This window comes from Pelecanus crispus, chromosome 6, assembly GCF_030463565.1.
Source record: "Pelecanus crispus isolate bPelCri1 chromosome 6, bPelCri1.pri, whole genome shotgun sequence".
NCBI classification, from domain to species: Eukaryota; Metazoa; Chordata; class Aves; order Pelecaniformes; family Pelecanidae; genus Pelecanus; species Pelecanus crispus.
In genome coordinates, this window is record NC_134648.1 from 64,611,117 (window position 1) to 64,682,670 (window position 71,554).

General features: G+C 43.5%; 3 protein-coding genes across 5 annotated transcripts; all 3 read right to left on the reverse strand.

Moving 5' to 3' along the window:
• Positions 1–1,268: 1,268 nt before the first annotated feature.
• LOC104033728 (SERTA domain-containing protein 2-like) lies at positions 1,269–16,215 on the reverse strand. Of its 2 annotated transcripts, XM_075712909.1 has the most exons (4): positions 16,143–16,215; positions 14,477–14,516; positions 12,993–13,111; positions 1,269–4,915 (listed from the first exon to the last, which is right to left on the reverse strand). In XM_075712909.1, the coding sequence occupies exon 4, from the start codon at positions 4,909–4,911 to the stop codon at positions 4,060–4,062; it is 852 nt and encodes a 283-aa protein (XP_075569024.1). In that variant the 5' UTR covers positions 4,912–4,915; positions 12,993–13,111; positions 14,477–14,516; positions 16,143–16,215; the 3' UTR covers positions 1,269–4,059. The 2 variants fall into 2 exon arrangements, with proteins under 2 accessions (XP_075569024.1, XP_075569023.1); XM_075712908.1 differs by lacking the exon at positions 14,477–14,516.
• Positions 16,216–23,459: 7,244 nt separating this feature from the next.
• CDCA4 (cell division cycle associated 4) lies at positions 23,460–32,889 on the reverse strand. Of its 2 annotated transcripts, none has more exons than XM_075712853.1 (3): positions 32,852–32,889; positions 28,944–29,024; positions 23,460–26,039 (listed from the first exon to the last, which is right to left on the reverse strand). In XM_075712853.1, exons 2-3 carry the CDS (start codon positions 28,980–28,982, stop codon positions 25,284–25,286), a joined length of 795 nt encoding a protein of 264 aa, XP_075568968.1. In that variant the 5' UTR covers positions 28,983–29,024; positions 32,852–32,889; the 3' UTR covers positions 23,460–25,283. The 2 variants fall into 2 exon arrangements, with proteins under 2 accessions (XP_075568968.1, XP_075568967.1); XM_075712852.1 differs by lacking the exon at positions 32,852–32,889 and adding an exon at positions 26,201–26,381 and having other exon boundaries at positions 28,944–28,958.
• A 16,823-nt stretch (positions 32,890–49,712) lies between these two features.
• On the reverse strand, positions 49,713–65,296 carry GPR132 (G protein-coupled receptor 132). The gene is made up of 2 exons (XM_009481684.2): positions 65,265–65,296; positions 49,713–50,858 (listed from the first exon to the last, which is right to left on the reverse strand). Exon 2 carries the CDS (start codon positions 50,832–50,834, stop codon positions 49,731–49,733), a length of 1,104 nt encoding a protein of 367 aa, XP_009479959.1. The 5' UTR covers positions 50,835–50,858; positions 65,265–65,296; the 3' UTR covers positions 49,713–49,730.
• Between the last annotated feature and the right edge of the window lie 6,258 nt (positions 65,297–71,554).

A 71,554-nucleotide genomic window follows, 5' to 3' on the forward strand; every position in this document is an offset into this window, starting at 1 on the left:
GATCTTAATAACTTAACTCTTCACTGCTAATATTGATTTTTAATAGCTCAAAATTAGTTTTGCAACTAATTATAACTCATCTCCCTCACAGAACTAATAGCACAGGTTATTTTCTTTAGTGTATTTTCTCTTGCTTGCACAGGAGAATTAGTCTTTTTAAATCTTGCTTCCAGTATACAGAACAGGGAGCTCGACAGAGCACTCGGGGCAGTACATGCCCCTCCTCAGCTCACCCTGTTTTAAACCAGCATTGCACCGAGCTGTGCTGCTCAGCATACTTCTAAGTTCAGATCTTTCAGTGTTGCTAAAACTGATGAAAGCATATGAAACCCTGCACCACCTTTAAATAGTCTCAACATGACCTGAAAGCAATACTTCAAAAAATATTTTCTTAAAAGACTGAACTGCAGCATACCTTCACAAGGCAGCATTTTCTATCGCTGAACTTCAAGACCCATCCGTACAGGAGCAGGTCTGTACCGCAGTATCGGCAGTGTCCTGCTCAGTAATGCACTCACAGGGCTGACGTCGCAATGGTAACGTCCTGGAGTCAGCAGGCTCCAGGACAAAAGGCAGGAAGAATTCCTGGTCTGTAAGTAGCAGCCAATGCAGTCTCAGCAATAAAATGAATCTCACTGCAGAAGAGTCAGGATCTCATTTTAGAGGTCCACAACAGGAAGAGAATGGAAACCTTTAAACCTGAAGTCACTGGTGTCATTTGTTAGCACAGACTAGCAACCAACCTTCCAGTAGCACCGAGCAGCAGTATTCTTGTCCCTGACTGACAAGTATACAAGTCTGAAGTGTCAACAGTGTTTGCATCGAGGACACTTGCATCTGACACTTGCTTTCAAGCATGGCAACCCCTGAAGCAACACTAAGAACCACAGGGGCTGGGCAGAATACACGGGGCACTCGAGACAAAAACCAGAGGACAGCTGAGTGCTAACAAACATTTGTCACCTTTCCCAACAGGAATGCCCCCAGCCCACCGGCTGGAAAAACCTCTCTGTGGGCCATGCCTGGTTCTGTGGGGACAGGACGCACGAAGGGGATGCAAAGCCATGCATGGTATTTAGTATTTCTGGGGAGAAAGAAAGGAAGGGAGGGGGGAAGAAGTATAAAAGCAATCACCTAGGGAAAATGTTACATCTTCGTGAGTAAAAGACCGAAAGTGCGGCAAGGTACTGTGTTTTTTTGTTTTGTTTTTAAAACAGTCAAAATAGTGAAGGCTTCAAAATATAAATGGTTAAACTGCAAAACTGTGGCTTTTATTTCCAAACATACAATAAATAGGTCCACCACAACTAGCCTCTAACTTCATTTTACATGGAAGGATTTTAAAATTAGTTTGTGCATATTTAAAAATTAAACTTCCCTTTGCACATAATTCCATACATAACCGAACTGCATTACATACCAGCTTATGGTCTTGGCACTGTGATGCAAGCAACCAATTAGGAACAGAGCTTTGTAGCAAGCGCTTGAACAAAAACTGTTGATAAAACATCTACCAACAAGTTAATCTATTTCTGAAGTATACAAAAACTTCAGCATGTAAATGCTGAAAAGCAAGTTGTCTTTTATGTTTCTGTAGGGGCTGCAAGGTGAGTAACTGCATTTATTAAGTGTTCACTATTTGCTACATGATACAGTTTTCATACCAAAATATCTTTACTGCATAGTAACATTCCGTATTTTCAAATGCAAAAAGAAATTAGATGCAGTCCTTTTATTTTATTTCTCATCACTGAATTTAAAGACATTTTTAACCACAACTCTGCTTCATCACAGTGCAGAAGGCCCTTAATATTTCAAGGATTTATTCAGACATATATTTAATACAAAAGTAGAGGCTGAGGAAAAGCCGGAGTAGTCTATACACAATGCACAATCTGTGTACATTCTGAAGCTGTACCTCTTCAAGAACTATTTATACACTCTTCAAACAAATCCCTTTATCCAGCAATTCAAAATACTTTAGATCAGAAGTTTTATATTAGAATCAATACATTATATGCATATAAATACATTTATACCCTTCGGTTGCTAAACAACCCAGATGGCTGCGAGGACGTGACCTGAACTGGTTCTCCATTGGTTTGGGATACCAAATTGTATCGGCAGCTAACTGTTAACCAAAATAGTCACAGTAAAAAAAAAAAAATGGAGATCTTTGCACAAGGTAGGTGTGCCACAGCATCAGTCAAGACTAGAAATACTAGGTGACACCCTGGCCCCTTCAATAGGGCCAGGATTTCAACTTCTGTGAGATGCAACACACAGGCAACATCTTTTCCCTCTGCCAATGCCCCATGTGTGAAAAGTCTCAGCAGAGCAACAAAAAAACCCCAAAAACCAACAAACCAAAGCAAAGCTTTTACAACTGCAAATTTTCTTACAAGACAGGTGCTGCAGCTTTCAAGAACCAAGTAAAAGCTCTGTAATTAAAAAAAAAAAAAAAAAACCAAAACAAACCCAAAAACTAATGTGCAAGTGTGTAGTTCAGAAGATGACAGCAAGGATCAGTATAGATCTCAGTTCAAGCTGAAACGCAGTATCCAAACTGTCTTACGGAAAAAGAGTTCTCACTGCAAATCTCATCTTCAGTTAATGAGTGCGCTTATACATACTTATATACACACCTGCCATGCACACGCACCCCTCCTTCCCCCGTACAATCTGCAGCACCACCAGCAGCAGCCACCACTCTGGACGCCTCCAAAGCCCACCCAGGCCCCAGCCCTGGCGCTGCACGCGAGCCGTCAGACCCCTGAGCTCTCAGGGACACAGCTGCAGGACGGTTCTTAGTCATCAGCACTGACTCACCACATATCAATGAGTATTTCAGGAATATTCAAAGCAGTAAGCACTGGTGCAGTAAGAAGTATTCCCAACCTTGTTTCTTAAAGGATACAGAAACGTTGACTCTCTCAAGTATCCTCCAAAGGTGCTAGAAGTTTTAAGTTTGAAGCGTTTCTTTCCACAATGCCAGGTATACAAATGTGTATCTTTTTAAATAATATTGCACATAAAAATCATCTTAAACTTTGTAGTGAAAGCAGGGTTGAAGGACAGTGTTTTCCAAAACAGATTAAAATGCTACCTGTACATAGTGAGTTTTAATTTAAAGAACGCCAAGATTATTCAAAATCTAAGCACGTAATACTGACAGAAAAATGTTAAATTGCACAATCTACATATAAATTACATTTGTAAATACTTAAAACTTTTTAAACATTGAATACCCTTGATTTCACAAATCAGCTAGGTCACTGTCAAAGGATCAGCTTAATGAGTTAGAAGTACTTTCCCCCAGAAAAAAAAATAGAAACAAAAAAATCTGCAGTCTTAGACGAAGCACTGGAAAGAGTTAAAGCATTTCAGCTCAGAGGTAGTGCTAAACACATCCAACTAGAAGTCCATTATATTTGAACTATGATGAAATAACGTAGTAAAATGTAGAAAGACTATAAAATTTACAAAAATAAATAGTTCTGAATGCTTTAGAAAATGCAAGAGACTTCGTTGATAAGTGTCTTGATCTGCTTTTCTGACCAAAAGAAAGCAAAGTGTGTCTCATTTTTAAAATATACCCATCTCTAGTAACACATCTGCAATCCACACAATCCAACTATGCAACTTGACGTATGCCAACTTGGCATAGACTCTGATATTAAAAATAAAGTGGAGGCTTTGTAAAAGATCATTTCATATGAAATTTGTTTTGCATGTAAATTCTTCTGACAAATTAAAAATTGCACATAAAAAAGTTTATTGAAAGAGGCATGAGGGGTGATAAGGGTATGTGGCTATTGTTCCACATATACCCTGGAAGGAAAATGATGATTGCACAGTTCTGATAAATAAATATTTTTTTTTTTTTTAAATCTGCCACTTTTTTGGTTTGTAAGTTTTGGAATTATTTAGAAAAATCCCACTACAGACAAATTATTTTTAGTTTGTGTTTTAAAGAATTCTTTACAACTTTTCCAGTGGCTTTTATCCTGAAACCAAATGAAAGTGGCAGTTGAAAAGTATCTTTGGGTAAAACAAATATCAGGATCCAACGAGAATTTCCATGATGTGGTCCAACTCACTGAGATCTGTTCTACATATCTGAATGTTGTTTGCTGAAGAAGAATTACAAGATGGAAAGGTTTTCAATGGTTCTTCTGTAGCAAGAGATGGTGGTCTGGGCGGCATTAGTGGAGGGCAACAAAAGTCTGAATCATACATTGAAGTGTCAATATCTTCAAAAATGTCATCTATTGCCAAATCCTTCAAGTAACTAGTTGAATTTGAAATCTCAAAGGAACCAAACACACATTCAGCTCCCTTCAAATCCTGTCTATCATCTTCTAGTTTTAGACCGGTATTTTCCGGAAACTTTGGCTGGTCATCTCCAGTAGGAACCAGACAAGTAGGCGGGCTTATATCTTCTACAAAGTCTAAATCCTTCAGAATAGATGAAATAGCAGATGACATATCATCATCTGAAACTATCAGCAGGCTATTTTCAATTGGGTCTTCTACAGACCGCAAGTCGCAACAGTTAGACTCTTGCTGACTAATACCTGAAGGCAACTGAAGAGAAATCCCAGATGACTCCATCCCTGTGTAGCTGTGAGAACTAGGAGTAATGCCAGGGCAGACATTAATTGGCTGCTGATTACTCTCTTGTCTCATCTCCTCTTGAATTTGCCGTACTGTGTTGGCTATGAGGACAGAGCGGTGCAAGTTCGGTTCCACCAGCATTTTGTATGTCTGTAACTTGGTGAGGCACATATTAAGCACCAACTGCCTCTTAAGCGGATATGGCAGATTTCGACTGGAATCAAAGGCACTTGAGAGACCAGCCATGTTCTCCTCATAGTCACTCAGCTTGCGTTTTAGACCTCTCCCCAACATGAACCTGAAAGAGAAAAATTATGAGTTAACCTTGGGCAAAACTATCGCTGCTTCTGCAAGATCTCAACAGACACTTCTGAAGTCTGTATCATACAATGCGTTGGTTAACTTAGACTCCAATACCGTAGAACACTGAAAGACAGAATAAAACCCTACACAAGATACTACTTTCCTTGAGAAGATACACTTTCCAGCTCTATTGTTTCACAACTTTTTTTTTTAAAAAACAGAAAACATGAAAGATAGTAACTGTTTTTTTAAAAAAGCTATATACTTCTAAGATTTGGTTTTAAGGTTTACTTTTAACTCTACTATGAGAATATGCATTTCATTATTTAAAATCTTTAACAGGTGAGCTTTTTAGCCTATTATCTAAATTATATAGCATGCAAAAATTCATTAATAAGAAATATCTGAATGTCCACATGAAATAAAATAGAATACTAAGGATTATAGTAACTATACAGAATATTTGAACATTTTCATTTTAACATTCGTTCCTAGGTACAGCAGATAAGACTTCAAAGCTAGTTTCAACACCCATTTTTATCTCATTAAGATATCCTTAATGTCTTGCTCAGTGTCTCTGAACTCTCTATAGAACTCATTTCTCTCCCTCTTCTTTCGTGACTTAAAGTTGTTTTACCACAGTTGAACCATCTCCAGCAAGACCAACGACAGGGCCTCCCAGGGATCCTTATATCCGTTCCATAGTTAAGCAGTTTAGCTAAATGGTGGGAGGAAATTTGGCCGGGCCACAGAGCTCACAGAATGATGATCAGTGCTCACGGCTGCTGGTTCACAACCTACTACTGACTTAACACTAAGGACACCCAGCAGGAGGCTATCAAATGGCATTTTGAAAGTGACCAGTTTCGGTAAATAGCTTAAAGAAAAGAAATAGAATTTAGTTGCTTTCAGTCTCCTTTGTGTGCTTTTGCATTGAAATATGGTAAGTCTAGAACACTGTGGTACAAAAGACTTGTACGCATGCACACCTAAAACACACACGTGATCCAAACAAATACATGTTTGGGTACTTCGCAATTATCATTCAACATAGGAAGTGTTTTATTAGGGACAACAAGCACTATGCAATCACTTGTATAAACACAGAAAAGGAGTATACCGTGCACAGGAAACACTGGTACAATCTCAATTACACACATCTTCATGTGTCCATAGAATACAGACACCTCACTCCCAAACAATTAAAAAAAATTAAGCAATCATAAATTAGACACCCAGTGGCAAATTAAGGGCAGATTCTTCATACACAATGATCCAGACCCTACATGCTGCAGAGGGCCTCCCAACTTCCTTTTCATGTGAGCACTGGATACTGCCAGCAATAGCTCAGCTGATTGCCGCAGCTGCCAGCTGCTAGCCTGTTGCTAGACTTTTGGGGACAAGGAGAAGGCAGCAGGATAAAGCCTCTTTTACTTTTGGGATTTCTCCAGATTTGCAGGAAGCACTGCAAGGCTCCATGGCTACATCCATCTGCCTAGACAAGGCTGTTGGAGAACTCAGCTCCTCTGGAGGAACAGAAAGTAAGCAAGCAGCACGTACTTCTCAGTAAGACAAAGGAAAAAACAGACAGTTGGTAAAGGAGTTTAAGATTTCTCGATCGCACTCACTTTTTCTTTTAGGGATATACTGGGATGAAATCAAATTTGTCATAAGAATGCATTTTTACAAAACAGCTAGTAGTTTAGCCTATAGTACAGTTTACTAACACATTCACTATTAAAAAAAAAAAAACCAAACCAAAAAACTTTAATTACTTGTAATTTTACCAGTGCTGCAATTTCTTAACTTTGGAAGTCTGTTTTACTCCGAAGTTTTCTGCTAAACTGCCACAGCACCAGCCGATCTCTTTAAAAATCATAAGGTGTCTGGATGCAGTGTGCCTATTCACCTAGGGGATCTTCCCACACTTACCACGTATTGCTCTCCTATCCCAGCATGTCATTTAGAGCAAACAGAACCAGACAGTACTGAGCGCACAATTACAAACAAAATCAACAGAAATCTGGATACAAAATTCAGGCACCAAATACAACGATAAAAAGTATTTGAGGGCAGTGTGTGTGTGTGTCAGGCATCCTCAGTCAAAGTACCAACAACACTGTCAGCAACTGGAAATTTTAGACACAATCTATGGAAAATCACGATTATGCAGGACTTTACAGTAAAACTGTTGCTAAATATACAACTTATAACATATCATGAAGACAATTAGCGTCTACAAATCATAGAAAATTCACAATAAAATGATTAACTCTCCATTTTTAGTAGCATTTAAATGTTGTGTACTCCCTAAGGCATTACCCCATACCGTTACTATAAAGAATAAAAATATACATCAAAATGGCTATTTGTTCACTAAGCAACCATCCTTCCCATACAATGCACGCTAGTGTGTGGTTTTTTTTTTCCCCTCTCTCCACTAATTCACACTCACAAGCCAACAAAATTAAGACCATACAGGGAACAGTAGTTCTGACATTTTATACATTCAGAATGCTTGGTTTTGACAATTTACTGCTATATATTTTAAAATATATATTTACATTTCATTAGACACACAGGAAATACTAGACATATCTATTAGAATTGTATGAATAATGTTAATTTCTAACATCTCAAAAATGTGCTATTATTTAAATTCTGTAAGCAAGCTTAAAGAGCAAGCAAACTATCATATGTGAGGATATATAATTTCACAAAAACAACTTAAATTGAAACATTTAACTTTTAAATTCATACAGTAGCCTAATTAGACTAAGTATTTCATGCTCATATATGCAGACACCCTCCTTTTCATTCCTCAAATTTCCTTCCTAAAATTTGTCCCAGAGCATTCTAGAAATGTGCAACAAAGTTTGAGCATGACAGCATTCTGAACTATAAAAATGAAGTGCAACAAACATTATTTGCTCCAATTTCTGCTTAACTAACTCCTCACTCTCTACAAGTCAAACATTTGTTTTTTTTTTTAAATACACAAACAGTCCTATCTTATGTTTTAGAAGTTCTGCCTGTTCAGTATGATTTTTGCCTAATTGCAAGGATCCCCAAGTCTCCCTCCAGAAGCCAGATGACTTCAGAGGTTACATAAAAATTTGGAAAAGGCTAATGAAAACCAGAGTACCACTGGTACAGTGGATTTAAAAATGACTAGTGTCAGGGTTGCTACAGGAGACATTGAATTTCAGTTCTTGTCAAACACACTCAGCTGCTGACCTACAAAAGATACAAAGCCCCTTTGTCACCAGCTAATCTACATTTTATCAGGCCTTTTGCTTTACTTTCTAGCACAAGAATTTCTGACAGGGTCATATCCTTAAGAAACTACTCCATATTTTCCAAGTAACGTCCTATTGTAGCACCGCGTATTAACACACACATCCCAAACCCCCAATTCACACACCAGTCAAATGCTCTGCTTTGACAGCATTACTTTGCAATGCAAGATGTTGATCACATTATTTAATTATGCAGTGCTCCCCCCACTTCAATTTTTGGTACTAAGGAAAACAAACAGAAGTCCACACAAAAATCCACACTACCATGCCCAGACGATCCTGTATTACTGAGTGACTGCTGCACAGTCGTCGGTCCCTTCAATCAGCTGACAGAATGGCACAGCCAGTTCAAAGAAGCGCAAGTTGGGCATACTAAAAGACAAAGAGTGTCTAGAAACTGCACTCTCGTTACTCCAGCCTAATTGCAGGAACCTCCTCAGATCTCAAAAAATTGGATCAAGTAACAGGATTTTGGAACATGCCAATCTGATAAGTCTGTAATTTGTAAGTAAATAAACTGAACAAAAATTAAAAGTTTATGCCAACTTCAAATGTGAGGTCTATACATAGCTGTTCAATAATAAAAGCAGTAAGCTGTAAGTTGCCCTTCTCTTGAACTTTAAGATAAAGTCCAACAACCAAATTTTTTCTGAGTTCAGATGCTCTATTTTAGGATCTTTTGTCACGAAAAAAACCAAGAACGAGGAACAGCACACCTCAATAATTTTTTTTCTGGCATGTTCTCATTTTCTCTCATTATAGTAATGCAAACTGAGCCATTTATGGCAGAATGCTTTTTTAATTAAAATTATTTTGCAGATACAGAGAAAAGGAAGCAAAGCGAACTCCATGTTTAGCAGTGCCAAACTCTCCATCCGTGTCTCTGAACTACAAAGGAGTCTGTATGTAGAAATTCTGCCCCTGACAGCATGTTCCTCAGTTGCTTCCAGTTCCATGGAGGACATTTCACAGAAACTCCTCCCTGCTAAGATGGGAAGAAGCATCCATGCACTGTAATCCTACACCATACCAGGGTTTGAAAAAACTTGGAGGGAAGAGGCATGTCCCTGGCTGGCAAATTTGCACAGAATACCAAACAAACAGGCCTGGTCAGAGTGTGCAGCTACTCAGAAGAAACATTCCAGAGAATTCCAAGAAAAATTCACATTGCGATGCGTTGTGGACAATACAGGACTCGTGCCACCATTTCAGAGGAAAAACACAGCTCCATCTGTCACAGGGTCTGATAGTGCAGTGCAGCTGCCACTGACACATGGTTAGGAAGTACAGCTGGAAACAGCCACAAAGAAGAATGCAGCACGTAAAACCCCTCAATTACTTCTATCTGGGCAAACTACTTCTTAATTTCCTCCTCCTCACCTTCCAAAAAAGGGTTTAAGAGAAAGTGAAGTGATGTTTAGAACTCGGAACTGCACACAGCTTTATTCAGTAGAGAAAAACATCAAAAAGCATGAGTATGTAAAACACAACTGCCACAGTTAGTATTGTCTGAACATGAACTTTTCATGTTCACAAAAAAAGCACTATAGTCAACTACACAAGAGTTATTCATTTACCATTAAAAATATGTTTAAATAGCAAGATCATCAGTAAAGTACTTGGCCTGCACTATGCAGGTCAAAATAATTTATTTCATTGATAGTGGCCCCTTCTGGCTTTTCTTTCTAGGATATTATTAAATTCAGACTTGCTTGATCCTTTTCATATAGCCACAGTGTTGCTTTTTTCAGCCTAAGATTGTCTCAAAGTGATAACTAACTTTTTCTCATGGGCTATAAGTAGCAGATTTGAATAGGTGCAAGCACCTCAGGAGTGAAAGCTGCCTGTCTTGTTTTCAGTAATGCGACTTATGTATTAAAATCAAAATTAGAGACTCCTTGCTATTGTAATTTGGGTAATTCCCTTTCAAAGTCTTCTTTGGCTCATAACTGTAGAAAGCACATAACAGTAAAACCAGACAGAAGTCTCTTTGGATTGTAAACTTGTGTTAGTACTGACCGAAGCCAACTGATAACCTGATTTCCTCCTCTCCTCTCTCTTCCATGGGCACACATTTCACAACCACACATCTATCTGCAGGAAGCGCAAAGGAAGGACAAACATCCCTACAGTTATGGTTATTTCCCAGAATTATTTGATGTATGCATACTATTTTTCATTATAATCTTTCCCCTACCTGACATACATTTTATCTTAGGCAACACAACTTCATTAATAGTTTTAATTAAGTGGTGGACTGGCTCTTGACTAGTGTTCCATGTACAAGAAGCCACACAAGAAAAAGGTAAGGCTGAAGGTACAGTTCACAGACGCAGTATAAATCCTTTCCTCCCATCCGGACTTAACACTGATCACTTAAACATGACTTACGTAACACCGTAAGCTGTCAGACTACACAGAACAGTGTATCTGATCTGGTGTCCCCAGCAAGTATTGGAGATCCCCATAACATCACATCTTGGCTGTTAGCAAAAATTAAGAGGAAGTGAGGGAAGGAGGGTTAAACACCTCAGAAAACACCAAAGTAAAAAAGTAATTTGGACCTGACGACACTTTAAAATACACAAAAATGTATTTAAGTTCATTGCCTCCCCACCCCCCCCAGCCCTGCCCCAGTTTAGCCAAGATGAGTAACTGCCAGAGAAGGCGCAAGTGGCTAAAAGTGTGCATACAGGGAGGAGTGCTGTCCTACCAGCCTACTCCCATACCTGAACTCCTGTGTAACAACTTCTTTAGAGGAGTTATAAGTGACCAGAAAATAGCTGCTCAAAGAAGAGAGAATTAATGTCAACTTTTTGGTCACCAATTCCTGACCTGTAATACACCTAAGTCTGTTACTACTAAAGCAACTGGAACACAGACCCAAGACACGCTACTGTTCAGACTTAAAAAAAAAAAAACAAACCCCAAACAAAAATACCCCCAAAAAACCCCCAAACACCCCCCCCAAAACCAAACCCCCAAACCACACAGAAAAAAACCCACACCTATGGATGTACCTAACATCCTTTCCCACATTTTGAAAACAGGAGTAGGCTGAATAGCATTCATTAAGTAGAGGAAAGGAACGCGAGGAAGACTGAGTCCAGCACAGAATTAGTCTGGAATTCATAACCTTCCCACGGTCACTTCACTATTTGTGGAAGTAGAGAATAAATATGTATCATACACTAATATTTTAGGAGCTGAAATTATGTTTACACAGCACTTGGGATAAGTTTTACCTTGATTTAAAAGTTAGTTTGAATCCCACACACACAACCTGTTTATGTTATGTCTAATAGGATCTGGAAAATTCCTGCACTTCAGGGACATCTTTCTAAGTTCCTTACTCCCATTTTATTTCATATAGCACTGGTAAGAGCTTTGCTTTACAAAAACCACAGGTAAGTTTCAGAGCACAACATTTCACTCTGGAAGAGAAACTCCTCTGGTAGGATGTGTACCTTCCACAAGCTAAAACAAGTCGATCTGTGCTGCTTGCAACAGTAAATGAACCGTATTCTCAGCAGCTGGTATCTATCACTAGAGGCTAATATAGACAGCTGCTGAAGCAGTACCAGTGTTAAGTAGAGAAAAACTTCCATCCTTAAAAGAAAACAAACTAAACCACTGACACTCTTCTCCTTCCTCTCCCCCTCAACACTTGTGTGTTTAGTTCCACATTTACAAATAAAGCTCACAGGTGTATATTTTTAATGAGAGTGTGTTTAGCAGATGTTTTTTTCAGAATTGTGGTTGGATTTTTTTTTTTTAAGCAGAAGGATGGTCTGGAATCATTTAAACTAAGGATCAATAGTAGCTAGCAAAAGCTAACACATAGTCAAGAGTTACCAAATCTAGAAATTCCCATAGTAAAACTAAACTGTAATTAAATGAGAACATAGAGGAACCCAAACAACAAGAACCAAACCAACAGGGTTCCACCACAGTATCTCACTGGAGAGACAAATGATCATCAGAACTGCAAATGTGACAACATACCTCTGCAGAGCTTGTTCTAATCAACTGAACAGTTCTCAATCCGTTTTCTTTACGGTATCCGTTTACTTCAAATACAGACATACTGAATGTATTCGCCTACACAACACTAACATGTATTTTAGCGTTACGGTGATCTAAATAAAGATCCATTAATAACAAAAGTTATAGCTTATTAACTATATCAAATCAGCATGCCCATAGTTTAACAGAAAAATCAGACCATTAACAGTAAAAAACACGGGGTGGGGGGAAGCTCTCTTTCCCTGATAGAGGACCATGCATTTACTCTAGCTCTCTGTATGTGATACTTAGGTAAGTAATTTCCAATAACTGAATTAGAAATCACCTTAAATTTTCTCTAAAATAGCAGCACACAACTTTTCTTCAGTATCCAAGGTGCCTTCTCCTCACAAGACAAGACTGTAACACTCAATTTCAGCCCTGAACAGTGGACCTCACTACAAGATTGAGTCCTTAGTTAACAGGTTTCCAAGAAACATGATCTTATGGCAATATTATATTCTTTGTTAATTACAGTACTTCCTTGTTATGAAGGGAAAAAAAAAGCGTGCAAATTCAGAATATTCAAACCAAAGAGCTTATACTATTCAGTAAGCCTAAGCACTTCACTTAATATTCTATACCCTGTTTTTAAAAATTATTTTTCAGTTTACCATTCTAACCTACAAAAATAACACCTACAGCTGATTATCAGAACATGCGCTATGCACATAAGATACGATTTCATTAAAACATACGAGTAGTTACCCTTAGAAAACAGAAAGGAGTCCAGGCAGGAAGATTCCAGATTTTGCATAAAGTGTGGTCATCCAAGAGTCTTGAACTATTCAAGAGGCTTAGCCATCCACCGAGGTAGGACGATGTGACTTAAGGGGAAAAACAAAACAAAAACAACAACAGAATATTTCATTACTATGTGAATTTTTTTTAAAACCAGAAATATTAAGCACACAATTCAATGCAACTTTTTCAACGCTTTGTGCTAAATACTATTAAAAACAGTTAAACTGAGTAAGAAAAACTGAAGTTCAGGAATACACCAAAATAAGAGGACCTAATAGCTTCACCTATGAACACATAAAACATGGGAATTATCTTTCACAAACCAATACTGCAGAATAGAACACTGATTCTCTAAGTGCTAGGCTTTAGGATAAGAACTTGCATCAATACTTCTTCAGGTTACTGAGCACCGATTTACAGTTGTAATCATCTCAGAAATCATGTATCAGGAAGGACAACACCATGAACTGTGAAGAAGTACATTTCAGAATTATCCCCTAACATTTACAGGCTGCAGAAGGAGTTATGTTTTTATTAAATTCCCTAACCTTCCTCATTTTCAGCATACACAAAACCAGTATGAGAAGATAGCTGGCAGGATGTCCTATGATTGCATATAATATTCAGCATGGCATCATTTTCATCAAAACCCTGACAAAGCAACATCTGCAGTTTGGCTAGAGACCATATGGATTAAATCATGGACTAGATCAAGGCACTGGAAACTCTGGGAAATGTGAAAAGGCTGAAGTGACAGTAAACTATGGACTAGGCAAGGAGATGTGGAGGGAACTACATGATCCACGCTCTTCAGGTGTCAAGTCCACCTGAAGAATCAAAGTTTTTTAATTCCAAGAGTTAAAGCCCTTATACAGGCTAACAGCCTAACATCTGGATTGTATTTAACATGTTTGTGTGCATACAATATACATACATACACAGACACCTGCCCTCCAACTACAGCACAGGAATTACTTACAAATTTGCCACAACAGCAAGGATCAGTACTTATCCAGATAAACACAGTCCTTCATGATCAAGGATCAAGAGTTCATACATTATTTTACAAATCTTAAAAAATACATAGTGAAAGGCAGTCTTACATTTAGACAGATGGACAAGTAAACAAATACAGTTCATCTTACATAGCAACTGATAGCCTGATGCTAGCAAAGGGCTCCTCCGTTTACAGAATCTCAGAACTGTAAAGATGCAGTAAAACAGCAGTAAAATGCCCGTGACCAAGAACACCAAATCTAACCCACAGCAATAAACACATTAACATCTCCCTCCTCCTCCTAGAAGCTGACTTCTTTCCTATCATAAGGAGATCCATGCTATTTGTAAATAAAACAATAAAACCAAACAGACAAATGAAGATTCATAACCTATTTGCCTTGGAACAGCAGGACTTCAGGAGGTCACTACTGAGGTTCATTAAAGTGTACCTGTTAGGTCACAGGGGGAGGTGTACATCCATTGCATTTTCTATACCATGAATACAAAAGAACAAATGTTTTAGAATGTTAAGTCTTTTTAGCACTAAAGAATCCTAAAAAAGCTAACAAGCGTACTAAAATGTTGAAAAGTTTTAGACTTCAGCATCTTAGTTAAAGAAAAAAAAAAAAATCTAAAAGCATTTGATAAAAGGTTGGACTTCTAAAATACAATTAACTATTAATTTTTTGCTAGAAGGAGCTTAAGTCCAAGAAGTTACTGAATTTAATTCCTTTATTATATACTTTAAAGGACTCCTGCAAAATTAACTGTTGAGGTTATTATTTTTCCCCCATATGATTTCACACTGGGATGAGTGTCGGGAAGAAGCACAGCAGTAAGGTTACTAGGTTCAGTTTTTACAACCTGTTTAAAAATAAAATAAAAAAAAAGATGCACGGTAGCTGGCAATCACGATGAATTATATGTGCAGCAGATTATTTTTCCTTTCACTGTCTTCCCTCAGTTTCCTAGTACCCGTTTACAGGTCACTTTAGAATTTTGAGATTATAGCAGTAATTTCAACGTTAATGGCGTTTTCCATATTGCAGTTAACTGCCTAAACTAAAGAATCTTAGCTGAATCAGAAACAAAGTATAAAACTACTGCACAGGGCTCCTACCTATGTTTTTGGAAAGGAACTGTTCCAACATAGTTTGAAATTCGAATTCCAGGCCTATCTAGGGCAGAAATTATTAACTGCCTCTATTAGCGGGATGAATTTACGATATGCGTAAAAGAGACCAAGCTTACGCTCCTCCAGCCTTACCCACCTACTTGTAGCTCAGACTAACACCCGCGTTTACTCAGACAAACAAAACCTGCTCTTCAGAACGTAACCGCAGCGAATACACAAGTCGCAACTATCGAGAAGCGGCGATCACGAGTGCCAGAATTCAAACGGCTGCGACTGAGGGCAAGGCTCTTTCCTGCCCCCCTCCCCGCAGCCACTCCCGCAGCGCCCGAGGGAGCCTGCCACCATTTGGCCTTTGTGGAAGGAGACTCGCCCGTGCTTCCTGCCGGCGGCCGCCCGCGCCCCCCCCGCCGCCGTGGGCAGCCGTAACCAGAGACAACCTTGGGCTTCCCGAGCTGCGAAAAGTTACACTCCTCCCCCTTCCTCCTCCCCAGCTCAGCACAGACCCCGGCCAAGCTAATTATAACTGCGCTAACAACTTCCACCGCAGTCCCCGCTCCTGGCGCCCTGCTCGCCGGCCTCCCCGGCCCCGGCCGCGCTCCCCCGTCCCCGCCCCGCACCCCCGGACCCAGCCGCAACTCCTCGGGGCCCGCCGTGCCCGCGCCCCCCTCCCCACCTGCCTCCGCTGCCCCGTCCCCGCGCTCCGCCGGGCCGCCGCCCTCCGCGCCCTGCCCCCACCCCCGGCAGGGCCCCCCCGCCCCCCCGGGGGCTCCCGCTGCCCCCGCCTCGGCCGGCCGCCGCTGCCCAGCCGCCCCTCCGCGGCCGCTACCGCCCTCCCCCCCGCGCCCTGTCGCCTCCCTGCCCCCAGGCTCCCCGGCCCCGCTCCCGCCGAGGGTGGGGGCTGCCCTCCCGCCCCCTGCCCCCTCACGGCGCCTCCCTCGCAGCCGCCGCCCGGCCCGACCCGACCCTGCCCGGCGCCCCACCTGGGAGCGGAGGAACCCCCCCCGTTCCTTCGCAGCCTGCCGTGCCCTCCCTAGCCAGCCGGCCGGGCTCCCTTCGGCGGGGCTGGGACTCCGACCGGGAGGAGGAGGAGGCGGAGGCGAGCGCCACCCCCGCCGGGCCCCGGCAGCCTCCGCTCCGCCCTTCCCTCCGCCCGCGGCACCCACAGCGCCGGCGGGAGGGAGGGGGGCGCTGCGCGCACCGCGCCCGCCAGCTGGCCGCCTCCCCATTGGCCAGCGGCCCTCCCAACCTGCCCAGCAACCATTTTCTCACTGGCCGGCGAGCCGGAGGGGGTTGGGCTCCGGCTGGCCCCGCGGCACCGTCCAGTGAGAAAGCTGGGGGAGCTGAGGCGGGCGGGGCCGAGCGCCGGCTTCGCCCAATGGGAAGGCGGGCGCCGCCGAGTCCCCCGGCCCCCGGCGCGGCGCTCCGGGAGGGGGCCCCGCCCGCGCGGCGCGGCTGCCGCTGACGGGGACGGGGGGGACGGGGGGGGCGGAGCGCGCGGGCAGGCAGCGGGCGGCACGCGGCACGGCCGCGCGCGGGCAGGGTAGGGCCCGGCCCCGCCCCAGGCCCGGGGCCCGCGGCGGCGGCGGCGGCGTTCCCGTCCCCCGGCCGGGCCGGTGCCGGTGCTGCTGCCGCGCCGTGGGGCCCGAGCCCACCCGCGGCGGCACCGGCCACCCCCGACCCCAGCCCTGCACCGCCCGCTCGCCCCCCCGTTTTGCTGGTTTTGGTTTTTTTTTTTTGCTTTAAACTCAGTCTGTGAGCGAAATTGGCAAATTTAAGTATGAGGAATGGCGAGGGCCTCCGCACGGCAGCACGCCTGCAACTTGCGTTTCCAGAGCAGTTGGGAAACACGGCGCGCACGTCTCTCAACCGGCGATACAGCTACATCCAACATTGCACAATTCCTCCATAAATAGTCACTGGGGTTTTTTTCTTTCTTTAAAGATGAGGTGGTTTTGGCCATGCTCGAACCTCTTTCTATTTGCTTTCCACAGGCATTTACGTAATCAAGTTATATTGGCACAAGTGTTTGTGCAGACCAGGTTTCAAAATCTGACATTCAGGTATTTGTAAGGATTGATTTTGAGCCTTTGTCGAATCCTACCATGGGTTACCTGATGAATCCCCAAAAAGCTGCTCAGCTCTTTCAGAGATGAGTTTAGATTAATCCCTAGGACAGAAAAAACAAAAAAATCAAGCACGTTTGCACAGACAGGGTTCCTCCTACACTGAATGTGCGCGCAGACCAAATTCACACACGGGTTGTATGTTGGTCTAACAAATACTACAGAGACACTTGCAGTTGTCTGGTGGAGCTAAACTACAACTTTGATGAAACACGGGTTGCTTTTTGTCATTATTCAGCTAAAGAAAACCGATGGTGCTGTGAAACCCCTCAGGTCCAACAGATTTTAACCCCCGTGTCTCCCGAGGGGCATCTGCGAAGGGGTAGGAGCGCGCAGGGCCCGTGTCCCAAAGGACGGGGCGGAGGGCAGAGAGGCGCAGAAAGCCATCGCTGACCCCGGCAGGATCCACGGCTGGAGGCGCGGGGACCATCTCTGCAGGCAACCTCTCTCCTGCAGCATGCCGCCACCGATTTCTGGGCCGCAGCTGTGCTCTGACCTCGCTGCCGGGGGTCACGGAGCACAGAAGGGGAGCGAGTGCTGCCGCAAGAAGCATTAATGAATCCTTTTTGACACGCTGCTGGGGCTGTGTCGGAGAGGAGGATGCCTTCCCGAACGGCTGAGGGGTGACACCCCTACCCCCATGGTCCATGTGCTGCACCCAGTATAAGCAGGGGACCGGTGGCAGCGTTAAGAGTGGACCAAATATCCCCCCCGTACCCCTTCCCTTCCCACCACGCACTGTGGCTTACGTGGAAGAGTAACAACTCTAAGATGTTCAGGATTCTTCTGTCCGCTCAAGTCAGCCAGGGACAATCAGGACTACCACAGCAGGACCGACCCCTGCCATATGCTAGGGATTATCTCCAAGGAGTAGATACAGGATAGGCGTACAAAGGTAGCTGGTGTAGAAGGGATGTATCTGGAAGGATTATGTCTAATGCAGCATATAAAGGGGTCATTGAACCAGCGGCACCACCAAAATGTTTTAATAACTTGAGCAAAAACTAGGTTTTCTAGACTTGACCCCAGTTGGCCAAAACTATACGCTCTCTGTGCAACCCCGTAGCACTGGCACAGCGGACAATTCATTCCTCCCTCAAGCTACAGCGAGTTAATGCAATACCTGAGCCACTTTCTCCTCCCGTTCAGCAGACCTCTCAGAAAGACACCAACACCGGATACCCCGCTTTCCCCACTCTTTTTTAAGTTATTAACCTAATGCAGTCAGCTGCTTTGTAACCGATTTTTGTTTAACAGATAAGGGTGCGTGTGCCTTCTACAGCAGGAGTTTTCAGAATGGTCAGTTCTGCCATGCTCTGACAAGATCTATGAAAAAAAACAGGGAGTTGTTTAAATACACACATCAGAACTTTGGATTTATGGCCTAACGTTTGGAGAAGTTAATAGAAATTACCCAAAATACACTGATTATTTGCAAAGGTTTTTGTCACTTTGTCACTTGTGTCAAGTGTCAACAGTGGGATTCATATAAGAGAACAGGAACCTAGTTCAGCTTAGCGATGTTTATGTCCCGTGCAACTAGCATCTTAAGCTAGAGGAGCTGTGCTTGTCTCACAGGCTTAAGAATTCAGAGGTCTGAGCTTGCATATTGGTCTTTCTTCACAAAAACTTTCTTTAAAAGGCCCTTACTTTCTCAAATGAGGTCACGCTCTAGGAGCCTTTAATGCTCTCCCATTTTGCCGTAAACTAACCTTGAGGCAAACAGAGGACTTAACAATATGGGGTTTTTTATGATTTAAACATGGTCTTTCAGTATGACTACACTCACCGCAGCAGGCCAGGATACCATTCTCAGGAGCAGCATTTTTGCCTTTGCAGCAAATTTCACATGAAACAGAAAAAACCCCAACCCCAAAACCAATTGGGGTCTCTTTATAACTCATCTGAAAGGATTATTGGAGGTCTGCTACTTCTACTTACCTTCGTACTAGGCACCTATTCAAAAACAGTTCCAGGAACACAGGAACTAATGAAGACTGCTTTCCTATGGATTTATGCCTGTGATTAATTGCCTCTGCGTCCAAGGTACAAGCTCTAATTGAAGCTGGTCTCATGCCTCGAAACTTATGTCTCTCCCTTATCTGGATTACTAGATATCAGTACAGAATGCAGTTTTCTTCTGATCTCTCTTTCACCTCCACACTAAAAAAAAAAAAAAAAAATCCAGAAATGTAGTGACTGTGAGATCTGCCAGATTTCATTGAAATTAGCTATTCTGAAGCTGAATGACAGAACGATCATGTATGCCATACTTCTGTAGGGAAGGGAGAAAGGGTAGTGCCTACTGCACTAAAGCCTGGTTAGTTTTACCACCTCTTTTTGCTAGTAAAGCCTCTGGAACTACTAACTAATCCCATACTCAACTTTAAAAAAGAAAAAGCCATGATTCAAGATGGTAATTTAAAAAATTTGAGTATTTGTCAGAGTACTAAATAAGCCATTATTCTATTTTGCCCAAAGAATCACAATTTAAATGAAAAAGCACTTTCTCCCTATACCTTTCAAACAAAGCAGAGACACAAAAGCAAACCATGTTACTGGGCTTCAATTGAAACAAGTAACAATTCAACAATTTTATTTTAAACTTCAGTCAGCTAACTGGACAAAAAAATATCTCAACACCCAGTACTTTCAATATCTAGCATTTCTCTCAGTAATGATCTGAAAACAGAAAAGTGACTTTGTTATAAGTACTGTTTTTCTTCTCTCAGTATTAAACTTTTGGTGGTTTGGTTTTTTGTTTTGGGGTTTGTTTTTTTTTTTTTTTAGCAACATACCTGCTCTTCCCTTTAGAAGTCCTGTTTTGGAAACTCACACAACCCGAGGCTGAAGTTACATGGCATTTTGTTGATCTCCAAAACCTGTCTGTAATTGGCACATGAAAAATACGACATACTGTTCCTTTGTTGTAGCATTTTACTATTGCAGTACGTACTTGCCACTTCCCACATGCTCCTAGGGGACCTCCAAATACAGCAGACATGTGGATACAATTTCTTTTTAATTCTGTTTTTGCAAGAAGTCATGTAAACACCTGTATCTTCAATTATTCTTCCCTAAAAAGGTGACAGTTGAAATTACTGAATGTTTTCCCTGCAATGGAAAGTTGCCTTGAGCTTTATATGTTTCTGTTGACATGCTGGCCATGCATCGAAATTTACCACAGTAATTCTTCAGGTCATAAAACACTCATGTTGGGGGAATCTTCGTTAAGCAAAGGAGTAATTGGTTTTTTTAAAAAAGCTACCATACAAACTTATGAATATCATGTCAGATAATGAAATTTAAGTATTTTTCACTGGCTTAAAAAAAAAAAGTCAACTCACTACAGACATCTGAAGTAAATTTCTTTCCTGACAACTTGAATTATTCAGTGGGATTTCACCTCTTCGTGGAACTTCCTTGAAAAAAATAGAAGAATTTATCTTAACTGTCAACTTTGCAAGAGACACCAAAAGGAGTTTAGACAATCCTTGTGAAAGCTTACAGTTGAACAAGCCAAACTGACAAAAATACGTATTTTCCTAAGATGTGTATTTCATTTCTTTGGAACTTGGTGTTTTTGTACTTCTAGTATTAGTCACATAGTGTGAAATCACACTCATTTAAGAGTTGATGAGCAATCAAAATTTGTCATGATCGGTCATGGGTTTTTTGCATAAGGGACTATACATCCAAGGCCTGAGACATAAACATACTTCCACTTTGAACAGAAGTCACTTTTGAAAGCATTTTTATTTGTCTTATCCTAGATGTCAGCAAAGAAATGGATTTTTTTTTCCTAGCTTTTGACAGAGTTTGTTTCGTTATATGGGAATATGGTATAAATTGGAGAACTGTAAAGCAGTCATACACTCAAGTCAATATCCTGAGGCAAAAGACATCCATAATGGTCTGATATACTATATATATACACACTATACTATCAGTTAATTTACAATAATGCTTTTTAAAATGCCTACTAAAGCAGTCCAGACATACCCAAGACTTCAAAAACAGTCTAAGGACAGCTTTGAAAACAGGTAATTCCTGGTGAGTGTGAAGACTCACGTGTGAATCCCTAACCTGCTCAGGGCTGAAACCCCTCACTGCTGTGCCTCTGAGGCTGTCTGGAAAGGTGCTTTTCATCCAAAGAAATTATTTCCTCTTCACTTACCATATTTGTCCTTTAGGCAAATATGGCTACATTCATAGAGACAGGCAACATCTTTTGCTAGATAAACTCACAGAGCTGCGGAAGAGAGAATGGATTAAAACAACCCCAAACTGACAGAGCAAACAAACAGGGAAGTGACAAGCAGACAGGCTTTCACGTGCACAAGCCACTGTTAACACAGCCTGGATCCTCACACTTCTTGCCTTTGCTGAATGCCTGAGCTCCAGAAGCTCCACGTGTTCTGGGTTTTCTGGCAAGGGAGAAGGAGAAATAAAACCACAGGCACAGAGGCAGAAGTGGACAGATATTCAAGGTTACCTGAGAAGGAAGCAGATTTGATGTTAGCTATTTGCTTGAAAGTACTTCTTTCTGTGCAAGTCTAAAGCTGGGTTATGTCATTCAGACCAACAGCCTTGTTTCAGACATGGCGCTGACTGCTGTGCAACTTTCATGACTCTTTTCCCTAGGAGCACATAAAAGAAAAAAGGCTGCTAGAAGTGGTAGCAAAATCTTACAGAAACCTTTCCTAATTTAACAAAGGTTAAATTATTTCCCATTTTTATGTAGAAATTAAGACAATCACAGTCAGCAGGTAGCATCTCTTGTCATTTGTAGTAACAGTTCACAAACTAAGTAATTTAAAATTCATCATCTTACAGGCACCCCATCATTTCTGATATCTCTTAGTATCTTAAAAGGGGAAATACACTGTATTAACCTTTACATGATGCATATTTCACCAAGACTTCTTTGGTCTAGCAAAGAAATGACAGTGCAAGCTAGAAAATAAAGCTTTGTTTTTTTGTTGGTTTTTTTTTTTTTTAAACAGGAGAAGTGAAGCTACCCAGAATGAGCAGCTGAATTAGACTGAGACACACCAATAAAGCAGTAGGGAGACAAGCTAATTTTACACTGACTGGTGCTTGCAAAGTCAGACCAGTTCTAGGCACACGCCAGTTCTCTACAGTGACTGTGCAAGTTTCAGCAATGCAAATTCTTATACCTGCTGAAGACTTGAGCCAAGATATCAGGCATGTAAAAGCATGTAAGATTTGGCATAAGTTTTAAGAATGCAATAAAACAGAATATATATTTCTGTTTAAATGCTTAACTACGTAAATGCATACTTACCTAATGCCTTTCCTGTTAAGCCAAAGTCTCTACAAATTGCTCTAACTAGGCATAGCTTCCTCAGTAAAGGAACACACCCAGATGCTTCGTACAGCGAGATACAGAAACATACATATACACACACACACACTTGACATATACTGTTTCAGAGCTATGAACAAATGATACCAATACCTACCTGTAACATGGAGACTGATACACACTAAGGAGGCGGAGGAGAGCATCTTTTTAAATATCTTAATATGCAGTTGCTTATTTAATGAAAGTGGAGGGCGGGGGGGGGGGGGGGGGGGGGGCAGAGGGGAACACCCACAGTTGTTCAAACCTGTGAGTTTTGAACCAGAGTGACAGAAGGTATTTAGTTATCTGACTCAATGCTAATGTTCCCTTTCTAAAACTTTGAAACTGCCTGGCTTTCTGCTTTACCCTAAGGCATCTGCTGCCCAATTCAGCGCATCTATTCACACACAGAAAAGCATCAAGAAAAGCTTCCTGTGGATTTATAATTTTTAAGGAAGAATCTCTGATATTGCAACAAACACTGCCAAATAAAACAGACTGCTATGTCACTGTGAGATGTGGCAGTTCACATCAATATTTGTATCCTCCTGAAGCAGGATATACTACTGCGACACCTTTTAGTTATGAGTGATGTCTCAATAGAGACATGGAGTGTTGGCTTGTTTGTTTGGTCCAGCTGTATTATATGGACTGAACTTGCAAGTATCTATATGGTATTTCATAATTTAATACAAAGTTATTAATCAAGCTTTAATTGAGGAAGCAATATTTAACTACTACAGTAACTATGGATTATCTCATGTCCAAGTTTAATATAAAAAACATTTTCAAATTCACCAAAGACTCACACCAACTGCATGGTTGCCTGTGACTGCATTAATACACATTCAACTATCAGGTCTGAAACATTTAGCAAAGCGATGTTATTTTTCCCCAAACCAGATGTTTCTAAAGCACTTACTGAAATCGTAAGCTCAGTGGTCTCCTTTTGTGGAGGCAACACTGTAATGTCCTTAACACCCCCTGGCCTCACCCTCCCCTTTTTAGGGGTTTGAGAATCTGAAAAGGATGGCATGCAGTAGGTAAGGTCACTTGTGGGAAGGCAGAGTCTGCCAGATGCAGAAATGCACTCTCTTCATGTTCAGCGACTTGCTTGGTTCAGGTCTACAGAAAACAACCAAGTTACTGGTGGATGTCTTCCCCTACACAACCAATGCTAACGCATTCCAGAAAACAGCCAGTCTTTTCCCTCTTCTCTACCTCCCTGCTAGTTCGGAGCTCTTCCCCCAAACCAGCTTGTGAAGGTGAACATTTGTCATTTTATAACAAAATCATACACTGTACTTGATCTATCCCTTTCCCCTGAAAGTCTCCTAGGAATAAGCTTAATTATACACACTCTAAAACGAATGTGAGTACTTGAAGAAAAGAACACCATCCCATGTTGTATTATCTTTTGTTATTAAAAAAAGCCAAGAGGAAACCCTTGGTAAGAGTGGAGCATATTAATTATGACAAGAGATCATGACATACCAATTGAGATTTAAAGGCCACTAATAACACTTGTCGTAGTAATTAGTGCAAGATAGTTATCCCATATAAACAAATATTTGATGGTAGACTTCAGTAATAAACAATTCATTTGGTGACATTTACATATAAATACACATAAATAAAAACCTACATAATTTAGGTTTGTAGTTAACAAAAAATATGGTCTGAAATGAGTTAAATGTAATTGTATCTAGCTGGATCAAAGCTCTTCCTCTAATGATACTCAAGTACACGGGGTATGAAAAGTGTAATTGTACAATTCTCAATTTAGTAAAGTACTACTCTATAAAACAGAATCATGAAAACAGCTCTTACATTTTAATGTAAAGTATAAAATCATATATTTACATTTACATACACTTTACTGAACTACATTGGGTAGCTCATGGTAAAAAAACATCCCTTTTTGAAAATCTTTCAAAAAATACATCAACTGCAGATATGATCAAAAGTTACTAAGTTAGCAGCTGACATAACATCTGTAGTAAAAATATACTTTAGGAAAATACCTGGAAAAATCTAAACACCAATAAACACTTTAAAACTATTTTTGAAGTAAAAATTGTAGCAAAAAACAGAATAAGCTAGCTAGGATAACAGGAACTATTGCATACTGCTCTTTAAGAGCCATGTAGCGACTTACAACAGAAGCAGCAGATATGGTAGGAGTTATGTTGTGTAATGAAGTGGAAACCGGAGGAAAATAGGAAACCAGTTATCCAACTTCTCTCTATGTTTATTACCATTTTTACTGGGAGAAGTATAAGAAAAAAAATGAGAGACTCCCTCTCACTGAGCATATCCTCCATCAAAGGCTAAAACAAACTGGTAAAAGGAACCCAATTTCAAGAACCTTGGACCCCAAACTGAAAAACATTTATCGTATGTACTTACAGTTCAATGGACAATAAATCAGTTATTTCACTACAAGTTGCAGGTTAACTTTAAGAGTTAACACTATGTTGCAATATGAAGTGCTTTTTTAATATATATATCTATATAATATATAGATATTTGTAAAATACACGTGCAGATTTGATAGAACAAACTGTGGAAATAGCTTTCTCAAGTCTTTTTTTCCCATGAACAGATCTTTATCTCCTACACAAGGAATTTCAGGATTCAACAAGGATTTCCACAATATGATCAAGCTCATTAAGATCAGATTTACAATTAGAGTTAGAAGTTGTTGTTGTTGGAGAAGAAAACGTCTCAAGCCCATCACAGTGTCCCATTTTTGTGTTGCTCATCATGCCTGTTAACATAGTATCAAGATCATAGTAAGAATTGTCAACTTCTGAAAACAGATCTTCAACAGAATTGGGACTTTTATTCTCCAGTGTCTCAAATATTTGATCTAATGATTTTTGAAAGTTTCCTTTATTTTCTTGTGGATTCTCCATTTCCCACACATTGCTCTGCAGGTTTCTTGGAACTTGCACTGAAGAGGCTGTTGACATAGTTTCTGAACTATCTTGTGCCTGGTCACCCTCAAAGTCTTTATTGAAAGTACTATAGCCCGGAACATGCTTTCCCTCAGCTTGTTCTCTAGATGAACGACAGAGGATATCTGTTGAAACAAGACGATCCAGGGATGCCTGCCCTGTACTCTGGGTATTTATCATCTGCCAAGTCCCATCTTGAGTCATTTCCTCTTGGATCTGCCGTACCGTGTTGGCTATAAGTACCGAACGACAAAGGTTAGGTTCAACCAGCATGTGACACAGCTGAAGTTTAACCAAGGACATATCTAAAAGTGACTGCCGCTGAAGATTATATGAAGGAATAGCCTTAATACCAGCCAGAGTTCCTTCAATATCTTCTTCGCCATCAAAACATTTTCTCTTTAATCCTCGCACAAACATTGTGTCCTGTTAAAAAAAAAAAAAAGAAAAAAAAAAGAAAAATTCTTGTACAATGTAAGCAGCTCAAGGGGGAGGGTAAAAAAAAGACTAAAAAACAAACCAGAAGATTTTAATCTTAAATTTAAACAGCAAATTCTTTTAAGATAGAAACATCAGAATTGTCATACCAGGTTATAGAATGGCCAGTGTGGTACAACGGGGGTCAGGAACACATGGACTGGGTCCCAAAGACGGCACTCTGGAACCAGGGCTGAGCAGGTCCACAACTCATGGCATCGGAGAGAGGCAGGGCTTCCCAGCTCCTGGCTCCCATTAAGCTCCATACTTGATGGAAGTCAGGAGCCGCTGCTTCACACAGAAGCAAACTTCTCAATGGCTGTATTTCACCTATTGGAGAGGCAGTTTCTCTCGCTCCTCCCGAGTTTCTACTGGCATGCTTAACCTCTAATTTTGGAAATAAAAATACAACCTGGCACACCATCTTTAAAAGATTTGACCCCTCCAGAACATCAACATGTCTAACAGAGTGACATAAAAAAATACTGTGGGCAACATACTTGAAAAGGTTAGCTTATTTTCGCTACAGGGAGAGTAAAATCTAAATTTGTTCCTTATAACTTGCGAGATTCAACTAAGGTGCCTAAAGCAGTCCTTCTGGTTCCCTGACTCAGGTGAGTAACTGAGCTGTGTAATTCCAATATGAATCGTTCAAGTCCAATAAAGATAGGCACAGTCATCTTCTGTATGGGCTTCTGTACTTCTTTCCCAGTTGACTATAAGAAAGCAAAATTCCCATATTCCTAGTTTAGGTTCACCAGCTAAAAATAAGTGGGCTACATCCAGGCTTCTCATTATTTACATCTAAAACTCACTTGCTGAATTTTCCAAGGTATGACTTTCAAGTACTACCTCGAGATCTTCTTCTGAATTGCAATAATTTTGACAGTGCCCCATGCAAATATTGCAGCTGATCTCCTGAAATACAAAGTAACTTTTTTTTTTTTAATGTAGATGTCACTTCTTTTAGTCTTATAAAAATCAGGCTGCAAATGAAAGCTAGTATCTGATCTTTGTATTTATACACCTTTGTTACATCCCTTCTAAGTCTTCTGTCCTTAGAATTCCCGTTTGCCCAATATTTGGGGATTTTTTTAAATGTAGTGACCCGAACAAAACAAAGTTTTTCAACCAAAAGCTGACAAAACCAAAATACTATTGCACTGTCTTTCTATATAATTTTCCATTTCCCTTGGTCAGCCCTAACCTCTGCCTTGCTTTTCTGGATGCTATGGTATGTTCCACATATTTTCAGAGGGCTCTCAGCTTTTTCAGAGTCACTGAAAATCCACCGAAGTGCAACAACATTGTTCCTTTCAAAACACATTACACACTTATCTACTCTGCAAACCTGGGGATAGCACAGTAGCTAGATAAACATTTGGTGTGACTCTGTACAACACTTCTTACATTGCTGTATATATCCATGAAATAACCTTTTTTTGGATTTGCCGACTCTTAAAGATTTGTTTCCACTGAAGGTACAAAACTCTTTAGCAATCATAATATGCAGAAACCATAATACGCAGATACTACAATACAGAATACATGAACTTGGTCTTATGGTCATTTTTCATAGACTTCCTCAAAGCTATCCATGGATTACCAACATATTAAATGCTTTTGAAGTTTCTTTTAAAATTTTCTACTGTAACCTAACATATTTGCATTATTCCCATTAAAAACAACCCAAGTTTTTGCTTGATAGTGCCTTTTCCAGATTTTTAGGTATTCCTGCAGCTTCCTATCAGAGGATATCCCATTTAATTTTTCCTACAAAGTTGTATGTGCAGTAATTTCTAAACACCCCTTCCCCCCCAGTGTGAAACTTGACCTCTAGAGACATCTTTTGGGACTACTAATCAACCATGTATGATTATATCAGCAAACATTAAACATTCTGTGCAGAGTTTGAAGCTTCTTTTATTTCAACTTATATTTTTGGGAAGAATAATTAAAACTTCAGTTGAATGTGAACCTGGTTTTCATATCTCTACTATTCTAAGGCACACCAACAGAAGAACAGAACGCATCAGAAAACTTGAAAACCTCAATCCATCACACACACTTGGGTGTGTAGAAGCAGATTAAAATATGTTTACAGATTCTTAAAGGTAAACCTTTCACAGCGGTCACTGGATTTTTTTTCTGTAACACTTTGTCATGGCTTAACCCCAGACAGCAACTAAGCACCATGCAGCCGCTCACTCACTCCCCCCCGAAGGGATGGGGGAAAGAATCAGCAGAGTAAAAGTGAGAAAACTCATGGGTTGAGATAAAGACAGTTTAATAGATAAAGCAAAAGCCACGCGCGCAAGGAAAGCAAAACAAGGAATTCATTCACTACTTCCCACGGGCAGCCAGGTGTTCAGCTATCTCCAGGAAAGCAGGGCTCCATCACGTCTAACGGTTACTTGGGAAGACAAATTCTGTAACTCTGAATGTCCCCCCCCTTCCTTCTTCTTCCCCTGGCTTTATATGCTGAGCATGACGTCATGTGGTATGGGATATCCCTTGGGTCAGCTGGGGTCAGCGGTGTCCCCTCCCAGCTTCTTGTGCACCCCCAGCCTGCTCGCTGGTGGGGTGAGGTGAGGAGCAGAAAAAGCCTTGACTCTGTGCAAGCACTGCTCAGCAGTAACGAAAACATCCCTGTGTTATCAACACTGTTTTCAGCACAAATCCAAAACGTAGCCCCATACTAGCTACTATAAAGAAAAATAATTAATTCCAGCCAAAACCAGCACACAGTTACTTCCAATTAGTATCTTACATCATAAAAACAGTGAGTCGCCCTGTTCCTGAGACTGCACAAAATACTAGATTACTGTTTCAGTTAAGCAAAAAAATACATACCAGTAATTGTGTTTGATGTAGTCCTTCCTCTTCTCCCATGCTACTGAGCAAGAGTCCATACAGTAAAAGTTAGAGCACTACCTACCAAGTACAAGGAAGCAAGATGTCAGCCAAGTACAGGAGATGCAGAACAAAATAGTTTCCCATTTCAGAAACTTATACACCTCTATATTTTGTCAATTGCTTCAGTATCTCTATCCTCACAACACTTCTACAAACTTGAATATTACTGTTAAGCCAAATATACGGCTAGAGCACAAAGGTGATTTGCCGAACAATGCACACAAAATCTGTGGCAGGAGAAGGAAACTGCCAGTTTAAGTCCAAGTCCTAGGCCACTACCCTGACCTTTGGACCAGCCTCTCCCTTATCCCTACACCTCTGCAATTTAAAGAGCAAACAAAATCTTTAGCAATCATCTGAAAAATTTAAACGCGCACAAAAGCATACTGAAAGCAAGTGTTCATTACTTTTATCACAAAACTATACAGTTTTCATCTTTCTTGTACAAAACCATGTATCTCTGTAGCATCTAGAGAAAAAGAGCAAGCACGCACAAATACAAAACTGAAACATAGCAAAACCAGGGAGAATTTTCCTTTACCAGCACAGAAACTTTATGACTAAGATTTACTTTGCAAGATGACAATAATGAAAGTAATGACAGCAATTAAATTGTTTTAATTATAAAGGCTTGAGTTTTTAAAACACATTTAAGGCAAAATAAGATTTGATACACCAAATACAACTACTAAACACATGCAACAATTCCTTTAATTACTGAAACCTAGAAGAATGCTCTGTTTCAACAGGCTACAAAAACTTATACGATAAAATATGAAAACAATTCAGATACTTTTCTAGACATGTCTGTACAGTACAAGACAGCTCAGTGTCTGCAACTGAAGTACATACCTAGAAGAGAAACAAGTAAAGAGGATGCATATGGACATCTATTTTTGTTTTCTATTGTGGTTCGTAATAAAAAGTTTTTGGAGAGTGCTTGCTCTCAAAATTGGGGGGGAAGGAGATGGTTGACAAAGGACTTGGAGGAGGGGCAGAAAACATGTTTTTCTCAAGAAGCTGTATACTTGTTAAAATACCACAACAAAAAACCCCACCTTAAACACTCTCAAGCCAAACTCTTTTGACTCGATCCCAAAATATTCAGACTAAAATGCCATTATGTCATGGAAACTGTATTTCAACCGACTCATAGTCTCATTCTCTTTTACAGTCTGAGCTCACAGCAACATTCAAGACACGGTCATGAGGCGTATGAAATACAACTCCAGCGAGACACCATAATATCAAGTCAATAAAGTATTTCTTATTTCTGTCAAACACCTTGATGCTATAAAAGTTCAGAAGTTTTTGCTCCACGGGTATACTTTCAAAACACTCTCAATGACGGGCAATCTCTTTGAGAGCCTGTATACCGTAACTCTTTGAATCCCCAAATTCCTACTAGATACACTTTTAGTTTAGGGTAGGTGACAAGGACATAAGCTTTGTTTAAAACAACCCAGCCAAACAAAATCCCACAAACCCCCCCACAACAACTACAGATAAAGATGATGCAGTCACGAGAACAATAAATGAAAATATTTTCTGGTGTTATTTTGGATATCTGGCGATTTTAGAGGAAGATGCTTTGACCGTTTGCCTCCCAAAATAGCAGACTGATAGAGGAGGGGACCGTTGACGGGAACGCACGAGTTCTTTGTAAAAGACGCAGGGCTTGTTGGCAGACCAGTCCAGTCTGTAATCTGTTAGCATACTACAGAAGAAAAGAGTTTTCCCATGCAATATTATAACATGCAAGACCTGCTGCATGTGATTCCAGGTTCTTCCCTAGAGCAATAAACAAACCATGTGGACCTCTGTTAACATAAAGAATATGCCCATCACAGCAATTATTTCTTCAGATTCTATTAGCTGGCATAAAAGCATGCCTCAGAACCTGAGTTCTCAGTAAAAAAAAAAAAAATTAACTTCATAGCCATAATCAGATGCAATTAAAACCTTGCAAATAAACAACCTTCCCCAGTTGTCCCTGCACTACCTCCAACAAGCACTCATCTCAAGAGAATACTAAATTTAAAACCGAATTAATTAAAGTGTAAGTATGTTTCTCTACTGATTTAGATATTAACATACTCAAAAAGGTATTAGCCATTGGGTAAAACCTCTTGGTACACGACAGCAAGATTGCTGCTGCTTTAGAAACAAGGTATTCAAAACTCCCCAATAATTTCAAGCAGCATCTGTCTCTGTCCAAGAGGCAATATCTAGACTAGCTATATCATGTCCCTTCTTCCACTACCATCTGAGTGTCAAGAACCCAAACTTAGTGGGTTAAACTTAAATGCTGTTTGAAATAGCTGTACAAAAAAGCTCTCAAGGAGACAACAGCTATCTGTAGCATAATACAGTATGAAAAAAGGAATTTTTCTGAGTTTTGTTGGGGTTTTTGGTTTGTTTGATTTTTAATAGTAGCACAGGGAGGAGAGTATTATGCAATTCATTAAGTTTTGCTTTTGGGATTGACAAATTCCCAGTCTGCTTTACGAATAAGGTGCTTGAAATTTGATCCAATTCTTACTAGACCATCAACTTACACATTCCAGGTTCACACTCAATTCAGATTCATGTAGTAATATGCTGCCAAAAATATACTTAAGTACCTAAGGGAAACAGAGTTTCTAACTCTTCCCCAGAGTTTGGGGAACAGAGAAGATAGGAGATTTTAGCACTGTTCATCTTCAGGAGAAAGCAGACAAAAACTACCTATGCCAGTGCTGGAGGCTCACTTAAGCAGGGGATTTTTTTCTTTTTGTACAGCTGTAAGCATAGTGATGATGGGTAGAATGGGAAGGTAAGAAGGTATTGTAGCTCCCCTCTACCACTCTAACTGCTCCCCCACAATTGTCCTTTAGAACAACTGTGTGAAGAAATTAAAGCTATGTGTAACGGTGAGAAGAAGATGAAAGTCAGGTACTCCTCTTTTAAGCATGCATGTGGGTGTATGGTGGTGTTGAGTTATAAGGTCAGCTGCAGAGCAGAAAGCTGGTACGGCCAGAAACATCCCTATTCGCACTGGGACAAAGGCACTTATAAAGCAGCGGGGTCTGGTCCGCCCCCGGGCGTAGGGGGCTGGCAGGCACCTCTCCAGGACACGAGGGCTTCGGGAAGGGGCACCAGCTCCCGAGGAAAGGCGGGCTGGGAAGCTGGGGCAGCCGCACGCCCAGGGCAGGGGCGACGGCAGGCGGTGCGCGGAGCAGAACGCCCGTGGAAACGCAGACGACGGGGGCCCGGGCGGCTGAGCGGGGCGGGGGGCGACCCGCCAGAGCCGGCGGGGAGAGGCGTGACCGGCGGGCGCGGCCGGGGCGGGGAGCGAGCGCCGGCGCAGGCAGGCTAGGGGGGGAGCGCGGCGGGGGCCGAGGCGGGGTCGAGCCGCGATGCGTGCGCTTGGGGAGCCGGGGGAGGTCCCAGGCCTCGGCGCGCCGGCGGCGGGAGGGCAGCGGCGCCACAGCATGCGGCGGCGCCGGACGGGTGCCCGGGGGTGGAGGCGCGGGCGGTGAGGGTGCGCGGCTGCGGAAGGGACCGAGCGGGCGAGAGGGGCGCCCAGCGCCGACGGGGAAATGGCCCCCCCCGCCGCGCCCCGGCCACCTCATCGCTCCAGGGGCGCGCGCGCGGCCGCGGACGGCGGTTACTCATCGTCCCGCGGCTCCCGGCAAGAGGCCCGCCGCCATTTTGAGTCGGCTCCCTCCTCCGCGGGCTCCGCCGGCACCGGCTCCCCGCCCGCGCCGTCCCCACGCAGAGCCCCGGGGAAGGCGGGCGGGCCTGGGGCCCCGCGCCGCGCCCGGCCCGGCCCGACCCGACCCAGCCCAGCCTGCCCTACTCACCGCCTCGCCGCTGCTGTCGTCGCCGCCGCCTGCCAGCGCAGGAGGCCCTGCTCCCGCCTCACCGACCGCTCCGCGCTCGAGGGAAGGGGCGGGGCCGGCCTCTACGGTTAGCCCCACCCTCCCCCCGCCCGCCATCTTATTGTGAAAGCCCACAAAGGAACTCGCTTCCCCCGCCCCGCGCCCCCGTCTTCCCGCTGGGGGGCGGGCCTTCCCCGCTCAGCCACGCCTACAAGGGAGCGGCGGCTGCTACTGGCTGTCGCCAAACCATGCAGAGGCCGCTCGCCGCTGCGATTGGCGGGGCCGTTGCCATGGCGCCCGGTACTCCCGCCCCCAGGCACCGCCCACAGGAGGCTGCGGGGTTGCCATGGCGCCCGGGCCCTTCCCCTCGGCCGTGAGAGGCTGGCGGGGGGCGGAGGCGGAGTCCCGATTTCAAACGGCAGCCAAGGCCCCGCGGCGCGTCTGGGCTCCCGGCCACGGGCTCCGGCGGGAACAGGCTCAGACCTGGCCCCGCTGCCGCCCGCGGGGCGCCCAGGGAGCCGCGGGGGGGGGGGGGGGGGAGGCGACGCGACCACCCCGAGGCCGCCTCTCCCGCTGGGCCCGGCCGCTCTCTGCCGTCGGGCGCCGCTTCCCTCAGGGCTGGGGAGCCCCCGGCGCCAACCGCTGCCGGCCCGCCCTCGCAGCCGCTCCCCCCCCGCGGCGCTGCCGGCCCGCGGGGGGTGCCAGGCCTCATGACTCCATTAGCAAGGCTTGTGGCATTTCCTGTTTGGGCCTGGCCTCCCAGCCCAGGGCTCGGAGTCAGAGGATGGGGAAGCCGCTTCCTTGGGGCGGGGGGGAGGGAAGGGGATGAAGCTTCGCGCCCCTCAGGCAAGCCGCCGTCCCGCAGGCTCCAACCGCCCTGCTGAGCGAAAAAAACCCAAAAGCCCGAAAGCTTTGAACGCTGCTGTGACTTCCAGCTCGGTGCTGCTGCACATCTGCAAGTACTTGGGCCGACCGAGCGTTTCTCGGTCGCTTTCCCGGTCCTGCAGCTACGTGCCGGCGGTCTCCAAAGCAGCCAGAAGGAGGGGCGGGGGGGAGCCGGGCTTGCCCTGGCTGCGGCTGCCGGGGGAGAGCCGCAGAGGCACGGCAGCTGCTGCCTCCAGCCTGCGGCTCGGGCGGGGGGAGGGTCTGCTGCCCCCGGAGGGGCGGGGAGCGAGGAGAGAAAGAAAATGGAGAAAGGGTGGGCTAGAGAGCAGGGGGAGCGGGCATCAGCTGGGCTTGGGGCTGAGGTTTGGTAGGCAAGGCTGTAAAACAACAGAACGCTGTAGCTTGGTAGGAGAAAGCAGGAGGAAATAACGTTTCCATAGTAAAGCAAGGTCAGCTTTTGGGACAAGACAGGTTACAAAGTGCAGTGTTTTCCCTTGGTTTTTTACAGTTTCTTGCACTGTGCTTATGACATCATCGTATTTTTATACGAGTCAAAACTTTGAAAGAATACCACAAAGAGGGATTTTCTCATGCTCTATTCAGCTTGACATTGGCTTCTAGTTTCGCTGCAAAGAATTCAAATAGGTAATCCCACAACAAATCCTGCAAAAACCTTTGAGCCTCTCTGGACTTACCTTTCCAGGCAGCGTGGGTGCTGTTCCCTGCAGGATCCCTGCTAGAAGACTTAATTGGTATTACTCTTTCTAGTGATAGCATCATCTATATAGTAAGGTACTGAAGTCCCCACTTATCTTTTTTTTTTTTTTTTTTTTGTCCCTCTTTAGAGAGAATGAGAGGGTCTTGACATTTTTGTTTGTGGGTTTCCCCACCCCCCCCAATAAATTCTCCAGTGAAACCAGAGGATGTCTGATGGCTTAAAAACTGCATCATCTATGTTTCTGATTAAACCACTGAAACAAAACTTGTGAAAGGTTCTCAGCACTCTGACATCTTTGAAAAGCTGAGAAACTGTCTCATTGAGGTATGACAAGATTTGATTATTCTCAGGAGAGAACAACTCTCACATCTCACACATAAGAAACAAAACTTGAAAAATCAAAAAGGAAAAATCTGGACAGACCTATGCAAAACAATACAGCCCAAAGTATTTACTAGAAAGCAAACAATCTCTGATAGGACTAAAATAGTTTTTATAAAGAATTTAATTGAATTCTAACCACAAAGTGATAAAGAGAATGATCAAATTTTAGCTACACGCTGAAGTTTTTCATCCTCCCACTGGTTTCAGTAAACAAAATTTTAACACCAGAGTTAAAAAGAACAGGTGAAAACCTGGTAATTTCCTAAACAGATATTTATATATTGAGAAGGCTATCTCAGCCCATGAAACTTGCAGCTAAGATAATCTGCAAGCAAAAGCGGAACTGATGCCTAAGTTGAAGTTCTAGAGACAAAGCACGGAGCAGAACTGGAAAGAAATGTCTGCAAAGCAGCCTGATAGGGGAAACTGAAATTAAGACAGTAACTGCATACAAAAAAATAAAAGAAAAAAGGAGGGGGGAATTACAGGTCAGAAATGGCAGGAAACTTTTAAATCGAAAGGTGATTCAGCTCAAAGCTTCTAGACAATTGAGAGGCATTGCACCTGGTGAGACACTGCAGAGCAACCTGCTTGCTGATGAAATGACTAACGTGGGTGACGGGAGAAAAAGATGCAAACCAGCTCAGCAGATCTCTCCTAGGAAGACGGGTCACCACTGTCACCCAGCAAAATCTTCAGAGCAAGTGGCAGTCCAGAGGGGATTTAAAAGCACTGGCGGCCTTTATAAAAGTGTGATTGCCAAAGAGGAAATCACTGAACGGGATGCCCTTTTTGTCTGAAAGCAGGAGGTACGGGACTGGTTTAACAGGAGCAGGCACTCCCTCGTCCTCTCCGGGTCCAGGGTGCAGATCCATCCTTCGCACGTGTTGGGGCTTATTCGAGCTGGAGCCCCTGCCCCAGAGCAGGAGGGCTGAGTCAAGCGGAGCTGCTACCCTGAGCCGTTTCCCTGGGCTGGGCAGTGGTTAGCCCGTCCTCGGCGTGGATGAAGGACGGGCCCGGCTTCAATCTGTGAGAGCTGCATGTGCACACGGGCTCTGGCCGTGCCGCCTCCTCCGCGGCCAAGCGGCAGCGGCTGTAGGAGCTGTGCTGGCAGCCAGCTCCAGCTCTCCCATCCCACAGCTCGACTGCTTTCCCGGGAGCCCCGGCCTGCCTCTTCCTCCGGCAGTGGCTGGTACCGGGTGATGTGACCTGTGTGCCATGCTCGTTGGAAAGCAGCCACTACGCCCTCCCTCCCAGCCCCCTTCCTTCCCTTCTGGAGCAAGCCTGTGCTGGGCTGTGCTTGATGCCTCTGGAGCTTTGCTGCTCCTTTCTCAGAGCTGCTCAGCCCCTGCTGAGCTGGCCAGACTCTCGCACATAGGCGGTGACAGGAAGGCTGGTTTAGAGTTGGACAGCGTTTATAAAACCACAGAAATTAATAGGAGCTCAATGGCTTGGAGTAGGGCTAAACCTGCGCTTTTAAAAGAAAAAAAATAAAGATGGAATTTGCAGTTTATTTGTGCAATTTCAAGCTGCACAAAGGTTCTCAGTCCATGACATTTCCACATTACAAATGATTAGAATAATAGTGGGTTTTAATAGTTTTAAAGGGCTAATGCAGATAATCTTTATGTAGGTGAATAAGAAACAGAAATACATGCAGAATGAAGTTCCTCACTTTCCACCGGGTCATTGCACTGATACAATATCTAGCCTGTGGAACGGTCTCTTGGAGGCAGCGTTTCCTGGGCTCTGACAGGCACTGTCCCTTACTCAGTGTTTGTATGAGGCTTAGCACAGTGTTTCACAACTGGTGGCTTGCAAGTCCTCAGATAAAGAGGGTAGGAGAATTAGTCAGGAGGTTGCTTAAGCTTTGAAACAAATAGTTTCAGTGAGATAGGACAGAGTCCTGTCTCGATACCAATACTGAGCTGACACTGTAGTGTTTTTCCACTCTGCACTTCTGTGTGGCTGCAGTGTTTTCTGCCTCTGGTCCGAGGGCCCTGCGGTTTATGTAGCTGGGAGAACAGTTCAGAGCACGGCTGTGCAGTCAGAGGCAGGAAAACGTGTGCTTGCGCTGCCAGTACTTGGGGCCAACCAGACATGACTCAGCCCTGAACTGGAAGCCGTGTGCTGTCGTCAGTGCAGCGCTGTGCTCTGGCTAGCGAGTCGTAATTGAGAGACGAGGGGTGTTAGTTCAGGCTCTGTGCTGTACCAGCATGACTGCGTGAGGTTTGGAGGAGTTTTGGCTGTGATCCTGCTGGTTCAGAATGGGGACAGAGCTTGCTTGCCTCTGCCTGCTAAAGATGAGGTGGACTTGCTCTGAGTCTGTATTGTTTCTCTCATAATTACTGCTTGATTAAAGCGTTTAAGATATGTTTGTCTTTTTAATTTGGCTCCAGAGTAGGGCAGGAGGCCCATTTGTAATGTACCGTTTCCTTTAAGCCCAACCTGGCAAGTTCTGATTACCTCTGAGGTAGGCAGCATTACGAAACAGTCCTGAGTGCTTCTGCAGGCAAGCGCATTCCTGCAGCAGAGCTAGCCTAAAAAATCCAGGAGCAGACAGAAGAAAGGCTAAGGAAGGTAATTAAATGTGGCTGTTCCCTAAGAAGTAAGCCTGTTGCGGCAGCTCAGCTGGGCCCCGTAAGCCAGGTACAGGATACAGCTTCATTGTGTGCGGTCTGCAGTCATGGTGCACTGAATTTAAGACAAAGTGGTTTTGTATCATTGCAGCGTGTTCATGTGCGGACCACCAAAGGTGGCTGAAAGTTCTGCTCAGCCTTCAGTGAGGGTAAGCTTCGCCTTCACTGCTCTGAGCCTGGAAGGTCTGTTGCTCTACCTGCAGGAGGGTGCTGGACAAGGAACAGTGGGCATCTGGTGCCTGTAAAGCAAACCAAAGCATTCATAGTGAGTGAGTGAGCATTTGTGGGCTGACTGTAGCTTGATGTTGGATGATAATGATGCTGGCATCAAATGCTAGTGGCTTACAAAAAGAGAATAGCATAGTCAGAACACTCATCACACCAACTAATCCATGCACCAGCTAATACATGTCTGAATATGGCACCAAGGGGCTGGCTGTATTGGCTCCGCTGGGTGTTTGTGCTGGTGAAAAACTGAAGAGCAGTAGCAAACAGGTGATGGGAGGGGAAGGTATGTGGCTGTCAGTACAACAGAGGCAAAGCAAATCCATTCCTAGGCAGAAATCTGTCTGCCTCAGGCCTCCAGCCTCAGGCCTTAGGTTTTATGGTTGTGGGTATCTGATCTATCTACTGGGAGGCCAGGGGCATTAGGGGTGACATGAGCTACAAAATGAGCAAAGAATGAGCTAAAAAGAACTTGTTCAGACTGAGAAACCCTATGCGCTAAAACCAGGACCGCTTTGTTTATCCAGGTCAGCTAGTAACTGTGGAACCGATAATAAATTGCTAAGAAGAGGTATTAATATGTTTTGACTGCAGGAAATACAGTGGAAAGAGGACACATGAAAGCTGTTAGGCTTGTGCTAGTCTGCAAACTCTTTTAGCTTGCCTGGCTAAAGTGGTCATGTTAGAGTTAAGGACCCTTTACAGACCGCTGTAGAAGTTACTGACCATCAGTTTCCTCTTACAGTGGAAAGGACCTGAAAGAAAGAGTCCCCTCCTATTACAATATTTGTTTATGTTCCATAACCACCAGGAAGTGACAAAATAAAATAAGTGTTTTCAGCAAGATTTACAGTTGCCAGCCAATTCAGAGGAGGTGTTCTCCGTGGCTGGTGATACGCAAAACTACAAAGCCAAAGGGACTACAAAACACGCTTGAGAAATTCCAGCCATGAAAAGACAAATAATGCATATGTGCACTGGCAGGCAGAGGCCAACAGCCAGTGAGTGTGTGGCTTTGGTAGTGGACATCTGTGCTAGGAGCGAAGCCCAGATGACACGAAGCTAAGACTTTCAAAGCACTACCAAGCAAGATACTAAAACTACAATAGAAACCTCTAGTGGCAAAGCACCGCGCACTGTACCAAAGAGCAAAAGTCTCCAGATGATGCAGTAGCAGTCAGCAAAGATGGATTTTGAAGTACTGAATGTTGTTTGGGGTTTTGTTTTAAGGCTTCTAAGCCCTCTTCTGGATCATCATGGTAGTTCTCTTTTATGTTTGTAAGGGACAAGATTGTTTCGCTGCTGCAAAAGTGTTGCATTCTAAAGGTTTTCTAATAAGTAGAGGAACACACCTACTTCCTTCATAACGGATTTTCTTTTAAACATACATTTTGGACACTTGAATGCCATGTTGTCTGGTGCTGCTTAAAATATGTGTTCCATATCTAAGCGTAAATACCATAGGGTATGACAGTTGCTATAGCAACTAAGCATCTACTATTAAATAGCACCCACAAGCTCAAAAAACATGTGCAACCTGTCACTACACAAGGTATTCCTTTCTTTGCAGCAAGCTAAGTACCATATTTTCATCTTGGGAGTTAGTCTGTTTCTGATGAATGTGTTTGTGCTGTGCATATGAAGATCTTTTTTCCCCCACCACCTCTACCTTCCTTTGAAAACTGCAGATAGTGGAAGAACAAAATAGCCTAAAGCGGTTGCAAGCCGAAGAAGTTAATGAATAATTCCTTTTTCATATATCATTGAACATACATTAGAGTATGGCTTTCAGATCTTTTAGGCCAGATTTGAGGCTTACACCTTTGCTGTTCTGCATCTTTTGATACTACAGTGTTTTGCTCTTGAAACCAGCCTTTTGCAAGGCACTGTGCTGTTTCTAGAAGTTGTGTCCCTGAAAATTACAATATTGGTGGGAAACTAATTCCTGCAGTAGTGGCAAACTGGAGTTATAATTGAAAAGCACAGTTAAAGCTAACAAAACTTTTAAGAATGTGTAGGTCAGTTGTTTATTTTTAAGTTTGCCTTAAAGCTGTTAAGCATTTGGACCATGAAAACCAGGGGGAAAAAGTAGAAAAATAAGGACACTGAGTTTCTTACACAGTAAGTTAATTCTACTGGTTGAGACTTTACTAACAAGCCGTTGACAACATTAGTGAAATGTGATTTTCCTTAGACCCATCATTCATAACAAGGAGAATAAAATTAAGGACCTGTAAGAGAAATATGCCGGTATAGAAGTTAACACTTTATCTGCAAGTTAAATTGACTCTCTGTGCTCCTTGGAAGAGTAGACAAAGTCTGTGATGGCTTGTTGGAGTGTTTGGATTGTTTCCAAATTTTGTTTTAGAGTCTGGTGAATTAGTAGGCTAAATTGGAAAATGTACTCTATCCGCAAATTATTGCTGATGTTGATTTGATGGCGACTTATCTGAATTACACAGCCTGTAAGAAAAAATATGTCGTAACTTACAGTAGGAACATAGCAATTATAGTTTAGGGAGAGTATCCAAAAATGAGCATCAGAAGTAGTTAAGTTAGGGCATGAAAAGGCTATTAAAAATGGGTTTTTTTTACCCTATTTTTTCCTAGGAGAATGATTGCTAATGCCTGTCTGCCTTATCTGGTTAAAGGGTTAACCCAATTAGGAGCATGAGAATGAACACAGGTAACAGGCTGTGAGCTAGTCTTGTTCTCTACTCCGGTCCTGTGCCTTGATGGGAATGACAGCTTTGACTTTTGTAGCAAAAAAGGAATGTTAACTCATGTATCCTGGTGCTCTATCAGTAGCCAGTGGTTTCCCAGCAATCATTTCAACATGTCTGATGTTAACAGAATAATAAATCTTTAATTGGCCTTACTCAATCTGACTAACAAATAACACCAAATGCCAATAGACTTGGGATAAAGTCACCGGAGCTGCAGTGAGCAGTGCTGCAGGACGATGTGGAGTGGTTTGCCGAGGCAGCGAGGCAAAGTGGGACTCCTGAAAGAGTTGTTTAGAATTTGCTGGGTGTTTAGATACCACAGGGGCTGGCTTAGCTGATTGCCTTAGATGGTATATTTGCCTCCTGCCACTTATATCCTCTGCAGGGAATCACGGATGGATCCTGGCAAGTCCATCATCCTCCATTTTTTATTGTGTGATGCAAGGGAATTGACTCTCTCTTTTTCTCCCCATGATTTTTCTTGCTTGTTTTCAGTTCTGTTGTTTTGCTTCTTGTTTTTCTGCCTGTGTGTAGCCACCATTTGAAAAAAGTTGTGTGGTTCTGCTATAGCTGGATAAACATTATAACACAATCTTGTGGCTGCTGCAACAGCTATCTGTATGGTAAGCATGAGCACACACACACGCATCTGTACGGACTGTTTTACTTAGCAGCACAAAGTCTTAGAAATTTATGATTACAGGGTGTGAACTCAAGAGAGATGAGAGACCATGGCCAGCAGGAGAAATAGGCTAGAGTCTGGTGCCCTCTTGTGACTACATTAAACTCCTGGTAAAACATCTTTCCGTGTCTTAAAAGGGATCAGGGCTTGAATTGCACTGGAAAACACAACGAAATTTATCTAAAACAAAAGCTGGAGATATAGACAAGAGGAATTAACCTCTCAATGTCATTTCTGAAATGAAACTTCTGCTGCGTGGTTCAGAACAGAGGAAGTAGACGCATGACCCATAGTTGACTTGTGCGCTGAATATTTGAATACTATGTTGCTTTCATAAAAGCTTTTCTTCAGGTTAGTCAATGAGACATACGATGCTGAAGCACTAACAAGTCGGGATTATACATTAATATTGTTTTATATGATGGAAAGATATGTCCAAACTACATTTCTACCAAAAAAAAAAAAAAAAATCTCCAAATTCTGGAGGTTTAAAGTCATTACAATCTGAAACTATAGGCCAGCAAGAAAAGTTCAGATTCACATTCCTGTTTTCCACAACCTTCAGGGGAGGAGGGCTGGTTTCACAGCTTTGGTTTCACTTTACATTGATTTATTTGTAATGATTCTCAGTATCTCCAGAGAAAAAAAGATTGTTTTATGGGATTTTTCCTTGTACAGTGTTATTTCTCATCTTGGAATTTGACTAAGAAATTATTCTAGTATCTGAAACTGAATGCTAAGAAAACAAAAAGACAAATACTTAATATAATTTCCAGCTTCTTCCCTCTTATGAGGGAGGAACGTTTCTGGTCAGAAGAGGGAGTGACTCATCCTTGAATAAAGCAAGCAGGGCCCACTCAGCCTCTCATTAGGGAAAGCCCCTTGCTGAGTTACAAAATCACACAAGCCTTTGAATTCTGCTTTTGTGGAGTACTGAAGTTACATGGTGACCTTCTGTTTCCCATCAAATCTTTTCTATTATTACGTTACACTCTGTCTGTATCTGCTTCACACTCCTCTGTGTATACAAGGGAAGTTCCCCATTCATCCCCTTTTTCTTGTTTCTGATAGAAACTTCGTATTTGTACTTGGCCTGGCTAGAATCTCCTGCCTTTTGTTGTTGGGCCATTCCCACAGTAACAGTCAAAAAAGCAAGAAGTCAATCACTCCCGAGTTCCCTTGTTATTTAATGTACATTTTTTCTTCCCTTTTACATATTGCTGCATCCAGTCCTGGCTTTACTTTGAGGGTTGTGCCTTTGTTATCTTCAGGACACAGCTATTACTGCAAGCGGTGCAGTTAAGTGCACCATTCCATTGAGAGCTATGGACTGTCCATTTTCATAAGCCTTATTTTAGGAAAGATTTGAACAAAAGAATTAGAGGTAGACAGGGACCATACATGGAATCATAGAATCATTTAGCTTGGAAAAGACCTTTAAGATCATCCAGTCCAACCACTAACCTACACTACCAAGTCCACTCTAAACCAATCAAGGATAGACTAGACTAAACCATGTCCCAAAGTGCCACATCTACCCGTTTTTTGAACACTTCCAGGGATGGTGACTCCACCACCTCTCTGGGCAGCCTGTTCCAATTCTTGACCACCCTTTCCGTAAAGAAATTTTTCCTAATTTCCAGTCGAAACCTCCCCTGGCGCAGCTTGAGCCCATTTCCTCTTGTCCTATCGCTAACTACATGGGAGAAGAGACCAACACCCACCTCACTGCAACCTCCTTTCAGGTAGTTGTAGAGAGCGATAAGGTCTCCCCTCAGCTTCCTCTTCTCCAGACTAAACAACCCCCGTTCCCTCAGCCGCTCCTCATAAGGCCTGTGCTCCAGACCCTTCACCAGCTTTGTTGCCCTTCTCTGGACACGCTCCAGCACCTCAATGTCTTTCTTGTACTGAGGGGCCCAAAACTGGACACAGTATTCCAGGTGTGGCCTCACCAGCACCGAGTACAGGGGGACAATCACCTCCCTGCTCCTGCTGGCCACACTATTCCTGATACAGGCCAGGATGCTGTTGGCCTTCTTGGCCACCTGGGCACACTGCTGGCTCATGTTCAGCCGGCTGTCAACCAACACCCCCAGGTCCTTTTCAGCCAGGCAGCTTTCCAGCCACTCTTCCCCAAGCCTGTAGCGCTGCACGGGGTTGTTGTGACCCAAGTGCAGGACCCGGCACTTGGCCTTGTTGAACCTCATACAGGTGGCCTCGGCCCATCTGTCCAGCCTGTCCAGGTCCCTCTGCAGGGCCATCCTACCCTCGAGCAGATCAACACTCCCACCCAGTTTGGAGTCATCTGCAAACTTACTGAGGGCACACTCAATCCCCTCATCCAGATCATGGATAAAGATATTAAACAAGGCTGGCCCCAAAACTGAGCCCTGGGGAACACTGCTCATGACCGGTTGCCAGCTGGACTTAACTCCATTTACAACTACTCTCTGGGCTCGGCCACCCAACCAGTTTTTTATCCAGCGAAGACTACGCCCATCCAAGCCATGAGCTGCCAGCTTCCCAAGGAGAATATTGTGGGAGACTGTGTCAAAAGCTTTGCTAAAGTCCAGGTAAATGACATCCACAGCCTTTCCATCATCTACCAGGCGGGTCACCAGGTCATAAAAGGAGATCAGGCTGGTCAAGCAGGACCTGCCTTTCATGAACCCATGCTGGCTGGGCCTCATCCCCTGGTTGACCTGCACTTGCCTGTTGAGTTCACTCAAGATGAACCTCTCCATAATCTTTCCCAGCACTGAGGTCAGGCTGACAGGCCTGTAGTTCCCTGGGTCCTCCTTCCGGCCCTTCTTGTAGATGGGCGTCACACTGGCAAACCTCCAGTCATCAGGGACCTCCCCTGTAAACCAGGACTGCTGATAGATGATGGAAAGTGGCTTGGTGAGCTCCTCTGCCAGCTCCCTTAGTACTCTCAGGTGGATCTCATCCAGCCCCATAGACTTGTGAGCAACCAGGTGGCATAGCAGGTCATTAACTGCTTCCTCCTGGATTATGAGGGCTCCATTCTGGTCCCCATCCCTATCCTCTAGCTCAGGGGCCTGAGTACCCTGGGGATGACCGGTCTGGCTGTTAAACACAGAGGCAAAGAAGGTGTTAAGTACCTCAGCCTTTTCCTTGTCCTCAGTGACAATGTTCCCCCCCACATCCAGCAAAGGATGGAGATCCTCCTTGGCTCTCCTTTTATTGCTGATGTACTTATAAAAGCATTTTTTATTATCTTTTACAGCATGCAGCTAAATGGAAAATTACAGGATTTTTTTTTAATACCTTATCAAATGTCCTTTATCCAACATATTGTGTAGCCAGCTATAAATGTCAAATGTACAATAATAAAAACTCCCTCTAGCAGGTAGTATGAGTCTAGTCTTCTTGACTATATTTAAGATAGGCAAAAAAAACCCCCTAAATTAATTAAATAGGTAAGCAATAGGTGCTGTTGCCTCAAGCGTATCAGGCTCACACCGTCAGAGACCCATTGCAGAAATCTGGTGCTAAGAAAGTGCTTCCCAGCCCATGAAAATAGTGCCAGGAAAGAAAGAGCTTGAGAGGCAGTGTCCACAGGGGTAGATCTCAAAGCACTAAGGATTTTAGAGATTATTAGTCGTGGCCTGCTGCGTACAGAAGTTGCAACAGCAAATGCTATTAGCGTAACTGATTATTTTCAGTCACGTACCTGGAGAGGTACTATGAGCCTTGTGAGTGCTTGGCCCTGAGTATTTCCAGTCTGAAAGTCAACTCTGTGGATCGGTATTACTCTTACCTTTTGGAAGCAACAGAACACCTCCGAACACCAAAATATCCCAGTGAGGAAAAAACCCAGTGAAGTCCCCAAGGGTCTAGTGCACATGTTACCAGAAGGAGACCCAAAGTTAAAATGAAAGTCTGCATTTTTTTTTCCTGATGCCCCGGCATAGATAGAAGCAAATCAAGTGCTTTAAATCTGACCCTGAAAGTGCCGACTCATTAGAATTTCTTCTTTAGTACCTTATGTTTGCCTTGACGCCGTTCACTGCTCTGTTGCAGTAAGCTCTGAATATGTATATGACACACCTGCTCACTCTTTCTAGTATCTCATGCAAGGGCTTGTATTTTAAACCAAGACGACAGACAATGCTCGAGGGAAGAAGTGTCCCATTCTACAGATGGGGAACTGTGATACGGGCTGATGCATTTCTAAGCAGCTTTCTGAACACTTGGGTATTTGCATACTTGTTCAGAACATCTGCGACTTTAGGTTTACAAGGTTTTTCAGGACTTGTGTGTCGTACAACACCCTTTTCCCACAGTATCTCTCTTCTCTTTGATTCTTCACATCCCTCAAGAAAATATTTCAAGACAGACCTTTATTTTGAGGTTGGTCACGTAGATGATATTAATGTGATTTTTTTTCTGTGACATTCTTACCACATAGCTTATCATGTCTCCTCAGCAGACTTTCCATCTGTCTGCAAGGCTGTTTTTTGCTTCATTATCTCTTAGCATTTCTTACAGGATGAAGTAAGAGTGTAAAACCCTAGGAGTTATCATTGATCTGAATTACAGTGGTGAGACATATGAGTTTAGAGTCCTGCTCTTTCTTACCAATAGCTCATGATGGCAGCAACTAACGTCTGTTACCAGGATATTAGTATTAGTCTAATTTGGGATAACAGATTTCCCTTTTTATGGTTCACATTCCTTTCACCTGAAGATTGCATGATGAGGCCATGCTGCTTCCCTGGTGCAAATGGAATATGAGAAGCGCCCTCTCCTGTGCGAAGGTTGATTGCGCAGGGAAAAGAGGCAGTGCAAGGGGATGCGAACCACCGCAGGAGGCACTAGAAGAGATGGAGAGGACCGGTAGGTATCACATCCTCGTCTCTGGACACGAGTTGCAGAAGATCCAGTTTTGGGGATGCTGCCACCTGTATGCTTCTCTGCATACCAAAGAGGTTAAAAAAGTGATTGCAATCTTTCTGATGCAAGCCCCCCACCCTTATTTGCTACCTTTAGTTTGTGCTGGTTTGAAAATAACTCAGGTATTCTAACCTGTGAGGTAACTTTGGTGTCATTTCATTATATAGAGGATGTTTCCTAAAAGGCCTATTGCACGGTGTGACCTGTAGAATGACAGCATGCTCACGAAGAAAAGCTGTTAGATTGTGGACATTTTTGAAAGCCTGGTTCTAAGTTAGGCTTCATCACTCACTACCTGACAGGAATTTGACACTGTGTTGTACATGGTGGCAGGGACTAAATCAGACCAGCTACAGGGTCACCAACTGCAGATGAAACTTTGTCATGCATAGAGTCTGAGTTAATTCGTATCTGGTTTTGCCTGTTTTGTATAACTATCCTCCTGAAGCAAATTTTAATACTGAACAAGAAAGCATTTCTTAAATAGGAATAGAGTTTTATAAGTGAGTTACCCCAAACAATTACTTTAAAAATGCAGTCTTTAGAAATAACTTAAAATTGATGAATAAACAAACAAATCAGATACACTGTCTGCAAAAACTAGTTTGGCCAGCTCTAGTTCATAGCCAGAAATTATTTGCTTCATGCTTCACAGTTATAGTTAAAATAATCAGCAATCCACTTATCTCCCAAGTACATTATGAATGTCTGAGACACATGTAAAAATAAAATGAAATTTTATTTGTTCAGTAGCCCACTCTTCTTTAAATCAAATTATGGAAGTTATACCTGAGTAAATGCTGACTACAAAAGAGAGTGAAATTTTTGAATCTCACCCCTGTTGCACTGGTGAGTGACTTAGCTGTTCTGAGCCATACATGTGGAGACCTGGCTGTCTAAAGATCAAACTGGGAAGCACAGCCTAGGTTTGGTTCTGTACTCTCTCCAAGTCATCTTATAGCTTAAGCTGAGTTGAGGAAGTCAAAGGTCAGATCCAAATAGCTGGGCTGAGAACTGCAGATCTGATGTAGTAGATGAACCTTTCTTCACAGCACGAAGCAGTCCCTGCAGGCTCAGTGTTACTGTCCCTGCAGGAGGAAAGGACAGAAAGGTCCACACAATCAGTCCATCCTTCGGATCTGCTCTGACCGGAGTAGTGTCCTTTCATGTCTTTAGCAAGTGTCCCAGTGCTGAGACCCTTCCTTTGCCTGTATGGCACAGTCAGATACTGAACAGATCGCATGCTTCAATTTATGACCAGAGAAACAGTCGGCTTGTCTGATAGGATAGTTTAACAATGTGGAAATAGCATTTCTTGATGTCCTCACTCAGACGTAAAGCTGCTCTTCCATTTATCCGAAGAAGTCAGGATTTGCAGTTTTCCCATGTGGATACATTGCTCGGTACCTGGCCCCTAATCCCTGTCACAGAATATTTGAGTTTGGAAAGCACCTCTGGAGATCATCTAGGTCATCATCAGAGTGGGATCAGGATGTACAGGGCCTTGTCACCCCTAAGGCTTTTATTTCAGAGTGCATCTGAACAAAGAAGCTCCAAGGATTTTCATTAAAAGAAGATGCATAACGATGTACTAATTTAGAACAGCATGTAAATTAGGCAAGGCAAAAGAATTACAGGTGTTGCATCGGACCCTGCTAATGCCTGTCCCCTGCACCTATGGCACTGGGCTCCAATATTGGTTGCTTGAAAGACACTCATGTTTTATCAGAGGAAAAACATCAGAGATATTTCAATATTCATCAAGGTGAACAGCTAATTTGCATCCATTTCAATCAGTTCAGAAGTCTGTATCTTTGGTTTCTTCTAAATTCACTGCTATTATTCATCAGAGTTTTACATTTAGACTATGAAAATCCTGAGGTTGGGGCATTTTGCATATACATCTTCAGAGACGAATCACCAGTGCCCTGGCTGGCTGGGCTGTTATGAGCAATGCCTGCTGCTGATTTTTTTAGTAATGGAAAGTTTGATTTTCAGCAAAGTTACAGATATTCAGCACTTTGCAAATCTCTCCTTGATACCTTAGAGAGTTTGATCTCTGGGATGCATATGAAAATACAAACCCACAGTTTGTTAATTAGCATCACAACAGAATTTCACATTTTTCCAGAAATAATCTCCTATTCAATTCAGTATTATGTGAACTATTTTTGAGGACACAAGCCTTTCATAGGTAGATTCCAGATGAGTCATTAAATAATACAAATATTAAATATGTCATATATACAGTAACTTGAGGAAATATCATTTTTGGCACAATGCTTCTTTGCAAAAGTGTATAAGAATAAAACATAATATACAGAAATACCTATGACAATTATAAAACATTAACAAGTATTGTATTTACATTAACATTGGCTAATGTTAGGTCAATTCAGAAATGTCAACATTAATGACAATTTAAAAATACTACAGAAATACAACATTATGGATGAAGAAGAATGGTGCTGTGAAATACTTTACAAACTCCTACTCAAATAAACATCCAACTGATTCATGATTTTTGCTTGTTCTACTTTGATTACATAAAAATTTAAAGAAGCTGGTTAGATAAATCTTGCCAGATTTGTACAATTCTTATTTATTAATTTCTGGTTTGAAGGCACAGGAAACTACCATCAATAATTTATTCATAGTGACAGTAGCAGCAGCAACCACGAAATCTGCCCCAGCGTAGTCTCATGTATGCAGCACCAGTATGTCCGAGGGAGTTCCCATCTATGGGGAGAAGGGACTGTTCTCCATGCTGCCATCCCTTCCTTGTCAGTAAGGCACTTAACACTTGTATAGACTCCTACACACTAAAAGTTGGATCAATACCAAAAGGGAAGTGTTAGCTTAGTCAGAAATGAAACACAAGTTCAACAAACATTCGGAGATGGCATAAAACCAGTCCATGACACCACTTGGGAATGTATAAATTTTCTATATACTTCAGTGCATTCCAGATTTAACTGCAAAATAAGGCAAATCTACTAATCGTAAAATATCAAGCATTAGAATTGTACATTTTAAGAATTTAAGGACAGTGCAGGATCTTGACTAATAAAGTGGAAGTACTGTTGGTCTGTGTTATCAGGCCCGTGTTTTGCCCTTTAATTCTCCCTAGAATATGCAAGGTAGATAAAGCTGCATGCTGAAGTATTAGGAACATTTTCAAGGCTCTTGTTGAAACCTCATTTTTCATATTTTCCACTGGTTAACCACAAACATTCACAACAGAGTACGTGTATAGGAATCTGAACATGTACCTCCTCCAGAACTAAAAATTCCAACCATAAGAATGGGCCCTACATTGTTCTCCTCAGCAGGGTTTTTCTTTCTGTCCATCTCAGAAGATAAAACTGGTTCTGAATTCATATGAGGAAAAGAGCCAGTCAAAAAACCTAAGCTTTTAAGATTTCAGTTTGAGTCAAAGTAAATTGCTTAGTTTATTCCACATGTCCTTAGCAAAGCAATATTTTCACCAATGATACTGCTGGGCAAACTTTAACACAGGAGGCAAACAAATAAGAAGTATCGCTCCTGTAGCATCCCAAGGAGTTGCTGGCCCATGCACTGTGGCAGAGCTTCTTACGGATGTCAGCATGTAAATACTTGTGTGCTGCAGTCTGCAGGCCGCAGATGGTGTGGGCAGCTTCTTATTTGTGTCAGCAGCTAACTGCTAGCTGCCACCTTCTTGGTCTTTGCCACTGTTACAGGTCTTTTGAATGTCAGATGAGTCTGGTATTTCTTTGTTTTCTTCTCTTAGTACTCCTTCCTGTGATTCTTTTGATGTTTTCAATTTTATGCTCTCTGTCTTGTGATTAATGGATGAATTCAGCCTGAATGAGTTCAATCTCCATCCTCTCAGACTCCTACAAAAATCTTTTCTGACATTTTCACTAACCAGCACATAGATGATTGGATCAGCAACACTGTTTGCAGTGGCTAAACACAGAAACACTGTAAAAACTGTATATATTTTTTTTTCAAATGGGCACGAGTCACACTGATGAAACATAAAGTATATGGATCTTATCATGAGTACCACATGGTAGGGAGCAAAGCAGATCAGGAAAATGACAATAATGGCGATAGCCAGATACTTCACTTTGGCTTTTTGGCGACAAGTCAAGCTGCTGCTTGTTTTTGTACTTTGGAAAATTTTGTAGTTTGTGAAAATGAGGATTATGAAAGGTATGGCAAATCCAAATAGGAATCTGGCAAAACCAAAAGAAGCAATTGTTTTGTTGAGGGGCATAGTCTCAAAGCAGGTCTTGTTTTCCTTACCTTTTTTAGAATGTTCCATGATAAATACTGGGCTGTGGGTTATTGCAACCACAATGACAAGACAACACACTATTATGGTTGCCATTTTCTGTCCTCTTCTCCCCCTTGACTCCAGAGCATACACCAGTGCCACATAACGATCCAGAGAAATGCAGCACAAAAGCAGAATGCTAATGTATATGTTGCAGAAAAAGATGAATCCTGTTATTCTGCAAGTTTCTTCACCCATATGCCACTGGTGCTCAGCATTCACGTAGATAATCCAGAGAGGCAAGGTACATAAATACATCAGCTCACACAATGATAAACTGAAAATGTAGATGGCAATTACTTTCTTCCTTAGGATTTGTATAAACGTAAGCAGGGAAGTTAAGCAATTTGCTGGAAGGCCTATGGCAAAAACGATGCTGTAAACAGCAACCAGAAGTGTCTTGCTGTCTTTGTAGGGAATGTCTGAGCAAGTGGAGTTATTATTTGTGTCTGTACAATTTTCCATTATTCTTTTTCCAGCTGGTGTTTCCTGAGAATCAGAAGACAAGGTGGAAAGTTAACATTTGCACCACTTAAAAATGTGTCAGTAAAGGTTATGGTCCCATAGGGCCAACAGGACATGCCAGGGGAACAAGTTGGATGCTGTCTTGGGGAATCATCTAAGACAAGCAAGTTTTCAAAGACCTGCTGGTCTCCTGTAGTGTCTCCTGGGAGTCAGGTCTGATTTACTTCCAGGAAAAATTGCCTTTCTTCACAAGGAATTTCTTGACTACAGCATGCCTCTTCACTAAAACAGGGTACTGGGGACTGTCCCTAAAGCAGGATGCCTCATAAATAAGACAGAGCTGCTGATCAATTACTAAAGTCAGTTCCCAGAGGAAATTAGGGACATTAGTCTTCAATTCATTTTTTCAAACTGAGTAACAAAAAATGCAAACCGTAGAGATTTCAGAGGCAGACTTCCAAAAGAAGCTATCATTTATGGCTGGTCAGATGGGGGAACCATCTGGAGTGGGTGGTGGTAGTTGTTGTGTCAGAGACTACCCAGCATACAGGAACCAGAATCTGGCCACTAGTGTGTACCCCCACACTGTATTACAACATAGTGGTTCAGATCTAGCTAATTCATACTTCTCTCCTCCCTCCTCTTAATGAATAACTGCAGCTGAAGAACATAAACTTCTAGTGGTATATAACACCCACCATAGTAAGCCAGTGAAACTGCCTACCACATGTTTGATGCCTTGGGAAACAACAGGAAATAAGGGCAGTTAGAAGAAGTAAACAAGACCAAAGACAAGAATACACACACATTTAAGAAATGGAGGTGAAGAAAATTAATGCTCTTTGAACAGGTGTGGTTACAAAAAAATCCACCTTTCCAAGATAACCATACACAAGAGTGTACCTGGCATTTGGCTAGTGTTAAGTAGTGCTAGGAGAAGCATTTCTTGCAAAGTCACATGATTATTTCCATGCAGAAGTATTCTCCAAGAGAAGAGACGAATGTGGAGATGGGTGTGCCATAATGGTGTTGTGTGCTCTTAAAAATTGTACTTTGCTGTATTTATGAGTTGAAGGTGTCCACTGTATAACATCCTTGACAAAAAAGGTCTTGTCTGGCCTAATCTTTTGGGCATTCTCTTATCAGGTGGACACCTGCTTCAGGGAACAGTCAGCTAACTCCAGAAGGACAAGATATGTTGACAGAGATTGAGTCCCTTCAGACAGAGGAGGGGCATACGCGTTCTTGGTCCACATTGTACATAGGCAATTTCTTTAACCCTGAGTTCATGCAGGCAAGAAGGTAGCTTTTAGCAGCCTTGGAACATTTACTTGTTGCTTGTTTGGGCCCATCTCCAGCAGACCAAGGGGAAGCAGTCTGCTCCCAGTGCAGTGGGATCATCTCCTACATCTCTGGAAGGGTGGACAAGCTGGTGGGGACGTTCCTTCCCCTCCATGTGGGCAAGACCAGTCCCTGGGGTGATCAAAGCAGCTCTACCATGAATGCCTAACACAGCACCTGCCATGCAAGATCACTAGAGCTTGAAGGGCAGTCAAGTCCTCTGACTTAGTTTAGTTACCAGATGATGAGAAAGGTATGAGAAAATGGACACGGGCTGCCTTAGCCTGCAAGACCCTCATGGCAGTGCAGTGCTAGCCACAGCCACAAACATCAAGAGAGGTTCTCCCAGCCCATGCCAGGAGGTGTTCATTTCCAGCAAGTACCCCAACGCAGTCAGAGCCTGCTCAATGACAGCAGCTTCTGTATGAAGACCTCCTGGCAAATGAGCAGGCAGGGCAGAGGCAGCAGTACCTGCTGTCCTCATCCCCAGTGGCAGTGTAAGCTGTTCCCTGAGGTGAGGATGTTTGGAAGGCGCCTCCACAGAGAGAGAGGAACTGAAAAGGTGCTGTGTGTGGAAGAAGTACACCGGAGGGTGTAACCGTCCTCTGTGACTACCTTCCAATTCCCCCTGCAGCAAACCATGCTCCACTCATGTGCTGACACATTGGAAAGGGTTAGCAGGCAGTGGTCACTGTGGTAGTTAGGCCAAAGTGTCTTGCCAGAGGGCCACATCCCTCCACATCTGAGAATCAGATCACCTGGAGTCCAGTGGGTATGTTCAGGCACTCTCAAGGTTGATCTGAAGTTTCTTGTAGTTTCAAATGTCCCATCTTAAGAAAGACTGGAGAAGAGGATCCTCACTGCTGCATGGGGGGAAGATGGCACAGTACTCAGCAGGGCTGCCACAAGGTGTCTGCGTGGGAGGGTGTAAAATTACTTCCTTTCTTTCCTAGCAGTGAAAGTGTACTGATAACTGGTGTTAACTTAAAAAAACGAAGGTTGTGATAAGGGTTGCTGGTACTCGAGTTTTTTGCTGCCCCTGCGCATCTGCCATCCTTGGTGAATGAGGTAGGACCTTCTCTGGGCCATCTACTGAACTGCTGTGTAGAGGGGATAAAAACTGTGCTTGGTTTCAGGGTCAGCCGTGGTTCTCTGCCCAGACCTCTCCAGGGATGTGGCATACAAGAGTTTGTCCTTGACTCAGACATGTCTGACCAATGTGAGAGCTTCTGTACACCTGCGCACCACAGAGTGGTCTTGGAGACCTCCCCTTCTAAGGTGAAGCACAGCAGGTGAATGCAACTCATGCGTGAGGGAGATGGCAGCAGCCAAGGCGGGGACAAGGCAGAGTTGCACACCATCTCGGTTACTCAGCGGCTGTCTACCCTTGTGCCTTAGCAAAAAGACCTTCAAGAGTGGTTGACAGTGCACTCTCCTCCCCTCCCTCTGGGCTTTGCATACTTCTCTTGACCCTGAGTTTGTCTGAATATTCTCCTTTCTGCACTGCCTACACCTGCTGTTTGCCACTCATTGTGCAAAGGCATGCTTCCCCCAGAGCTACCTGTCTTGCCAGCAAGCAGCCAGCAATGGTGCAGGGCAGCAAGGAAGTGGTAGAAGAGTTATTCTGCAGACATACGGTTCCCAATATTTCTTTCTTTTGCCTCCTTCCTTTATCTCCTCCCTTCCTGCTCTGCTCCAAGTCTCCTTCGCACGCTTAGCACCCGTGAGTGAACCTCAGGAAGGAGATGTCTGTGACTTTTTAAGCTGCCGGCATAGGGCATGCTTTTTTTCTTGGCTTTTGGCATATGGCCTAAGCCACAGGGCTGAGACTGAGCTGGAGAGACAGTCACCCTTAAATGACTGTCAGCTGCCAAGCGCAAAGCCTCCACTGGCAAAATGCAGCCATAGACATGAATTTACATTTGTAGAGAAAAACGCTGTGCTGAATGCCTCTCCTGAAGGTCTGGCCTGTCATCTTAGGAGCCTGGATCCTTCCCAGCAGTAATGCTCTTTGTCTCAGCCCCATATCAGGAAGGAGAGGAGGTCACCCATTTGCTCCCCTCCCTCACCTTCTCCTGGCTCTCTGCCCTGTCCAGGGAAGAGTCTTCTGGCCCTGGTCACTGCATCCAGCCCCAGTTCTGAGCTTCATTTGTCTCTGCTCAGCTCTCCAGGCCTGCAGAGGGGTTTCTTCCTTAAACTGAAGATCAGAAAGCAACACTCAGCAGACAATTCATGAAATTTCTTCCTGTGACATTGCCCCTCTGCAGTTGAATGCACATTTTCATCCTGTTGTCAGGCCTTTAGAGTTTGCTGGTTTGATATTTGGCTCAGCCCAGAAAATTCCCAGGTCTGCCGTCTTCTGTAGTGGCTGGGCTATGATGGATGTATCCCCACATCTCTCAAATGTAGCATTCATAGCTGTGCTGCTTTATCTAAAGAGGCAGCTGGTTACCTGTGAGCACTTTGTTATTGTCCCACACTGGTGCAGGACTGGAGCAGGCTAACCTGCATCTCAGATATTCATTCAAATAAAAAATAATAATAGTTACACAGCTGAAAATAACATAAACAATTTCAGAGTTAATTTTCTGCTAATATTTGTGATAAGCAATTTTAGTGATAGAAACAGTAGCTGGAACAGCAGAACTTAAGACATTTATCACATCCAGCAGTTTTCAAGCATTTGTAAAGGGCCAAACATAGCTGTGATGCCAAGTGATATCCAAGAATGTGTTTTATGAGAAACAAGTTGTTTCAATGCATTAGGTTTCTTAGCTGTCCTGTAGCTTTCAGTTGAGCAAAGCCTATCCAAAGTAGCTGTTCTTACCTTTCTGTGACCTATCCTGTTCTGCTAGGACTCACCAACCATTACTAGGTGCTACATCAGGTCCTGGCTGTGTTTTGCGTCAACACCTCAATGTATATTTAGCAGCACTCTGAGGCTTCTTGCTCTGTGGGACTAACTGCACACAACAAACCGCAGTCAGCACATACACGTTTCTCACCTTTAAGACGTGCAGAACATCTCATCTTCCAGGACAGAGACATCACCTCTGGCTCAGGAAGCTCTGCCTGAGCACAAATCACTAGAAGATGGGGTAATCCACTAAGGAAGGTTTGCTGTGTGCCTGCTCTGTATTTACACTCTTCCCTGGACATCTGCTCTTAGCCTAGGTTATGGCCACAATATTGGGGTGGATTGGTAGGCCTAGCATTTCTAATGTTGTTGTGTTATGTTCACACTGTTAGATGAATAGATAACTACATTTCTTACTCCTAAAATGGAGTGCCTACATGCTTTAATGTATTGAGACCATATGGAGAAAAAACCCTGGAAAAGGGCAGGGCACCTGGAGATGCCCAAGTAGAACAAGCTGTGGATGGAAGAGGCATGACAGTCATGAAATCCCGTTTTCTTGGAGTGTGGTGAGAAAGCAGCATAGTGTCTTGCTGCAGACCCACCAAGCAGGACTCTGAAACCAGATCGAGATTGACTGCCCCTTCCTCACCTTCTCTTTGATCCAGTGCACCTTGCATTCCTCATGGCAGGTGGCCCCTGTTTTTCAGGAGGAATGGAAATGTGCTCTTTCTCAGGCTTTCCTAGAAAGTGGCAGGTTTCAGATACTGAACTGGTGTCTGGTCTAGAAATCAGACCTTCCATCTTGTGGACAGGGGCCAAAGCACTGCTTTGTTGTGCAGGAGAGCCTGTGCGATGGTCATCTGTCGTCTCCCCTACGCAGCATCAGGGACCATTGAACTATCCTACAGAGGTGCCCTACACCTCATGGGAGATGAAATCACAAACCTGGGATGCTGTGAGGATATGGTTTCACATCAGAGCCATGCCAGACTAACAGCCTGGCTGTTATGGTTTTTGCTCTCTGCCTTGTCCCTGACCATTAGGTCACCTGACCCTGCAGTGAACACACACAGAGTGGTAAGCTAGCAGAAAACTTGTCCCCTTTTCTGATCTGGGTCAGTTGTCCACCAGCTGACCTTTCTAAAGTGGCTCACTAGGGTCAAAGCAGCACCAGGGCTGGCAGAAGGGAATTAATTAGTAGTAAGTGGCACATGGCCAGGAGTGGAGCAGCCAGAGGCAGGTGGAGGTACGGGTTGGACTGAGAGTGACAAAAAAGCATGTGAACTTTTGTGAGCCTGCCGCCTGAGAGCTTATTGCTTCAGAGTGGATGTTAAGAACTTCACTGGAGTCTGAATGAAGCAGAAAAGAGTCCTGAAAGATGCAGAGACTTGGCTGGGGGCTCTTGCTGCACATTCAGGCCAGTTGCATTAATATTTGGTCTTCCCTCAAGAGACTGAAGTGTTTTTGCTAACACTGAGGTGTAAAGAGGGAAGTGAAAACAAGGGGGAAAGCAAAAGTCTTTATTTGGGGGTTTTTATTGTTTTATTTGTTCATGAGCTACTCATGTAAAACTGTTTCAACTTCCAACAGAGAAGTTGGAGTAACAAAAATAACCTCTGTTAAGAAAAGTAAAAAAGAAAATTGCAGGTACAGTTACAGGGAAGAGAGGGGGAAGTTGAAAAAAGCACAATAGTTGAACAAATCACTGGTTGAAAGTCTTTGGATTAATTCACCTGAGATACAGAGGGACAGAAGAGAAAAAAGACACAGTGAAATCCATAGCATGAGTACAATTAGGTCAGCAGAGCATATTATTTATATATTTTTCATTTTCTAATAATTTTCTGATCATCTTTCCATGCCAAGAATTATTGTTAGAGCTGAAAATTTTGAGGAGTTTATGTGGATATTAAGAATAATTTTAAAAGTAGTCATGCTTATAGTGGTTAAGATAAAAACAAACCAACCCTTCACACCTTCCTTCCTGCCCCCAATATTTGGAAAGGTTAACAACCTGCATGTTTTAAAGCATAGATTAACCTTCAATTAAACAGGATCTGAGGTTCCTGTGAGGGGTTTTGTGTGCTTTCCTTAGTAGCATGTGGTACTGTAACTGTTTGACACAAGAGTACTAACATGATGTCAGTCTGACTGCTCCAATCTAGTGTTGTAAGATATGACAGATATGTCACCTACAATACTTATCACCAGCAATATCACTCCTCTTCTGAACCTGGGCTTCTCTTTCTCATGCAGAACCTACATTACCTGTCTGTAAACATTATGAATGATTAAACTTTCCAGCCACTAGCTTTTGTGTCTGTTAACTTTAATAGAAAGTAAGAAATTGCCATAGATTATTTGCTCTGCTGTTCTTGAAAGCAGGAAAAATATTTGTGGTATCTTTTTGGATAAAAATAGATTATGACCCGTTAGCCCAGCAAGTCAGTGAACTGGATTATTTTTTGGTTTTTGGGTTTTTTTTTTACATTACACAAATTAGTAGATGAAGTCACTCCTATAAGCAAGTCTCAGCATACAAAGGAAAAGCAGCAATGGCTCCACTTAGTTACCCAACAGACTGATCATTTTTACTGACACACACAAGACAGTGGGATTTGAAACAATATAGTTTCAAATTTGAATATAATATAATGTATGAATATATCGTTTCAAAGCTCTGTAGAGAAAAAAGAGTGTTTTAAAGCTACAGGACTATACTGGGAATGCAGACTGAGCTCAACTCCATCTTAAAATATCTGCCTCCATCTTAGCTTGATCAGAAGGAAACCAGTGATGGGATTTGAATGCAGAGACAAATAAACACCGCACAAAGCAGCTTTAATGCCTAGTCAGGAAAAAAATCTCCACGTGATTCCTGAAAGATGGAAGTGGCAAGTTTTTTGTATTTGCTAGAATTCTGTTTTGAGTTTTACCCTCTTTCGAACACTCCCGGCCTGCTGCAGCCATGGAGAAGACTCTCAAGAAACAAGAAAGACCTCTAAGCAGCCTTCTGCTGAACTGAGGCATGGTATATGCTTTGTTTTGGTCAGTGTAGTTGTCTGAAGTTCAGGTAGGTTTTTTGCTAGAAGCAACCACTTCTGCATCAGTGGTTACACTAATATCCAACTGCAAGACACTGGAGAGAGAGCACTGTGGTGAAAGCAGATAATCCCCCTGTTGACTAGTGCTGGTTGAAACAAGCTATGGAGCATTTGTAGGCTGAAAATAGCTGCTCTAAGGAAGGAGCAGGACCTGGAGATTAGTTATACAGCCTTAGTATTTAACTCTATACTGCAGATATAAGCAATCTCATTAAAAAAAGAAGATTTTTGTCAGAAGAGAGAAGATATTCATCATCTGCTATTCAGGAGGGAAACTCAGCAGTTATTTGTGATGAAAAGAAAGTGTTTGATTTATCTTGTGATACACTGTTTATAGATGTGAACTCTCAGCAACAAGAGATTCTAAATACCTGTGTGTGGGCATTTATGTAGATCCACACATCCACTTCCCCATTCCTACAATCTACAACTAAACATACTATTCTGCTAAAACAAGCAGCTGTGAGTGAACTATCACATAATTCAGGGTTGAAAAAGGACTGGGCTTAAAATTGTGATCCCTCCATAAACTGGGTGTCTATATGCCATGTTGCACTACCTGGTGGGGGACTGCAGAGGAGAGAAGAATGCCAGGCAGGTAAGAGAGAAATGTATAAAGGAAACCTCCTGCTACAGGGCTTCAAACCATCTTAGTCAACACATCTAAAAGTAGGTAAAACTACATACATGTCTATAGAGTAGATAGGGGAGGTTCACAGGTGAAAACCAGACCCCCATGTCCCCCCCACCAGTGGACTTTTCCCCCAGTCTTATGATTCAGAGGCCCTTACTCATTATTTTGGAACTTTTAGACCTGGCAAAGTTTCTCGGTCCTCCCTGAAAGCATGAGAGAGCAGCATGTACAGGGCAGATTTACTCCCTGGTACCTACCAGCTTGTCTAGAAGAGGTCCCGCACCAGAGGAATGGCTTCATGGCCAGGAGAGCCATCAGGAATGCCAGAAATGCTGTCATAAACTTGAGGCTAAACTATAAAGCCCGTCAAGTCAAAAGGCTGAGGAAAGCATAGGTTTTGGAGTAGCAGCACTGAAAGTGAACAGCTGAGAGCAGCCCCAAGACAGGTGAGTTTTGTGCTGCTGATTTACACCCTCTTCCTCGCACACCTTCTTCACACAGGAACCCAACAGGCACTTGTGCTCGATGCCTCCCTAAAGCTATCACAGCTTGACTGATAGCCTTCGCAGTGGGGTCTATTTAAATAAGGCTTCTGTTACTTGAGTGGCTCATTTGGAAACCTGACTGGCCAGACTTTCTTGCTGGCTCATGTTGGAACTAGAAAGTCTTGGAAGAAGGAAATGACAGGGGTGATTCCCATGCACAGCTTCTCTGACCTGCCCTGGGGTGCTCCTGGATGTCAAAACACAGCCAACTGCTGGCAGATTTGACACTGAGGACTTACATGTGGATGAATACTGCTCTGGACTCCTGAAAGAGCAGGCTGGGGTATCAGGGGGCAGTCTTTTTTAACAAGGCAAGGAGATCTGGCCATGCTGGCACACTGCTAGAGCTGAGTGTGTCTAATTGACAGGTTTAAGGAAAATCGGACTTCAAGTGGCTGAACAAAGACACACCAAGACCTATGTTCAAATGCATAGGTGTACCCCTTAAAAAGGGGTGCTCTATCATCCTTTAGACTTTAGGATCCTCCTGGCAGCTACTTATGGACACCTTCCTCCTTATTCTGGGCCTCAGTCATCCAGGCCTTCAAATAGGAGACTCCTGCCAAACATCTGGCACCTCCAGTTAGAAACACACTAGGAGCCACAGAAAGGCTTGCACTAGAGCTGTGTTCATGCTGAACTGTCATGACTCAAAATCATCTGTGGGGCAGCAACTGTTCACCTGGAGTTGCTGGAGATTTCTGGACTGAGGCCATACATCTTTTCACCCTTCAGTGAATGCCAGCAGGTGGCCACATGTGACACCTGGACCAATGCAGGCCAGTAACGGTCCAAGTAAAGGCCTTCAAGTCTGTGCATGAACAAGTGAAGAACAACCACAGCCACCCTGTGGCCAAGAGAGAGACTTGTCCCTGCTCGGAGGAGCATCATGTCCAGAGGTGTGAACGCTCAATCTCATCACCTCTCAAGCAGGCGAGGTCATCAGCGTGGAAACAGCATAGCCATGCCTATGGCTTGAGGTAGTCCTTAGCTAGCACCCAGCACCTCCGTCCTCCTGGATCCACAGAGGCTTTGGGGACCTCGGGCTCTATTGCTGCCACACATGAACAGAGCAATGTTGTAGCAGAGTTGCATAGAGGGCATGTGTTTTAGTGACCATGCAGTTATCCTGCCTTGTGGTAAGCTTTTTTGCTTGTTTGTAAGTTGGCTGTGGATTGTGGCTGGCCAATCGCTCTGCTTGTTTCCCTACATTGGTTTGTTTTTATTAATGGATAAGGGCTGTGTCTGACCACAGCTTGGTCCTGCGTGCTGTTGGCCTGTCACTGCTGAGCCCTGTCCAGCTTCTGTCCTCCGTTGCTGACCTGGTCGCATCCTGCCAGCCTGTCATTGCCTGGGTCTGTCTTTACCCATATGTGGTCTCTGCATTGCCATGGTTCATTCCTGCCTTTCACCATCCAGCTGCTGCTTTCCCTGCCTCTGTTCCAAGTCAATCCATGGTTTTCAAACCACTGCTGTCCCAGGAGATCCACGGATGGTAAGTCATACCTATTTTGTTGCTCAAGTTCCCACGGAAACCAGAGGATGCTGGCTCAGGGGACAAATGTCCAGGCAGGACTGCCACCAGATGGTGACACTTGCAGAGGATATTTATTCATAAATAAACACATCTCCTGATCAAACTCCCAAATTCACAAGCTTCCCCCCCTTCCTGCACTGACACCTCTGTTGCAATAGTGACAGTCACAGGAATCACAGGCTTTTCCTACATCCCCAAAATACAATTGTCCCTTTCATCCCCCTGAAATCCCTCAGTCAGAATGTGGCTTATTATCAGTAGCAGATCTTAGCATCATCAATACTAAAGAGGTTGCTGGGGAAAAACAGAGAAAAAGATGTCCAAAATAATTCTGTGACCTGACAGACTTGGGCTCACTGACATATTGCTTATCACTGAGAAGTCTAGCTAGATTCCCCTCAAAATTGTTTTACTTTTGTCTAAAGTGAATGTGTCTCAGCACGGGGGATCAGCAAAGCCTTGTGACAACCACAGTGCCTTCTATATTTGAAACAATCTTATTTTTAACAGGGCAGTTAAAAGTGGTATTTGCAAGTGGTCTGAACTCAGACACCAATATTTCTTCCTTTTCCATTGTCGTGGTTTAACCCCAGCCAACAACTCAGCACCACGCAGCTGCTCACTCACTCCCCCTACCCCGGTGGGATGGGGGAGAGAATCAGAAGAGTAAGAGTGAGAAAACTCCTGGGTTGAGATAAAAACAGTTTAATAATTGAAATAAAGTAAAATAGTAATAGTAATAATAACAATATAATAATAATAGTAGTAATAATATAGAAAGCTAGTGATGCGCAATACAGTTGCTCACCACCTGCCGACCCATACCCAGCCAGTTCCCAAGCCGCGATCGCTGCTCCCCGGCCAACCCCCCCCAGCTTATATACTGAGCATGACGTCATGTGGTATGGAATAGCCCTTCGGTCAGTTTGGATCAACTATTCTGGCTGTGCCCCCTCCCAGTTTCTTGTGCACCTGGCAGAGCATGGGAAGCTGAAAAAGTCCTTGACTAGCATAAGCAGTACTCAGCAACAACTAAAACATCAGTCTGTTATCAGCATTCTTCTCATCCTAAATCCAAAACACAGCGTAATGCCCAGTACTAGGAAGAAAATTAACTCTATCCCAGCTGAAACCAGGACACCATTTACCACGAAACTTAATTTCTTTGTTCCTTCTTGTCCTATGATTCACTCTCAACTAATTGGAGAACTACTGTTTTCCTTTTTTTCCATCTGGATCACCTCCTATAGCTAGCTAGGTCACATACCAGTGGTGGGGTTTTCCCCTTAAGACCTTACTTATACCAGTAAAAACTGTGATGCTCAAAGATTCCTCTTTGCACGTACACGTGTCTCTGATGTCTCTGCAAACCCACTCACATCTGCTAAACCTCCTGTAGTGTCTTGTCCAAATCCTCAGCTGTGATCTCTTCTGTCTGTTTGTATGTCTACCAGAATAAGCATGTCATTCTTCGTTGGGACTCTTAAAGTCTACCCTGGAAGATATTAATGTAAAAGTCCCAGCTACTAGATATTCCCCAAAGTGTCCTTCTTATATCAAAATCATATCACTGCTGATAGACCCTGTTCTGAATTTCCCACATCTCTCGGACTTTTCCACTCCAGACAGGCCCTGCTTGCCTGCGGAGTGATACAACCCACTTCAATTTCCACTTCAGTTTCAATACTGAACCTTTGGTGTTTACGGACTTCAGGTCTGCAGCAGGATATACGGTTCTTGGAGAATATTTTTGTCGCATGCTCTGCTCCACTACCAGCAGCAGCCAGGTCTGAACCTTAGATGTGTTTGATAGCTTCTATCTGCACTAAATACCTTGCTTTAAAAAAACCCTTGACTCACGAACGCAGATAAGATCAAAGTAGCAGTACTCTAAGAGGCAGATTCTGTCAAGCCTGCTACAGAAAGCAGCTGTAAAGATGATGGGATTTCTGCCAGTATGGTGGGATCCTTGACTACCTCCTCCTCCACTGCTCCGTTATAGCCCCAGCGTAGGAGGCAGGGCTAAGTGAAAATAGTGTTCCCCCATATACACTGGCCCCCAAGGGTTCAGTTTAAAGCAGTGATTTTCACACAGTGAGGCGCACCCCACTCAGGAGGCAATAACGTGTGACAGAGGGTTGTGAGAAGGTATCCTGTCTGCTAAACCCTGCCAGACCTGTCCTGGCTCCGTGCATGAGACATACACAGCAACACTGGAGCCAGGAGCAGTGGGGAGATACCCAGATGCTTTTGGACAGGCAGCTGAGTCTGTGCAGGGAGGGAAAAGGGGTCAAAGGAGACAAAAAATACCTCAGATGGAACTGCACTGAACTGCTTATTGCTAATTATACCCCATGGCACACTGAAACCGCAATAGGTTTACACTGAGTGTCAAGAAAAGGCAGGCAAAACATGAGCTTGTGCTGAGCTCAGGCCAGATGTACAGACACTAAGTCATGGAGAGCAGCCACAGAAGCCTGTCCTCATGTTGTCTGGTGCAGCAGTTACTGCAGCCACCGCTCCAGCCATGTTCCTGTTGCACTGGGACCGCAACTGCTAATGTGAGCAGTGGCACGACCCTCTTTGTGGGTCAAGAGAGCAAGAGAGCAAGACTGCTTTCCACTTCCCCACTCCCAGCTCTTCCTGGTGTAGCAACCACTGACTTACGTGCGCTTTTGTAGCCTCTTGTTTACAAAAATAAAGGAACCTGGTTGGGAGGGCAAAATCATTCTGCACAAAGCCATGAAATTTCCATTTCAGCTCCAAAGTGGGATTGAGCTTTGTCAGGGCAGCTGAGATAGATGAAATGCTGCCCTTGGGCTTTTCTTCTTTGACAGCAATGCTATTTGTGTGATCATGATGAGGCTATAAGCAAGAGGCACGGGAAATGCTGAATCTGGAAGAGTCGTCTGCAGTTTCAGGCAGAAATCTGTACAGACAGGGTGCTCAATTAAAACGGTGAGTATTTGTTTAACTGTAGTGTCTTGTGAACAGATCTATGGAAAAGTCCTCAGAAGAAAATTAAAGCAATTAATTAAGAAAAAATGCCTTGCCCATTGAGTGCTGAAGAACCGAATAAGTGTTTTCTTTCCTTCTTCCCCGCAAATGAGGTTACTGGAAGTTAAGAAACTGCTGGTTTAGAGGCAACAGCTAATCTAAATGGGATTATGGGAAGGGCAGGTTAAAACTAAGCCCAGATGCTCCTTGGTCTTTGGCAGGGTAGCAAACTTTATGTTAAAATTTCAAGAGAAGCCAGTAGCTATTATGTGTAGTGCTTTCTATTGCAACATAAACACGATCAAATGGGGGAGGTAACAAGGAGAAGAAAACCATCCCAAGAGGACCCTATGAGAAACTAAATTCAGGAAACAACTCAGTTTGATCAAGTCAATAGCTCAGCCCAGCTCTGGTAGGATGTTCGCCATTTGCTAAATCTTATTTGGCGTAGGAAAGATACTCTCTGATATCAGAATCTCTCATAGCACAAGTATGATCCTTTAAAGTCTTGGAGGAAGGAACAGAAGCTGATTCATTCTGCCCAATTGCACCCAGTGTGGTGCAATTGCTGTTACCAGCCTGTGACTTTATCACAAGACTTGTGGTCTCCTTAAAGGTGCAGCTACTACACAAAATAACGGTTATGCTAAATGCAAAGGAGTATCAGCTTTCATTTAAAAGCAAGGTCTTTGGTTTGTTGAGAAGAGCATTAAGCATGGTCCCAGTATTTTTGAAGTCTCAGAGAAACAAGTCAACTCCCGAAATATTTGATAAAAAAAAAATCTTAACTCACATTTCTGAGTGCCAGAGATCAGCAGCACTGTGTGAATAAAAGATGGAGAAAAAGAAGAAATGTACTGCATCCTATCAAGTCACTATAGACCAGCAGGTAAACATCATAATAAAATTCCTGTCTTGCTTTTTCAGCAGAGTAAGGATGAGAGGAAAGGCTGGATATGAATTCTCCTTATGGTCTACCAAAGGAAGCCCAGCATTCCTATTTCTAATACAATTCTGTATTCATGCCTTGTGCTCTGCAGTGATAGTTAAATCTAACCTCAGAGCAACCTGTATCCTGCCAAAATCCTTCAATCCTAATTATCTTCTATCCCTGACTAGACTAAAATTGTTGTGTAAGAGAGAAATACGTTTTTTATAGGAAAGGAAATTCGTAAGGAAGACAGGTAGCAACGACTCCATCAGCTGCAATGAACTCTAATGATTACTGACCCAACAACACTTTATGTCTGTTATATCAGTCACAAGGAGATTTAGACTATGGTGAAACAGCAACAGAGTCTGCATTTCTGAAGCACAAACGCACAGCATGGAGAAGCAGTAATGAAAGCAGAACAAAGCAAAATACTGCTAAGTAGAAATAATGCCTTGCCTCAAGGACAGAAATCACTTACTTCTTTTTTCTCTGGCTTTTGCAGAGGAGATGATGAAGTGCTCCAGCTCGTGCTGTACTCACAGGCTGCTCTGCAAAAACTGCAGGAAGTTGCTAACGATACCACATACAGTTGTAAGTGGTGTGAGCTAAAGGCAAGTAGGTTGCTCATAACTTCATCAGGCTCCCAAGTGTGTCACTTGTGGTTAGATGCACGCTTATAGATAGGAGGGTGACTGGAATGCCCCAGCCTTGAAAATCTTAGTCCTGTCATCACTTGAGAAAGTGATTGTAAAAAGACATCTATGGCAAGGAATTTCTTTGGGGAAGATCCACTCCTGAAAATATACTGAAAGAGTGAGAAGAGGCAGAAGAAACTATTTATTAGTTACTGTAAGTAGAGGATGATCAGAAAGGCAAAAAAACCGAATGATCCGGACAGGAAAATGTGGAATTAGCAGGAAGACAAAAGGAGTAAAGAGCATTGTGCCAGTGAGTCTGTGTGTAAGTGCAGCCCAGGGACTGAGGGCTACAATGTTTCTACTGAGCAGAGCACTCAGGATACCAGAGCTTCTGCAGCATTGCTGCAAAGTCAAAGGTTTCCCAAAGTCTTCCGAAACAGTCTGTTCTCATTGCTGTCCCCTGCATTGCTTTCAGATACAAAATGGTGCCCACGCTCTTGCACAGGTGGACTTGAGATCAGCCATGCATGGCTGCTGCCTTTCACAAGTCAGTGGGCTCAGCAACTACCGCTGCATTTTAGGAGGGGGCCTGTGAGAAAGGCTGTGCTTCCTGCCCCCCTGTGCCAAACCGGGCAGCACAGCCGGGGCTGGGGGAGCTTGGGCTGTTGCTGTTTGACTGCAGCCTCCATTTAATCTACCTTTCTTGCTGTGCCAGCGGGGCTGAGAGACATGCATGGGTATGCTTGGGCTCTTTGCCGGGCACGTGTAGCTGTGGCACAACGGGCCGCTACGGCTGTCTGATGGAAGAAGCGGAGACTGACTAGCGCAGTCAGAAGAGCAGCTAAGAGAAAAGAAAGCATTAATAAGGGAAGTGATTGCTTTCAAATTCTGTCACTTGTACAGGAGTGGGAAGATGTTAGTTCGGCTCTTGTAACTGCCAGACTCCATTTGTGACCAGAAGTTTCATCTCTTGGACTCCCGTTCCGGGTGTGCACCTTCATCATTGTGCTAACATGCCCTGGAGGGACAATAGACCCGTGAACTGCCCCAGACACTACTGGCTTGAGCTGCCGGGCTCTGTCAGGAGCAGGATGCCTGCAGTAGGTGCTGATTCCTTATTTGTACAGTGGAGATAATACCCGCTTGGGGTGCTACACATATATTCACTTGAATATGTATGAAATGGCTAGGTATTTAAACGGATGAGGAACAGTATTAGAGCCCAATAGAAGGGGGTGGTGACATGAGGGAAAGACCATTCTGATGCTAGTCATGCTAGAAAAGGCTGAGAATGCTAAAGAAGATGAGATTGTGGTTTGAGCAGCTTTGAGAAGAAGAGTTCATTTGCAGGAGTTCCTTAATGGCAAAGAGCATTGATACAAAGGAGCGTACAAACTTTACCAAGTGCCCTAGCTCAGGCTTTAAGTGAAGGAGGAAGAAGATCCCAATGTTATGTTGCCAGCCTAGACCTTGTTTGTGAGACCTGTTCCATGTGTTGTTGCAGATGCTGTGTGTGACCCTGCAGAAGTCAGTTATGACCAGATTTATTAAGTTTCAGGCAACTTCAGTGCTTGCAGACTGCTGAGGGCTAAGGTAGGACAGGGAGGAACCGGGTGACAAACTAAGATGAGCAGATAACTGAATTTACCTTTGATAGCTGTATTGAAAATGAAACATTTCTTCTGGAAAATTAAATACTTGGTATGTACTTTCACTCTGAGGTGAAAAAGTTACTTTGGTTCAGTTCTGCCAGAGAGGGTTTCTGGGGAAGAGTCTTTCTGTGAACAGCAGTTCATTCTCAGGGGCCAGAAAGAACTGCGGAAGAAGAGGTTGAAGCCAGCTTGGTAGCCTTCATCTGCAGAGGAAAACAGGTGAAATTTCTGTCTGTACCAGCTCAGCCTGGCTGGACATAGTGCTGGGTCCAGCCTGTGCACTGCTTCAAACGCATGATTTCATTTTTGCCCTCCTTTGCATAGATATCAAACCCAAAGGAAACCGTGAAGAAGGATGGGAATAATGTTTCTGAGATGGCTAGAACTGATTTCTCTGTGTAGATGACCATTCTTCATTCAGAGATGTGGGACAGAAAAGAGGAGAGTGCTCTCCATCCTGAAGAACTGGAGTTTTTGTAGATACCAGTGGTCTCCTCTGTACCAGCTCACAGTTCCCATTTGGGAGCAGTCAGCTGTGCAGTCAAATACCTGCCTGATTATGCTCTCTGTGATGCTTACTTGCACATACTGATATAGGGTTTAGGATATTCAGAGACACATATGCATTTGCCAACTAGATTTTATGGTGAAACATTGAAAATTGTGTGGTCCTCCATAGAGGAAGGGAAGACAACATGTCTCTGTGCCCTTGAATCTTCTGGATGGACCTGAAAAACATTACTATTTAAAGTCACTGCTGCTTCATTCTTCTCTCAGTAATATGGCCCCAATCAACATCACCCACAATCATTGCCCTAGCAAGCTGAAGACTGATGCCAAGATTTCACGTTGGAAGATGCTTTCAAAAACTTTTGACAAGATCTTCTGTGACTGGAGATAAAAACAGAGCTAGTGCTTCCATGGGTGGCAAACCCAAACCAAACATTTCAAGTAAGTTTAGTCTGTATTCAGTAGAGATAATACAAGCAGTACAGCAATATAAATTTTGGCCTGAGTTGTATTGTACTGATGTCATATCCAGACAGAAAAAAAGATCAGATAAAGAACCATTTACAGCAGAAGGCAGAAACCCTCTGGCCTCTGTCTAAATCCAACTGAAGTAAATGGAAATGTTTCTTTGAGCCTCAATGAGTTTAGATTGGGCATTTCAAACATATTTCATTCTGCCTTTTAATTGCTGGGTGCTATTTAGATAGTTGCCTTTAAGGTAGCATGTTTAAGCAAATTAAGCTGCATACAAGATGTCTTCTCTGCACTCTTCATCATTTTCCTACTGGGGTACAGTGACTGTCCAAAGAATAAGGGAGAAAAGAGTCCAGCTTTGTTTTAGCTCACTGCTGCACAGACCTTTTTGGGGGATTTTCACAGCACTATAATAGAGAAAATGCTTGTACGCCATGGACCGGTAAACAGAAATAACTGTGGAAGACTAAAGGGTCCAATGTCTTTGAAAGACTTTTAGACTGAGTTTTTCACTCCCCTTTTTCATTTAGAAACTATCAAGTGAAAAGCTGGTAGGACATTTGGCATTTCTCTCTTTCACTGCACATGAAAATGCTCTGTGTTAGCATTATCTTCCCCATGTCGTGACCAACAAGAACCTGTGAATGAAGGAAACCTCAGATCACCTGCCTCTCCTACCTCCACATACAAATGAATACAGAGTCACACTCACATAACAGCTCTGCAAAAGATTATCCAAGACGACAATTTTTGTACAGTTGTACATCTTTTTTGTAAACAACCGAGGATAATTTTTCTTGGAAAATGATGGAATACAGCTTTAAATTTTGCAGCACGGAAAATGATGAAATGAAATCAGCTCCTTGAAGTGTGGGCCTTGGTAGGAAAAGGCAAATGTCTGGCTCTGCTCTTGTTACCAAACAGCACACTGAATGGGGAGTGAGCTGCGGACCTGTCTGGGGAATGCAGCATGTACAAGGTGGCAAAAAGGTCTTTCTTAATGATAAAGCAAGGCAGGAAAGTGCTCAAGAGTCTTTCTAGGGCAGCAATGGCCAGGGGCTAAGAAGCATTTAGGACTGAAGTCAGCTCAGCTCTGTGCTCCTCTGGCCAAGCACTGTAGAAGTCCCCCTGCCCTGGTATGATAAACAACTGTGCCTGATAAAGAGTCTCAGCAACTTGTAGTTCAGATTTTGTTTATCCGTGACAGTGGCTGTGATGCTGTGGTCTGGGACAGTGGCAAAAAACAGCTGTGGTGTTTTTTGCAGTTGATATCAGGATCAACCGCAGGTTGGATCCCTCAAGCCGGATAGTGTGGTATGAGCTCCGTGCTAACAGCAATCGCCTACTTGCAGAGTCTTCCCCTTACACATGTAGTGCAGCTCCGCTCCACCCTGGCCATCATGCCAGCTGAGTGGCAAAACCACTGAACTGAGCCCAGCACAGAGCTCACATGGCTTTCTGGCTCCCCATGCATGTCCAGTTCATAGCACTCAGTCTGCTGGGAATGCAGAAAACTTCCTGTTCTGCTGCTGGAAATGAAATGCAGAAGTGTCAGCTGATGAGGTTTTTGATGCACTGGTCTTCTACATGCAATGCATGCTGTGCTATCATAGGGTGCGATGACACAGTCAGATTCCTTCTGTTTTGTCAGGCTGCATAAATGTCTGCATCTCACATCTGCACTTGAAAGTTTTCCTGCTTTTGATTTGCCTGTTTCTGTGAATGCCTTGTAGAAATTCGGTTGTTCTCAGTTTTCACTGATGCAGTGATGTACTGTGTGCCTCAGGGGTGGAAATCCATTAAGTCAAATACGTGACTGATTACACCCTCATCAAGGAAAGGTCTCTCACCCCAAAGAGAAAAGCCCTGTCATGTTTGACAGTCCTACCCCTTCATGCACTGGGATTATTATGTACCCTGCAAGAGCTCCCTGGCATAGCGCAGCTGGTTGTCACACAGTTCATCTCAGAGACCTTTGACTCTACTGACTTCTCTGGGGCAATGACAGATTTATCTTCTGTATGGCAAGAGTAAAGAGGTGCCAGTCTGTACATTGGGGTCCTTGGGATGAGGTGGGGTACGCAGCTGTGTTATATCTAACAGCCTCTTTGGGAGAGCCTGCTGCCAGCGACACACCCGCAGCCGAAGCTGAGATGAGTGAGTGTTCTGCAGCAACAATGGATTTGGCTCCACGCTTTGAACTCCGTCTCTGAACATGCATGTCCCCAAATATCGCAGCCCATCCACGTTGTTCTTTTGCTCAGGTCAAACTGCTGGAATAAAAGGCAACCAAAAACTATAAATAGAATCGGATAGCAGATGCCGATCACTGCCTCACTGCCCCGACTGCCACGCGGCATCTGCCGCTCAGCTCTGCCACTTGCACTGCGCTTGCAGCCCAGGTCGTAGCCTTTTGATGGATGTGTCTGGCTTTTTTTTTTAAGAAAACCCCTCCTTATACCAGGAAACTATAACACCCGCAGGGTTAAAAGGTGACAGTTGTTACTGCATGGGGAAGGAAAAGGGTGTGGTTCAAAGAATATGTGTTTCTGATTTTTTTTTACAAACTTGAAGTAGCAGCAGTAGTGGGCCAACACCTGAAGTTGCTTTAACCTCAGCTAACTTGGAGGAAAGAACCAATTGCGCGTCTATGGCATGGTCTATGTTCCTGAGCAACCACATTTATCCCGTGGTGCAAAAACATGGAAATTCAAGCTGGTTTTGCACCTTCTACACAGAGAGTTGTAATTTCAAGAACAGCCAAAAGCTGATGAAACTGCAGCATTTCAGTATGCATTAAGGGGATGTTTTACTGAGGAAGTACAACTTTTTAGTGTGGCTACCCAGAGCTCTGTGCTACTGCATGGCTCTCTTGGTTTTGGTTGTTATATCTCAGGTTAATACAAAAACTGTGTCAGCCATGAAAACAAAGACATAAAATTTGTCTTCTCCTTTGAAATCCCCGGTGAGGTGAAGGGGTGAAGGACAGGGAACTGGCATACACAGAGTGCGTGCCCTGGACAAACCTGTGTTTTGGATAAACCGAGTCCCACTCAAACACCTCTGCTATATATCCAAAATTTTTTTACTCCTGTTGTTTTCCCCTTAGCCTCCAATGGTTTGCTCTCAGCTAGATTTGACCAAGCTGATGTGGCAGAGATTCAAAGGGCTATGGTGTTTGTATTGCACCAGCTCCTCCTAGTATGGTCAGGGAGCCTTGCTGCCAGCTCTCCATGGCAAGCTCTCTGCAGCAGTCTGCCTTGGAGAGCTGCACCAAGCCCTTGGAGGGTAAGTGGCTTTAGGAAGCTTGTGCCCTGCTAGGGGAAACCGCCACTGAGCTGGCAGGCGCCTGTGGGTTACCCCCAGCACGTCTGTGCTGGGACTTCATTGCTGAGGGACACCTTAAAGGAATGCCACAGACAGGAAAGCAGGAAATGTTTTGCAGAGCAGAGATAACATTGAAAATAATAGTCTGTAAATGGTTTGATTTACTG

Coding starts and splice junctions, on each gene's coding strand:
- GPR132 (XM_009481684.2), bottom strand. CDS start 50,834: ATGGAAAATTGTACAGACACAAATAATAACTCCACTTGCTCAGACATT.
- LOC104033728 (XM_075712908.1), bottom strand. CDS start 4,911: ATGTTGGGGAGAGGTCTAAAACGCAAGCTGAGTGACTATGAGGAGAAC.
- CDCA4 (XM_075712852.1), bottom strand. CDS start 26,356: ATGGAGCTTAATGGGAGCCAGGAGCTGGGAAGCCCTGCCTCTCTCCGA. Junction 26,040..26,200: donor ACTGGCCATTCTATAACCTG/GTATGACAATTC, acceptor TTTTTTTAACAG/GACACAATGTTTGTGCGAGG.